At 32.4% G+C, this 64,247-nt stretch overlaps 6 protein-coding genes, 1 long non-coding RNA gene and 1 pseudogene across 8 annotated transcripts; 7 read left to right on the forward strand and 1 right to left on the reverse strand.

Annotated features, from left to right (window-relative positions):
• The first annotated feature begins 18,875 nt into the window (after nucleotides 1-18,875).
• Nucleotides 18,876-24,306, forward strand: LOC100789239 (Wali7 domain-contining protein). Its single transcript, NM_001255936.2, has 5 exons — nucleotides 18,876-19,182; nucleotides 22,455-22,695; nucleotides 22,792-22,912; nucleotides 23,178-23,287; nucleotides 24,035-24,306. Exons 1-5 carry the CDS (start codon nucleotides 18,980-18,982, stop codon nucleotides 24,068-24,070), a joined length of 711 nt encoding a protein of 236 aa, NP_001242865.2. The 5' UTR covers nucleotides 18,876-18,979; the 3' UTR covers nucleotides 24,071-24,306.
• Nucleotides 24,307-28,938: 4,632 nt separating this feature from the next.
• Nucleotides 28,939-31,059, forward strand: LOC100788003 (uncharacterized). Its single transcript, XR_001384883.3, has 3 exons — nucleotides 28,939-28,957; nucleotides 30,336-30,416; nucleotides 30,576-31,059. It is a non-coding gene; the product is annotated as an uncharacterized lncRNA (long non-coding RNA).
• Nucleotides 31,060-33,638: 2,579 nt separating this feature from the next.
• LOC100789071 (protein trichome birefringence-like 10) lies at nucleotides 33,639-37,918 on the forward strand. 2 transcript variants are annotated; one of them, XM_006597512.4, is made up of 5 exons: nucleotides 33,639-33,917; nucleotides 34,027-34,491; nucleotides 35,981-36,370; nucleotides 36,479-36,634; nucleotides 37,032-37,918. In XM_006597512.4, the coding sequence occupies exons 2-5, from the start codon at nucleotides 34,070-34,072 to the stop codon at nucleotides 37,381-37,383; spliced, it is 1,320 nt and encodes a 439-aa protein (XP_006597575.1). In that variant the 5' UTR covers nucleotides 33,639-33,917; nucleotides 34,027-34,069; the 3' UTR covers nucleotides 37,384-37,918. The 2 variants fall into 2 exon arrangements, with proteins under 2 accessions (XP_006597575.1, XP_006597576.1); XM_006597513.4 differs by having other exon boundaries at nucleotides 33,639-33,902.
• An 844-nt stretch (nucleotides 37,919-38,762) lies between these two features.
• LOC100789771 (3-dehydrosphinganine reductase TSC10A) lies at nucleotides 38,763-43,444 on the forward strand. Its single transcript, XM_003546088.5, has 4 exons — nucleotides 38,763-39,602; nucleotides 40,173-40,320; nucleotides 41,358-41,648; nucleotides 42,863-43,444. Exons 1-4 carry the CDS (start codon nucleotides 39,072-39,074, stop codon nucleotides 42,880-42,882), a joined length of 990 nt encoding a protein of 329 aa, XP_003546136.1. The 5' UTR covers nucleotides 38,763-39,071; the 3' UTR covers nucleotides 42,883-43,444.
• A 6,246-nt stretch (nucleotides 43,445-49,690) lies between these two features.
• Nucleotides 49,691-50,745, forward strand: LOC100526935 (uncharacterized). The gene is made up of 2 exons (NM_001249281.2): nucleotides 49,691-50,035; nucleotides 50,175-50,745. Exons 1-2 carry the CDS (start codon nucleotides 49,913-49,915, stop codon nucleotides 50,406-50,408), a joined length of 357 nt encoding a protein of 118 aa, NP_001236210.1. The 5' UTR covers nucleotides 49,691-49,912; the 3' UTR covers nucleotides 50,409-50,745.
• Nucleotides 50,746-53,390: 2,645 nt separating this feature from the next.
• Nucleotides 53,391-55,467, forward strand: LOC100500627 (putative peroxiredoxin IIF). Its single transcript, NM_001250092.2, has 5 exons — nucleotides 53,391-53,630; nucleotides 53,712-53,741; nucleotides 53,962-54,120; nucleotides 54,642-54,736; nucleotides 55,137-55,467. Exons 1-5 carry the CDS (start codon nucleotides 53,427-53,429, stop codon nucleotides 55,240-55,242), a joined length of 594 nt encoding a protein of 197 aa, NP_001237021.2. The 5' UTR covers nucleotides 53,391-53,426; the 3' UTR covers nucleotides 55,243-55,467.
• Nucleotides 55,468-57,408: 1,941 nt separating this feature from the next.
• LOC100789601 (peroxiredoxin-2F, mitochondrial-like) lies at nucleotides 57,409-59,772 on the forward strand (annotated as a pseudogene).
• Nucleotides 59,773-61,543: 1,771 nt separating this feature from the next.
• On the reverse strand, nucleotides 61,544-64,218 carry LOC100790134 (E3 ubiquitin-protein ligase RHF1A). Its single transcript, XM_041009982.1, has 6 exons — nucleotides 63,614-64,218; nucleotides 63,414-63,476; nucleotides 63,175-63,271; nucleotides 62,713-63,053; nucleotides 62,269-62,629; nucleotides 61,544-61,867 (listed from the first exon to the last, which is right to left on the reverse strand). The coding sequence occupies exons 1-6, from the start codon at nucleotides 63,679-63,681 to the stop codon at nucleotides 61,847-61,849; spliced, it is 951 nt and encodes a 316-aa protein (XP_040865916.1). The 5' UTR covers nucleotides 63,682-64,218; the 3' UTR covers nucleotides 61,544-61,846.
• Nucleotides 64,219-64,247: the final 29 nt, after the last annotated feature.

A 64,247-nucleotide genomic window follows, 5' to 3' on the forward strand; every position in this document is an offset into this window, starting at 1 on the left:
TCGCCATGTGCCATCCTTCTTCTTCACGAGTAGGATGGGTGAAGAAAAGGGGCTATGGCTGGGTTGGATTATCCCTGTGGTAAGCATTGCTGAAATTTGTCTTTCGATTTCAGATTTCTAAAAATGGGGATAACGATAAGGGCGTACATTGATGGGCGCGGTGTGAGGGAGTAGGTGTATGTGATGTTGAATATTATGGGAGGGTGGTAAGGTTGAGGGTTCTGTGAAAATTGCTGGAAAGCGTTCAAGGATGGATACTATTTGAGGAGGTAAGGGCTCAGGGACAGGGAGCTTAGCGGTGCATGTGGAGGAAGGGGTGTCTATTGGTAACGCGGAAATGTGGTAGAGAGCGGAGATGCTCTGAGTCTGGGCTAGCCGTTTTAGTTGGTGGGCTGACGCAGGGGATAAGGATGGGGGTGCATCAGCATAGAGGGTAATGTTGCGGCCCAGATGAGAAAAAGTCATGGTAAGGTGCTGGTAATCAGTGGTAATTGGGCCTAGTTGCTTAAGCCACTGGACGCCCTAAGACCAAGTCTGCGCCACATAAGGGTAAGTGAAATAAATCTAATGTGAAGGTGTGGTCCTGGATCGAAATGGGTACCTGAAGGGACTGAGTGTTGCATTCTAGAGTGTTCCCGTTGCCTACCATAACCCTAAGGGTGGTTGTTGGGGTGGTCGACAAGGCAAGGAAACGTGCGAGCCTGGATTGAATGAAGTTATGAGTCGAGCCACCATCTATTAAGATGATCACTTGATGACGGCGCAGCTGGCCGAGGAGTCGGAACGTTTGGGGGGCTGGAGTGCCCTCCATTGCGTTCAAGCTGATTTGGGGGGTAATCTCGAGGTCGGCAGTGATGGGGTTCGGGATGTCGCTCGTGTTGAAATCCGCCGGAGGCTCGAGGTCATCGTCCGCAATGAAGAGGTGGAGACGAGGTCTGCAGCGGTGGCCGTGGGACCACTTCTCCTCACAGTGGTAGCAAAGCCCTTGTTCGCGGCGGACCGCGAGTTCCTCAGAGGTAAGGCGCTTGATTGGTACTTTGGTGGAATTTGAGGGTTGAGGATGCCCTGTTTTGGGTGGAAGGGTTGTGGAGGACGAGCGTTGGCCGCGGCGGCGGTCTAAGAGCTTATCCTCTTGTAGACGCGCGAGTTCCGTGGCGTGGGGAAGAGATAACGGCCGCAGTGCTTGGACCTCCCAGAGGAGTTCCGGAATCAAGCCGGAAACGAAGCAGCTTAGCAGGCACGAAGGGGGTAATCCCATGGTGCGATTTGCCAAGCGCTCAAATTCCGTTAAGTATTCACTAACGGTGCCGGTTTGCTGGAGTTTAAACAATGCGCCCTAGGGATCGTCGTAGAAGGAAGGGGCGAAACGTGATTCTAGGGCCTGTAGCATCGCTGGCCAGGACGGAAAGAACCCGTTGCGACACATCCACTGATACCAGGATAACGCGGGTCCTTCCATGTAGAAGGATGCGACGGTGAGCCGTTCGTTCTCTGGAATGCCCTGGTAGTCAAAAAATTGAGATATTTTGAAGATCCACCCGAGGGGATCGTGGCCGTCGAAGCGTGGCACTTCCAATTTCGTGTGATGGCGGTGGGAAGAAGAGGAAGAATGTACTGGTGTTGGCGGTGGGGGCTGAGGGGAATTAACGGCGATGGCGGCGAAACGATCGAAAAGTGCGTCAATCTTGGCGGTGAGGGACGCGTGAATGGTATCGATTTTGTTGTTCAGAGATGAGTTGTCCTGGGAGAGGGTTTTAACCGCTTCTTCCAATTTATCGGTGGTAACCTGGCGTGTGTGGTGCTCCGGCATGGCGGAGGACGGGAGGCAGGTCGGACCAGTTGATACGGTCCTAAACTACAAGAGGAATGTAAAAGAAGTAAAATCTAGAGATAAGTGTTCTTATTATCATTTCACAATTTCTTATTTACATTTATAGTCCTTGAAGCTAACTGAATTCCCTTTTCTAACTAACAGCACCCTATAACGGATTCTGGAAGGTTCCGCAATCCTTCGAAGGTCAGGGACGAAAACTACAGGGCCGCAAGGCGTCTAAATGAAATCCCGCAAGTAAGCTGGCTTCTTACACTCTCTCTTAGGCCTGCTTGTATCCATATGTTGATGTTGGTCTGCTGTTGCTGTGTTACTATCACATTGTGGAGCGAAAGCGAAGAGCTGAAGCTTAATTTGGAGGAAGCCACATCAAACACCAAAAGATTTTCCTCCAATTGATGCGCACCTATAACAATTGAGGCTTTAAAAAACGACATTGTTGCCATTGTCCCTCTATCAACAAATGCGGGGCATGCTACATTTTTCTTCGCCATTGCACTCCCCCTTGTAGCACGTACAAGATCAATAGTTGGTACAACAAAGCCAGTGATGGAATTTCCAATGCTTCTCGAATCGAAACATGCCTCAAAGGGAGTCACTGATGCCACTCTATTGAGCCTTCTTAAGGAAATCTTTAACAAAAGGCTTATAGACAAAACTTTGGAATTCAGCAAAACGAGTGATGGTGCTAATTTTGGTGCCCCCGTTGCCCTTCCTATCTATGGACAGCAGAGAAGGCTTTAAGTTCACAACATTGCCATAGATCTTAATTGATCTCACATCAATAAAGTATTATGTAGAAGGAGCACCTTCCTCAAACAAAGGACCTGTGTCAAAGTGGTTGACAACAAGAGGAGTGGTTTTGACATGTTTGGACACATCCCGAGGATGTTCATGTCCCTCAGGTCCAATGAGTAAGTTAGTGAATCCTAGGTTGTTCGAAGAATGTAAACAAAGAGAAAACTTGAGGGAGTTTCTTCAACAGTGCAAGCTGAGTTGGCACTGCAAGTTCTGATCTTGCAAGGCCTAACATCCCTTTGCTGCCTTTGGGTAACCCTCCTACAAGATTAATGCTAGTGAATTTATGTGCATTTGTGCAGCCAGAACGGATGCCAGACACTTGAATTTGAGAAAAGAATAGGACATCCTGAGCCTAGTCCCCTGGAAAAGTTACTTGAACTAAGGATTGTAATTGTAAGTACCACAGGTGTTGTTTGTGTAACATCCCAATTTTTCGTAAATAAATTTAAAAAGCTTTTTAGTAATAAATAAATAAATAAATAAATATAGAGCAAATAATAGGCTGAGTACCCTAGGTATAAATAGTTATGTTAAGTCAGCTGCCTCCTTTTGGCCTCATTTTCGTTTTTTCCCTTCTCCTCTCAAAACCCTTTCTTTTTCTCGCAGCCCACCAAACCAATCTCAGAAAAACGACGATCTCGAACCCGTTCACCGTTGGATCGTCGTGAAATTTGAGTATCATGTTCGCAACACAATTCCGAGAATTCTCACCGTTGGGAATTTCGATATCATGTCTGAACTAAGAGAAAAACCCTTCTCATTGTAGCCTTTTTCTTTCCCGCAGAAACCCAGAGCTGTCTTGGTAAAACTACGATCCTGATTTCGTTAACCGTTGGATTATTGTGAAATTTGGATATGTTGTTCGAAATTCAATTCCTCACGCTTCCACCGTTGGGATTTGCGAGATAATATTCCTGGAGGGAGAAAAAGGAATCGTATGAAGACAGTACAAGTGGAGGTTTCAATCTCTTCTCCGTCTCTCTGATGTTTGGGAATTCTATCGGAGCAGTCGGATGAATAATTGAAAGAATTTCCGGGAATCGCTAGAGATGTTGCTATCGCTGGCTGAAGACACGTGAGCCCGCTTAGAGGTAAGGGATGAGTTATTCACAGTTGGGGATTAGTGAGAACATGTGTAGGGATCCTTAGAGGATTAAATTGAGATTTTATTTTGGGATGTTTGTTAAATTGCAATTTTTCCTTTATGATTATAAATAAAATATTGATGTCCTGATGAAAATTGCTTGATAAATTGTGCTCTTGATATTTGTATATTTGGACCTATGATTTGGATATAATTGTGTAATATTATTTGAGGGGTTTTAGTCCTCATGTTGTGATAGTCTTTTATATAAATTGTTATATTGAGGATATGAAATGATAATTCAAATTGTGAGTATGTGATGAATTGTAGAATAACATGCTACTTTGAGATTATAATATTGTTATTGAGATTGAGTATAAGTGTAAAGTTGAACATGTGTTAATTTGTGAGATACGTGTAAACATGTGATGGTGGATTGTGACACTTTGAGATGTGAAATTGTGAATGAGTTCTAGTTGTGGATAAGTGTGTAGTTAACACTTGATGTGAAATTACTTGTGTTGTAAGCTATGAATTGTACAATACCCGACCAGCGTTATCTTGAGAAAAGCGTTGATGCGCAGTGTTAAAGAGAAAATGTAGGTTTCCTATTTAGGAACCAGTGTTAAATCGTAGCGCAATTGTGTTGAACGTGTTTAAAACACGAGTGTAAGGTCGTGGGTATTGTATAATTCATGAGCAGTGTCTGCATGTAAAAAAAAATTATTTTAGGGGTTGGACCTGAATCAGGAGGGAGAGGCCCTGACGGACTCTTCGGAGTGTAGGCCTTGGGGGTCACCGGGTTTGAGTGCTCCTTTAAGCCTATGCTGATCTCATATGGTTGGAGCATTCTCGCAAAACATCGTGACCCTGACTGGTCTCCCTATGATCTTACTTAGTGAGAGTGACCTGACAAACCCATTGTGTGGTGTGTCTTGTTATGTACTCCTAAGCGCCCCAGGGTGGTTTTTCACTGACATGGTACCACATTGCATATAGAATTGAGTCTTAGCATAACTATTGCATATGCTTGCTAATTGATGTGTTATTATATCTTGATCGAAGTGTGAGATTCTTGTGTAATGTGATTGATAATTGAAAAGTGAATTTTGAATGACGAAGTGGTGAAGTTACGTGAGCTATGTTTAAGCAAGTGGTATCTCATTTATATAATACGTATATTTAATTGTCTTGTTTCTCTATTAGCTAGGAATGTGATAACTCACTCCCTGTGTGTTGTTGTGTTTGGATCCTGTGATGATCTTGAACTTGTGTTCGGGGGAGCAGATGAATAGGTGGATGACTATGAAGAACCTCATGTTAGAGGACACGGAAACACCACGCTCTGATAGGATGTGACATTAGGATATAGGTTCTATATTAATTGTATGAGACTTATATGACTTTCTTTGAGTCGAGATGACTTTATTATTTATTTGGACAAGTTTGAATATGATGTAGAAGAAAGTGAATGTGAGCCTTTTACCCATTTGAAAAGCTTGTATTTAAAAATGTTTTAAAAATACTTTTAATTAATATTTGAATTTTTATTCCTTTATTAATATATATGTGAGGGGTAGAGGGTGTCACAGTTTGTGCAACCAGGTTTGAAGGACCATGACAAGCACTACATGGAATAGTACTTTTGGTGGGGCAAGAATGTGAGTCACAACTGACAGGATTATAGGATAATGAGTTGTAGTTAATGGCACAGTCGTACCAGAGGCTTTCTCCAGTAAGATCAATGGCTACATCAATGTTGTGTCGTGGAATTCCTATGCCAACTTAAGTGTAGAACACATTGGTTATTGGGTCTTTCTTAATGGGAAGGATATAGGGGGGTTTGGAGTTTGGAGTTTGGAGAATGTGATAATGATAAGCATGAAACTGCAAAAAGTGGCAATAGAGAAAACAAAGAAGTGGATGGTATATGAAGAAGTCATTGTGGATAAAGCTAAAGGAGTTTGTCCTCGAGTACAAGATGAAATGTTTTGGAGTAGTAAGATGAACTCTCATATCATATATGAAATGTTTTGGAATCAATTAAAGTAAAAACCAACCTCAATAATTTTTTTAGAAAGTAAAAACCTTCCGATTAACCCACAAAATTAATATTTTTAAAATTACAACAAAACCCCCCAAATGAAAATTATTCTAAAATTGCAAGAGGGAGAGAGAGACGTTGAAGAGAGAGAAAGCGATTTTCCAAGGGTGAAAGACATTGTCTTTGTACGAGCCGAGAGTGTAGGGCACCTGAAACTCCTCGTCCCAGAAAATGACGCCTCTTTGGTGAAGGTTCTAGCAACAGCGTTGCAGAGAGCTTAGGTTATGTTTGGGACCCTTCCACTTAATCTAGAGCACAAAACCTTTCTCTGCGGATGCGCGCACTAGATTGCAGCCCTGGAGAGTTAGGGTCTTCATGACGAGCTTCACCTCATACTTCTTCGAGACGAGAGAGGGCCATGGCCTCCACCCATCATCTTCACCACCATCAAAACCGTGTCATGTTGTTGGTCGGCATTTAAAGGGAAAATAGAGAGAGGTTTTTGGAGAGAAAATGGAAATGAAATGAAAGTGGAATACAGATTTGCGCGTGGAGAGTAACAACCAAGCGAGCGTAACAACGGCGAGGACGTTGTCATCCTTGGACGTGTCAAACTCCACGCCGACGTAGTTAGAGACGTTGCCGCCGTCGCCGGAGACGGAGAAGGAGAACTCCATGGAGAGGAATGTCAAGGCAGAGAAAGCGAAGGGCTCGTAGCGGCGGAAGATGCCGAAGAAAGAAGGGGTGGGGTGCATGAGTCGCACGCGGTTATCCGTGTTCTAAATGAATAATAAATTTTTAAAATACCTGCTACGCTAATTGGATATCCCTCACTGTGTATTTTTTTATTTGTGAGATTTATACTTTGGTTATTTGTAGGAAGTAGTAACGTTAACATCAATAGAGTCAGGCTTGTGTTTGAGAACACGTTGAACCACGTTCAATGCCAAAGTTTTGTCGCTGTAAAATTGTGTTGAACGTGTCTTGTAACACAAGATTTGCTTAAATCAAACTCACATTCAGCAGTACTCGAGTGATGCCTGGTAAGAACCCATATCTGTTGGAACCAAAATGCAAAGTCACCAGATGGCAATGCCCAGAAGGAGTTATCAGCTTGTGCAGTGAGGGAAGTGGCCAAGGAAACGTTCCTGTGAGTTTGTGCAACAAAAGAAAAATATGGAAGCAAAGGAAGAAATGCAAGAGACGATATTGATGCTCAAAAGCGCATGTGGATACATGACTTAATGAGTATTCAAATATCTGTTTATTGCATAAAACCTTTGTTTTGTTTTATGGATTGAAAAAGTCATGAAAAACAAATGTTATAGAAACTTCCTTCCTCTTTAAATAATATCATATCTACTAAAACATTTTCATACAAGTTCTTTTAAATTATAGCAAAGCAGTCTATAACTTGTAAGACACATACCATACTAGAAATAAGTCATTTATAAGAAGGGAAATATAAGGTTGGCTTTATAATCAGAAAGAGGGGATGAAGGGAGAATGGAGAAGGAAAATGGGAGAGGAAATAATTTCAAATTTCTTTCACTAATAATTTTATCAAAATTAATAAATTAACATTTGCAGATAAAATAAATCATTTATGACTTATGACAACACAATTGCAATGTGTCACTGAGGAGTTTTTTGTTTTCCCTAACTAACTGCTAAAGCTTAGGGAAATAGAGAAAGAACGAGCAACAACTTTTGTCCTTTGGGTGCTGTGTAACTTGACTTAAATAAATTATGAATAAGATGTGTGTGTGGGTTTATTTATTACTTATTTATCTTATTTAGTCATTTTATTGTTGAAAAAAAGAGAGGCTTACTTATCTATTTAAATCCGGGCCTTGCTTTCCAGAGAGTATTGGGCTTCGATCACAACACATGCAAATATAATTTTATACATTAAAAACGAAGTAGGGGATAAAAATGAGAAAGTAAGAAAATAATATATATTTTTCTCTCATGCGGATGTTGTAAACGGTATATGCATATTCATTTGATTAATGGATAATGATTAACATAAATGAAAAAGTAAAGTATAGAAAATTTTCTCCATTTTTTTAAATGATTGAAAGATAAAATGAAAATGAATAAGTAATCAATATGAAAAATATTTTTATATTAGTTAAAATATTTTTTTTATTCTATTATAATCTTCTTAACATAAGACTATTTTTTTAGCTTTTTAAGTCATAAAAATATTTATTTTTAAAAAACTAAAATAAAAAAAATGAAAAAGAGGAATTTTCCTCTCCTCCCAATTCATATCAATTTGGAGAGGAAATTTTTTCTTATAAGTCTAAAAAACACTTTTTTCTTTCTCATATTTTCCTCTCAAATAAATGAATAAGTAAAATATTTTTTATTTTGTTGTTTTCCTCATTTACGGAATTATTAAGCAAAAGAACGAGCTTCGTTAATGGGAGTTTTGGGAAAATTCAAAAGTACTACCCTCTCCACCTACAAAGTTATGGTCTTAATTAAAAGTCATTAATATAATTTCTTTTGTCGAGGGAGGCAGGCCCATCTTTGTTGGGTCCACACAACAACAATAATAAGTGACCCATCCAGCTGGAAAATGCTAACCACAACAATTTTTCTGTTAAACTATCCAAATCTCTGAATATTAACAATCTAATTCTCTTAAAAAACAATTTAATTAAAATGTTCAGAATAGTTTAATCATAAGTTAGCCCATATAACAAATTTCAGAATTTTTATAGTAGCATTTTAAAAAATTATATATAAAATGTTTTTTTTTTTATGGGTTGATAGTATAAAAATATTTATATTAATAATATATAAAAATTAAACCCCAATATTAATCCATGTACGCATAGTCATAAATTATACTAGAAATGTTTGCAAATAAATATTTTGTGATGGCAATACATTGTGAATCTTCAGCCACATATTCAAACACCTTAACCTTTTTTGAGAGAATTTTCATAAATAGAATTGACCTGCCCCAAAAAATTAGAAACTTCTAGTTGAAGTTGATTCTTCTCGTCAATTCCCAACGCACACTTCTTTGGTGTTTGAAAATGCTTAATTATTATGTAAAATTAATTATTTTATAAAATATTTAAAATATAATAAAGTAAAGTAATTCAAACACATGATCTTTTTTTAGACTTCCTTAACTCAAACACATGATCTTTTTTTAGACTTCCTTAACTCAAACACATGTTTTAAAATAAAAATATTTAATAAAATTATTAAAAACATATCATAAAATAAAGTAACTCAAAAACATATTTTCAGATTTTTTTTATTACAAATGTTAACTAATTTTTGTAAGACACTATAAAATTAAACATAAAAAATAGTAGTATTAAAGTATTATTAGTGTGATCTCTCCATTTTTTTAGTACATACTTAATTTAATTAGTATGATTTTTAATAATAAACTTTAAATTTTATTTCTTAACTAGTATCTTTAATAATATAATTTTTTAATTATATATATATATATATATATATATATATATATATATATTAAAAATCACAAGCATACATTAATAATATTTTTTGTTTTTTTTAATTGTTCCTGAAAATATTAGTTAGCATTGTAAAACAATAGGGTATTGTTCTATTAATTTTTCCTTCTTTCCTCCTACTCTCAACACTGCCCACGCCACTACCTATCAGAGTATCAGTTTGCTATTAAGGTTATTTTTTTAATGTGTTGTATGAATCAAAAACATGTATTAAAAAATTCACAATAACTTATTTAACGAAACAATCACCTAAATTTATAAATTCTCGCACGTAACAGGAGAGGATCACGGAAGAAAAATTGAAAATTTCACAACTGATGAGTGATGACCGTGGAGGTCCTGTCATCGGTGACAAGGGAAGTGGTGCACTTATGATGGACGAAGCCAATTATTAAAATGTGGGTCTGCATACCCATCTTCAAAAATAGTTGCAATAAGCTAGAGTTATTATCTAATGATTAATTTATACAAAAATTATGTTTTTAACTTTTTATTTTGTTACGGTAAATCACTTATTTGCTTGACATGTTTTTGTATTATTTTTTAATTGCAAAATTATTAGAACTAGGTGGTGTAATATATAGTTAAAAAAATGGTTCTAAGTTCTAACATCTAAAGCATCAGTTTCTAAAAAACTGATATATATATGAAACAATGATAATTTTGTAATATTATTAGATATATTTTCTAACCACTACATAAATATAATATAGAAAGATTTTTGTCATTTATAATAAATCTAAATAAAATTATATTCTGTAAAAAATACGATTTGGGAAAAAAATAATATAAACAGAACAAAACAATAAATAACCTTAAACATACAGTGGCTTAGACTATTTAGTTCACAGCCTCACTTGTTTCCTCCTCCCTCCTTATCATTGATGTCTCAACCAGATGAGTCATATCCAATTCATCATTGTACCTTAATGAGAAATTATAGTATCACATAAACAAAGCAACAAATTAATCACACACTATCCAACAAAGCTAAGAAATTCCTCGTCACCAACAAACATTACCAATGTATATTTTGTTTTATCATTAACCAATATATATTCCCTCCATATCGTGTTCACTCTCACATGCAGTTCCATCTCTCCACGAAAACCCTCAGTCAGTTTCACTCTCTCGTCCTGAAAGCACTGGACAATTATTCCCGTGTGACTGCACTGGTGTTTCGTCAAATAAGACAAGCTATATATAACCACTAAACTGCTACAATATTAATAATATATATATATATATATATATATATATATATATATATATATAAATATATTTTTAATCCTTCAAATTGAATCGTATGTTTTTTAGTCCTTCAAATTTAAAAAATACATTTTTAATCTTTTTCCCTTATATTATTAACCTGTGTCAAACAAGGAATAACAAATTTACATTGAAAACTTGTCAAAACTATTTGTTCATCATAAAGGCTTAACCTTCATACCAAATCTACCCATCACACACGCACACGACTATAACTTTGTACCATCTCCTCTCATCCAACTAACACCAGATTGCACAATTAGCTAAAATTATGATCTTGAGCATTTTTTGCTGCATTAATGAGAATTAGCAGCATCATCAGTTCCTACCCCTCCATTGCCCCATAAAAAAAATATCAGAGTATCTAATAAAGTAATAACATTAAATAAAAATAAAAAAAATAACCCACCAACAGGACACACCACCAGAAACATATCAACATAAGACGCGCTGCTGAAAACACCGTGACGGAGAGCAGGGTCAGAGTAAGGTCCATCGGTATTTACTATGAAGTTTAGGGTGTTTGCGAATTGCGGGAAGGGCTGAGGTGGGATGTTAGGCAACGTTTGGATTGGAGAAAGTAATGGTGGCTGAGATTTTGGGACAAGGAGGTGACTGAGTGATGCAGGAGATTTGGGAATTGATTTGGGGTTTAGGAATTTATGTTGGATAATGACAAACTCTCGTGTTTTTATTTGTTAATTTTGCTTTAAAATTAAAATTTTGATCATTACAAATTATTATAAAATATGATTTTTTTTTATTTCTTATTTGACACACATGATGTGAGAAAATATGATTAAAAAGAATATTTTTTAAATTTAAAAGATTAAAAAAAATAAGATTAAATTATTTATTTTGGTCCTATAGTTTTACCATTCATATCTTCTTAGTTCTTATAATTTGAATATAATTTTTTTAATTTCTATCATTTATATTTTTTAATTCTCTTTTAATCTTTATAATTTGAAAGTTATTTTTTAGTTCTTATCATTTGTATTTTAATTCTTTTTTAATCTCTGTAGTTTGAAAGTGATTTTTTAGTCCATATTATTTATATTTTAATTACCTTTTAGTCCTTATTAAAAAAATATAAAAATAATTAGTTATAAATTATCAATTATTTTTTATTATAAATTATCTTACAATAAATTAGTTATGAATTACTTACTAATATTTTATAATTAATTATAATTGATAACATTACTTATAGTAAAGACTAAAAAGAAATTAAAATAAAAAATATAAGAACTAAAAACATCACTCTTAAACTATAGGAATTAAAAAAGAATTAAAATGTAAATTATAAGGACTAAAATAGAATTAAAATATAAATTATAAAAATTAAAAAAAAACACTTTCAAAGACTAAAAATGTATTAATCGTGAAACTATAAGGATAAAATGAATAATTAAACTCAAAAAATATTTAAATTGAAGAATTAAAAAATATGATTTAAATTTAAAACATTAAAAACATATTTAGTTTAAAAAAATACTTTAAATTAAATAAACACATAATACCAAGCATAATTGCCTCTACTAGGATACTTATTGTCTGTAAAAATAAATAAACACACAGAATTACCAAAACATTAAAAAAAGGGTGAAAAGGCAACCCATGCATCGCTGGTTTTTATCGTGTACGTAGTATATATCTTGTGCAAAATGCATCCATCTAGATTCCGTATTGAAGATCCTATAGCTATTGTTAGTCAATTCACAAACACCTTTTTTTTTTGGAGTATGAAACTAATTCCCTCTTCCTTTATTTATATATATATATATATATATATATATATATATATATATAAAGCTTCTTTTTTACTCTGTCGTGATTTGTTCGTCACAAGCAAAAGTCCAAGTGCTAGTGAAGTTTAACTCCATAAGCTACGTTCTCATAATGTCATGTACAAATATCCAATTAAGGAGGAGATTTGTGCGCCATTTGAATAAAAGAGTAATAAAAAGGCGATGTTCCTTTCTATGCTGAGTCAAGAGAGAAATTAAATAATGAAGATGTTCCCCTAGTTACCAAATAATTGTAGTTTGGAATGTAAATCAAACTAACCAAACCAACCATGTAAAAGACAGTTCACCAAACTGTTGATATGTGTAGTCGAGGGTTTCACGCAAGAGGCAACTAAGTTGTTTGTCTAGGCCAATTGAAATGGAAGTTCAGACCAAAACAAAGACGCCAATTGGAAGTGTAATAGAAATTGGACAAAATAATTCATATTTTTTTAAAAAAATAATATTTAAAACACACTACTGATCAGTCACTCACACACATATATGGGATGAGACTCATTTATTCAGCAATAATTCTGGGATATATATTTCCTCTGCTCCTAATATTATATATATAAAATATGAATTCATCAAATCTAATTATTGAATTATGTGATATAATCTTAACAACTTTGGATATTAAGTTTTAGATAAACTAATTATCATGTATATTACTTGTCTTATAAAAAAATATTGTATTTTGAAATAAAATTGATTAATGAAATAAACTTATGCGAATTTTGTAGACTTTAATTTTTTTTTGAAATTTTTTTATCAACAAATATTAATTGTTAATTTTTTTTTCAAGAGAATCAAATTATGACTTTTTTTTATCATCAAATCAATCTTATAACTTTTGAAGTATTAATTTTGTAGACTTGATTTACCTAAGTTGTGAATAACTTTGCAAGATGCTCGTGGCAATCAAGCAATCTACCTCTCTTCCCATTGAAATTAGTTATTTATGACATGAAGCAATTAATGCATTCAATAAAATGGGTTTAATGTATTAAAAAAAGATAAAGAAGCGCTGCATCATTATGAAAGCCACAGCCACAGGATTATATTAAATTAACATTTGTACTCATGCGATTTGATTAATTAGTCAATAGGGGCAGAAAGTGAGATGTGAAAAGGCCAAGTGAATGGGACCAAAATCTGGGATTAAATTTGTTGCATTAATTCATTCCATAGTGTATGGAAAAAAATCTTTTCCAATGTTGATATAAATTAAAGCAGACCGTATTTGTAGCTTTAGAGAGGAGAAATACATACAGGAACAAATGTTTAAAATAAACAAACTGACAATAATTTTTTACCTGTTGTTAGAGAAATAAAACAAATTGTAGATAAAATGTTACCTATTAAATTTTTTTTTTCAATGGATTTAACCAACGTATATTAAAAATACAATTTTTCCCACTAACCAACCATAAATATATTTAATAATTGTTATCTATGATTTTAAAAAATGATTGTCTATTATATGTTTTGAGGAAAATATTACAACCATTGACAAGAGTAATATCCATACCTTTAAAAAATATTGTTTATTTTATATTTCAGGAAAAAATTTACAAGTGTTATTTTAAGAGAAACGCCAAACATTTAAAATTCATTGTCTAGTATATGTTTTAGGAACAATTTTACATGAATGTGAAAGATTAATGTTTTTGTAGTCTTTTCAAGAATTTTAATTATAGGTTAAATATAATTTTTGTTTCATTATGTTTTTTAATTGTTTCATTTGATATATTAAGTTTTATTTTGGTTGTTTTTGAAATATACCATTTTGATCTTTTTTTCATTTTTTTTATTAGGAATGTTAGTACTCTGTTAACTTTTAAATATTAGAAAATGACTAAAATGATACATTATAAAAACACAAAGAATTAGATGAAACTTTTAAAACTTAATATATCAAAGCGAAACAACTATGAAATATAATGAATCAAATGTAACATCGGGCCTTTTAATGATGACAAAAAACTTTAACTATCTTTATTTTATCTAAAAATAAATAAACAACTAAAAAATCATTATTTCCTCCAACCTCTATCAGATCTAAAAAAAGATTTAAAAAAAATATAGCATCACACAGATCGAATATCGTCAACACATAATCTTGCTGGAATCACACAAAAAAAACAAAACCTTTCATATATCTATGCAATTGAAAATAAAAGAAGGGGAAGATTAGAGTAAGAGTTGTCTTCAACTAAAGATAAAAACATAACCTTAACTTGTCAATTAACCCATATCTAAACGAGGAAGTCACAATGTGACTCTTCATGAGGTCTGTGAGCAAGACCTCTACTGTCGCACACAATTGGGCTAGACAAATAGATGATTTTTCATCCGATATCTACAATTGGGCCAAGCAAAAAAGAGCAGCACAAAGAAAGACCAAACAATACATTCTATTGGAAGATGATTCTAACCGATTGAACCTCATCCACAACCTTAAAATTTCTAATATGTATATTGGGACAACTATTTATGCTTAGAGGCTATACAATTTTTTGATCCATAGGAATCGAAAGAATCGAAGACAATGTTAGGAGATTCACAATAACTCACACATCCTGCTCAACCAACTAAGCTAGACCCTTTTACCTTAGAGGCTATATATTAATATATGGTGTTGGAAATAATGACTTTTGTGTGGAATTTATCTTTTTTAACTTGTCAATTAACCCATATCTAAATGAGGAAGTCACAATGTGACTCTTTCTGAGGTCTGTGAGCAAGACCTTTGTTGTCGCACACAATTGGGCTAGACTAGTAGATGATTTTTCATCCCATATCTACAACTAGGTGAGACGAAGAAGAACAACACAAAAAAGGACCAAACCTCATCCACAACTTTAAAATTTCTAATATGTATATTGGGATAACTATTTATGCTTAGAGGCTATATACTTTTTTTATCTATAGGAATCAGAGATAGTATCACAAAATTTACAATAACTCGCACATCCTATTCAACCAACTGAGCTAGACCAGTTTACCTTAGACGCTATATATTAATATATGGTGTTGGAAATAATGACTTTTGTGTGGAATTTATCTTTTTTTATAATCAGATGCATTTATTTTTTCAACTTTTAGACAAAATATTTGGATAACATTTATTTTTGAAATATTCTTTTGCTTTTATAATGTTATTGTTATTTTAAATGTTATGCATAAATTGGAATATTGGTTGTAGAGCATCCTGTGAATATAAAGCAGTACACTAGTAAGTCGAATGAGAGTATCTTACCCCCACCACATTGTGAGAGTTTGGATTATGATTTTGATGTGTATATATGACTGGGACATCCCATCATCAAAGGAAAAGCAATACGTTATATATGCCCGTGGCTGTGATTCTGCTTCGACGTATATATAGAACAGAACATAACTCGCAGAGATTTTTGTCTTTAAAGTCATGTGGTTGTGTTGTGGCCTGTGGGTGGCAACCATGGTTTGGGTGAAACAGTGGGCATCCCTACTGTGTTTGGATTATTTATAACACCTTGCGCTGTGCGCAATTGGAAGTTTTGAACCCACCACCAACTTTTCTGTTGCTCCATAACCCACTACCAACCTAAATGTTTTTTTTTTCTTCTCTTTTCCATGTTTAGTTTTAATTAATTTTATCAATTTTGTGAAGTTATACTGTGAAAAAAATATTAATTCTATGATTTCGACATAAATAGCTTATTATTAGTCAAATAAGAATTTGTCACAGTATGCAAACTAATCCAAACATTAACAATTTAACAACAAGAATTACAAAGAAAAGAAAAAAAAAAAGATATGGTCGTGAAGAAATTAATGAAAATAAAGTTATATTGCATGTTTTATTAATTTTTCAATTTCTATAATAAAACATAAAAATAACCTTTTATTTAAATATTCACTGTATTTTTTCCCTTGCACCGATTGAGAATTTGCCCCTTAATTAAATGTAAAAATTAAAAATTATGCAACGTAATTTAATATACACTCAGTTTTAACAAGTTAAATTTAAAGTGTTTGATGAAATTAATTTTTAGATGAAAACTATAAAACTAATTTATTAAATTAAAAGTGATTAGTAAAATTAATTGTTGCACTAGCCAATAAATATAAAAAACATCAAAGGAGATGCTCAGATTTTTTTTTTTTGTTTTGAAGTCAAATTTTTAAGTAATTAAATATATATTTTTAGAATTTTTAGTTAATTTTAAAGTCCATTTTTATTTAATTTAAAGATCAAATATTTTATTAAAAATTAAAATAAATATTGTAATAATAATAATAATAAAAATAAATTAATAATATAATGTTAGAGGATATAATAAATGAAAATGTTTATTAAAACTTACATGTGATATTTAACAATATTTTTTTTCTAACACTTACTAGATATTATTAGAACTTTTTGTTTAAAGTGATAGCACGACTATTGTATTTACTATTTAGATTGTATTATACGGTGATATGGTTAGCAAACATTATAGAGATATAATGTTGACTTAATGACGAAGAAAAAAAAAGATAAAATTCATCCGCTATCATAAATTAATAACTAATTGTTTATAAAAAAAAAATTAACATGCATATGTTTGTTGGTCTTTTACATTAACAAAGGATGCTATGCATGGTGGATTTAATCTAAATGTTGCTCCTGTTTTGGGGTGTATATCGGAGTGGAGGGACAAAAAATAGAGAGAGAAAATAATAGATATAGTAAGTCAATATGTGATGTGATAAAAAAAATAAAGATAAAAAAGAATAAAAAATAGAATGAAAGTGAATTTATAAGAGAATAAAATGTATAAATATATATTATTTTTCTTAATCTAATAATTTTTTTTAAGTCTTATACGAATGAAAAAAAATAAAAGAGTCTTACCATATTAAGTTAAGAATACAAATTAAATGTTACCATTAAATTAAATAAAAATTACTAATGATTTGTCTAATCGAAACATAAGAGGAGAAACCTTGACGCAGACAAAAGTACTGAAACACATACGGCTTACAAGCTCAATGTTTGACGATTTGTGGTTCATCCTACTAAGAAAGGTGGTAGAATTCGACCCTAACAAGAACATTAATGAAAAAATTAAGCCTTAAAAAACTGGTGCTTGATGGGTTGTGGTCTCCACTAGCAAGATGGAAGAGAAAGCTCGAACCAAACTAACATTGCAGCACTTACGCCTTATAGGCTTAGTGTTTGGCGGGTTGTGGTCTGTTTGACTGAGACAAAATAAAGAGTTTGACCTTAACAAGAGCACTATAATACTTACCTTAAAGGGTTAATGCTTGGTGGATTGTGATTCATTTGATTAAGAGATGGATGAAGGAGCTCAATGCTAACTTAGCATTATTGTTTGGTGGGTCATGGATCACTACGGGGCAACCCATTGCTTTGATGAATTTGGTCGACCTGCATAAGCAGTCCGAGCTTAGAAATTAAACTATGCTTGATAAACCGATTATCATATATGGTTGAATGCTCTTTGAGAATAATATTGTGAATGTTCTATGACATTTCATAAACAGGTCTTTGCCACAAACTTGTATAACTACTAATTTGCTAAAATGTGTGCATGTTAGAGAGACAAATAAATGTTACTTTTACTGGTCATGTATATGAGTACAGAGCAGTCAAGATCGGACATACAAACCAAATGTAGTCAATATAGAAGGAAGAGACACATAAAAGACATTATCAGGTAGCCCATATAAATGGAGGAGACATAGTGTCCATTTCAAGTTCATGGTTAGATAAAATTAGGAGGTGTGTAGCTTTTAGGTGCTCTGTCATGAACACTTGGGGTATATTTGTTTTAACGTTGCAAGTTGCAATCCATTTTCACTCTTTTTGATAAATAAGAGCATTTTTGAAATAAGGGAGAAAATGACTTTTGAGACAAAAAAAATATTTTGCAAAAGGGTTGAAATTCTTATTTTTACTTTTATTTTATTTTTATTCATTAGATGTACGCTAAAACCGTGCATTACAATAATTTTAACTACGAATTAAACTAAACATGTACTACAATGTAGAAGTAACGAAATTGTTACTTTTGCCTTTCATGCCTTGTAAGATGTAAAATATGTTGAAAATATCTAAACAAATATGCACTTAATATTCTTCAATTTAATATCATAATAAAAACCTATTAAAGAATATTAAATACTTAAATTAAATTCTTGCATTGGGAATATCAGCATGCATGACATTGGAAGCAAAACAGAAGCAAATCTGGATGCTTCCGCAGCAGATAACTCCATTCCTCTGTCCCTACCCACGAAACAAACGGTGATGATCCCATTCAGCGTGATGATAATCACAGCGGCTAAAGCCAAAAAGGTATCTGATCCTGATTCTCGTGCGAAACAAATCATCACCATCACGTGGGCCCCACGTGCAAGAAATTATTTATTTTTCTTCAACTAGTGATGGAGTTATAGACATAAAACAATATTTTTACGCAGGAAATGACCGAATTGCCCCCCTTCCTTCTCTTTATAACGAAACGCAGACTCCTTGTGCAGTTCCTATCCCATTCTCCGTCGGGTGTACTTTCTTGCGAAACCGAGAGAGCGAAGGGGCAAACACAATTTTTTTTATCTTCTTTTTTATTTTTTGTAGAGAGAGAGAGAGAGAAAATGTTGGGGATCTTCAGCAGTTCAGTGGTGTCGCCGCCGGAGGAGCTGGTGGCCGCTGGCAGCAGAACGCCGTCGCCGAAGACGACGGCGGGGAAGCTGCTGAACCGGTTCGTGGAGAGCAAGGCGTCGGCGGTGTCGCTGCAGGTGGGGGAACACGTGCAGTTGGCTTACACACACCACAACGAATCACCGTGGCATCCCAGGTAAACGCATCATAAAGTGATAAATTCCACCATGCACACCGTTGAATCACTCAAGCGACGCCGTTTTTGTCACGTCGCTGTTATTATTCATTTCTTCGCATTTGGTAGTTGGTGGAATTGGAAACGCTTCCTGCTTCAGGAATTAAGAGCGTGTTGCTCACTGAACTTAAAAAGAAAGCGTTTAAAAAATATAATTAAAGGACAAATGAATAAATTAAGTAAAAAAATTTCTGACACAGAATGGAAGAATCGTCTGTGATCGGTTGTTGCTGCTGGTGATTAAAGTTTTGATCCTTCGGATCACTGGCTACTTGATCGTATATATTAATTTGCCGGATTGCATGCTTTCTTATGATCTTGATAAATGATTAGCAGTGTCTTACGGTATGATTGAAAACAGATTTATAGAAGTAAAAAACGCCGGGTTAAAATTTTCATTTTTTGATAAATATTTTTTGGTTTAATATTTTCTACATTAAAATGATACAAAGTGTTATAAAAAAATACTATATAGAAGAATTATATGAATAGTATAGTTTTAAATTTAACTTTATATATATTAGTTTGTTCCCTTTACTTTTATAATTTTTATTTTTTTAATTTCTGAGGTTTGAACGTGATTATTTTAATTCTATAATTTATATTTTAATTCTTAAAATATTTTTTTTAGTCCTTATAAGAACTAAAATAAATAAGAATCATAAAATTATAAAAATTTTTAAAAAACGATTTTCAAAACTGAAGAGATTAAAGGGATTAAAAAAGAATTAAAATATAAATTATAAAATTAAAAAGATCATTTTTAAATTAGAGAGACTAAAAAGAAGTAAAAATCATGAAATTATACTGATTAAATGATTTAACCTATATATTATGCATAAATATTAATATTATGTAATTCTATAAATTAAAAAAAAATTGTCCTCTTTATTTCATTTTTTTTTCTTTTTGAAGGCTCATTTTCATGAAAGTATGATTGAATAATTTTTTAAATAAATTTTATTGATATTTTCAATTATTTATAAAAATTAATGTTGATTTGTATTTTTAAATAAATATCTAATGTGCACTTAATAAAATTATCTTTTTGAAGGTTTTCCATCTTTAAAATTTGTCAGGAGCCAAACAGACATGGATAGCTTCTCTTTCTTTCGTTTTTTTCGCTAAAAAATATTTCGGTTTATTGCAAATTTAAATTGAGAGTTATGAACATCCGATATTGTCTTTCTACCGAAAAAAAAAAACGTACAACTGGGAGATGAAAATAAATATAGAAGTTGTTGATATTTTGCGGAAGACAAGTTAAAGATGACCGACAGAGTAGAAAATGCGTCATTTCTTAGAAAATAGCATTGTGATGTGTAATAACTGTTTGGACTATAGTATGGGGTCGATCGGTGAGTGATCTTAATTCCTACAGTTATAATTTAACAATGATACGGTTAAAGAGAAGCAAGTGGTTGGCACAGATGCTCTTCTTTTGCATGATGATTGCCACGTCGTGACTAAGTTAAAAAAAAACAATACACTACCGGTTGATGAGTGAAAAAACAATACAGTCATTGCATGGAATCCTGGCCATAGATAGGAGGTTGAAGACTTATAGCTAAATTTTTATTTTATTTTTCAGAAACACGTAAGTACTTTTGTAGTATGCTTTTATGTGGGCAGTTTTTTTTTCCATGAACAGCAGTTATTTTAAGTTCGAGTTAATAATAATGGTTAGGAAAATAAACGTTTCGAACTAGGTCACGATCTCTTTTCGTTACAAGAGCTTCTTTTCACGTTACTGTTTATGGATCCCAGAGTGTATTGTTGAACCCATTTCCATGGCTCTTGTGGATTGTAAAATTCGGGGTTGATCTTTGTTGAAAAAATGAGAGAAAAAGTACTGGTATCCCATTTTACTTGGACCTTCTTTATTTGGAAAATTTCAAACACTTAAAAGTAAATAAATTAAATGAGATCATTGCGTCAGCTAATATTACGGTTTTTTATTTTTTATTTTGTTTATGTGGTTTTTATCGAGTTTTTAGTAGACGTTATGTTTACGGAAGCACTCTATAGTTTATACAGTTGTTTTATGTACTATAGTTGCTCTTTCATTGAAAAAAAAGGTGCTATAGTTGCTCAATGTTTAGAGTGAACTTTAAGATAAATGAATTAGCGTTAGCACGGTCTGCATTCATGTTCAATTCTGTTCTGTTTTTATTTTAATTGTTGTTAAATATGAAATAAAAATTTATTTATTATGATTTTTTTTTAATCTTTCTACCAATGATCTTAAGTAGTATTTATTCATTATGCACATTTTTTTTTATTAAATTCTACTACTAATAAATTACATATTCTAAATTAAATAAAAAATAAATATATTTTACCTCCAGACGTCACTGTAGGCTCAATATTTGTTGGCAATAAATGATGTCTTTAACTTTTCATTTCTTTTCTTCGACAAAAAGACGTGAAATTTGGTGGCCCCTTTAACTGGTATGTTCACTTTCAATTATTAGTCTTTGCGTCTGCATTTTCCACTTCAAAATGCTGACTATTATTTCCCGAACGGTTGTTTTCGTTCCAGTCTTTTGCTTTTATGGCCCAAGGAGGATATGAATGAAGATAACTAGATAAGGATAACGTAGATTAGATTGGTGGGACCGGAGAATAAAAAACTCCGTTGAATCTATTTATATTCTCTTTTAGTGTGTTTGGATTAGATCTATACTGAAAATTAATTAATTTTTTTTTATAAAAAAAGTAAAAATTATTTGTTTCTACTTTTATAGGATGTCATTATAATTTTGTGAGAGAATTGATTCTCATGTGTTATTCAGACACACTAGTTATAAAGGTTTTTAATTAAATAACGCAGATGAATATTTTTTAGACATTAAATATTTTTTTATTAAAATTATGTTTTTGAATCTGAAAAGGAACACCTACATCTTACTATTTGATTGTGGACAGTAAATAAATAAAGAAACTTGATTCAAGTTTTGTCCAAAAATTGAAAAATATGTTTGCAGAACATTTTGCTCTCCTAGAAAATGCATAAAAAAAATCAATGAGTGTAACTTAGTTGTACACTTCTTTAACGTAAATGTTGCACTTTGTATCTCAACTAGTAGTTGTTTTAGGTCAACATAATAAGTATGTTAGTGTAAGATATGTGAAGTGTTTAGCTAGATTGCACCGTTTCAATGTTTCGTATTGATTTTTTATCTATCTATCTATTTATATTTTTGGTTTAAATGCTAAGTGGAAAATGGCAGATCATTTGCTGTTAAGGATGAGATATTCTGCTTGTTTGAGGGGGCTCTAGACAATTTGGGCAGCCTGAGACAACAGTATGGACTGGCCAAGTCAGCCAATGAAGTGATTTTGGTGATTGAGGCTTACAAAGCTTTACGTGATCGAGCACCCTACCCTGCCAATCGTGTTGTATGCCATCTCAGTGGGAGCTTTGCTTTCATAGTGTTTGACAAGTCCACTTCTACCCTTTTTGTGGCTTCTGTAAGTTATCTACCCCATCAATTTGTCATGACTATCCACCACATGATCTTTAGTCATTTTTACTCACAACCTTCAACTTGCATTGTTTTTTTACAGGATCAAGCTGGCAAGGTTCCTCTCTATTGGGGAATCACAGCTGATGGTTACGTAGCATTTGCTGATGATGCAGATTTGCTTAAAGGTTCTTGTGGAAAGTCGCTTGCTTCTTTCCCTCAAGGTGAGTTTAATTTTGTTAGAGTGTATCACAATTATCAACATTTTAGCAACTATTTGTTCCAAGTGATCACAGATTGGATCATTCCCTCCTCCCCCAAGATGATGATAATTCATAATATGAGAAATTTACAAGTAGAGGAGGGAAAAAAATATAACATTACCAAATTCATGAAGTTTTTTATATTGATATGTTCTGTTTCTTTTTTATACCCCAAAATTGTAAGTATTTTGTTATTATTGACATTGTTATTCTGTAAATTGTACAGGATGTTTCTACTCTACAGCAGTTGGAGGATTGAGATGCTATGAAAATCCAAAGAATAAGATTACTGCAGTCCCTGCTGAGGAAGAGGAAATCTGGGGTGCATTTTTCAAGGTAACGAGATGACATGAGTTTAAATATAATTGCTGGTACAGCTCTCAGTTCTCTTTGCAGAATATTATTTTCTTCTGTTTAGAATAGAGAATCAGTGATCAGTCCCCACAGTAATGGAAGGTTAATGTCAGTTAAGACTGCATTAGGTACAAAGGAAAAGTGTAAGGTCAGAGACAATAGAACAATAGAACAGGAGTGCATAAAAAGGCCATGAATAAAACGACATTTCACTAAATGGAAGGTGTAGTGTCCAAAATGAATGGGTTAGACTAATTTAAGCTTAATCTCCATATCTCTTTTGAAGGTAACCTTAGAGCTTAAGATTTTAGAATTGAACATCCGTTATGTAACTAGGATTGCCAGTTGCAACAATTTCACTGAGGTAATAACATTGTAAACTATACTTATACTTGTTCGTAACTCATTCCTAATAGCAAAATTAGAATCTATGCAAGTTTAATTTGCCTCCAAGTGGTTGACAAGTCTTGTTTGGGTACAAGGTCTTTGGCCTTGGTTAACAAGAAAATCGAGTGTTAGGAAAATTGAGTGTTAGGTGCAAAAATTGGAAAGCTCCACTACAGATAATAGTGACATTATTTACTTAGTTACTTACAAATTGACTTTCAACATTTATTTTTGCGTTCATGGTTAGTTTGTTTATTTTGTCTGTGTGGCTCTCTCCATTTATGAACTTAGATACTTATATCTTATGATATATTTTGTTTATTTGATGTGATGAATTATCAGGTGGAAGGATCAACTGTTCTTGCAGCCACAGAGTAGAAGATTCATTTTCAAATAGAGTACCGTGTGATGCATTAATGGAGTAATGCATTTATGTGCTTGTGACGGTAAGGCATGCATGAGGGGTCATGTAAATAATGTTAATGATGACTATGACAAGAGTGCGACTGGTGGAAGAGTTTATTATGGTGTTCATTAGTTAGGATTTTGTGTTTCTCATGTACAGTTGCGCTTTCTAATACAATAAAATATATGCTTTTGGCTTGAGATTTTCTAATAATGATTCAATACAAACTGTGTTCGTATAAGATGATTCGTAAACTTCTAGCCAGTAATAATTTAAGAAAGACTAATACTTGGACATTCCAAATGCACATATACTTACTGAGAGAAAAATATAAGTATTATAAGTAATAATTTGATATGATGTGATGAGAAAAAAGAGATAGAAAAAAATTATGAACGTTGAATAAGAGTTTAAAAAAATGAATGTATAAATATTGCTCTAATTTAAGGGGGGATTGGATTCTTACGGCTTTTCCTAAAAATTGAAATAGGGTTCTTCCATTGAGGAGTGTTCTAGATATACAAGTAATTTTTTTTATTCTTTCTATTTTTTCTTTCATGGAATGTATTCCTCCTCAAGTCGTGTAAGGTCACTCGTTTGCAATGAGTGATAAAATTCCGAAAAATTTGAATTCAAGATAATTTTTTAAATTAGAATAACTGGTGTATCATTTGATATAGACACTCAACTTGGCATTCAAGTCTTTTTAATCATTTAAAGAATAAATTCCTTGGTATTCACGTCTTTATAGTCATTTAAAAAATAAATTCCATGAAAGTTCAAACCATGTAAGCACAATAAAATTCTTAATGGAGCAATAATCTCCATAAATTGTGTTATACCTTTCTAAAGACATGTAGCAATCTCTTGTGTCTTATTTTTGTCTTGTTAGTCATGTTTAAAACTTGAGAAATTATTAGATAATTTTGAATCACATAATTTCCAATTAATTATTACATGACATATAATCACGTGTTATAAATTTTCTCCTCAATTGAAAAATTTAAATACATATCATATAGGAATTGATTGTACCATGAATGCTTAATTGTCTTAAATTACCTAATAATTTTCCCTAAAACCGAGGCTAAGTTCTTTAAAAATTCGTTGCAACCTTGAGCTAATGCCAGGATACTGAGTGCGTGGAAACAGCTAATATCATCTTATTGGCCTGAAAAGGAGCCATAACCATTATTGACATGCTTCTACACGTTAATATGGTTTTCCTTATTTGTTTTAAAACTCGAGCCAGTAATTGGCTTGACAATGATACTTAGTTATCATTCAAACTACTGAATCAGTGATTTACGTGAAAAATGAGAATAATTAATAATAATAATTAGATTAAAATAAAAAAAAATATACTATTGAAATTAAAATATTTAAAATTTAAATTTAAATATAACATAACCATCAAATCTTTAAAAAAATCATAAAACAACAATCAAATTTATAAAATTATTCCGTGACTTTTTTTTTAAGATTATCATTAATCCATTACTATCATAAGCATGATGACTATCTTCGTTATGCCAACACTAACGATGGTGATGTTGATCATAATAGTGGGATCAATGTTCATAGTAGTGATGATGATGATTGATTAATTGAGATATTGTACGAAGTGTTAAATTAAATCTTTATTAAATATGTTTATTATTTGATAAATCATTTAAAGATTTGATGATATATTATATTTTAATTTTAAATTTTAAATATTTAAATCTTAATCTTCTATTATTTTTAATCTTGAACATATAATTATTATTAGTTATTCTCATGTAAAACAATGTTCTTACTAGAGTGACCCTCTTTATATATGAGTTCACTAATACACAATCACCACTTTTTTGGTTGGTGTGCATTAACACTCTACACAAACAACTATGGACAAAAAAATCACTACCTCTATTATCCTAATTATTTTACTTTAAGGGTTTCACAATAATTTCATATTTTTAATTATTATTTAATATTTAATTTTAAAAAATCACATTTAAACCTCACTTTTCTCTCTCTTATATATTACCACTTTGCCTTTGTTGTGATCTTACTTGCTGGAGGTCCTAAAAACACGAGATCGTACAAGTTTCCGAGTAAACTCGTGATCTTGACAACATTGAACTTCATTCATGATTTTTTATGTAATTGACATAGAATTGGTCACATTATACAAATATAGGCTCGGATTGGTTAAATTAAATTCATACCGGAGATATATGATGTGAGTTATTTTATTCTGTGTAACGTTTTATTACGCGTGTGAATGAAAAAACCGGGAGCATGTCTGGCGAGCAACATCTGGTTCGTTGGAGAGATTGGGGTGGTTTACACTAGTTACTGGTTTAATGATGTCAATGACACCTCTGGTCGAATAATGGAACCGTTCTAGTTAGTTGCAGTATTGGTTTTTTGTCAGACCGATATGACCAGCCAACCCAAGTTAATTTTTAAAACAACGGTTTTCATTATACTAGCTATAATTATGACCGGAGGCACAATTCAAATTACAAGAACTCTTTAATTAATGAATAACTGCTATATTACAATTATGGTCTTCTTATAATTTGACACATTGTAACTCAAGTTATGTAGGATATTGATATAATAGTTATGTAGTAAGAGATTAAATGGAGTGAAAAAAAAATATTAAAGTAAGAATTGATTTATGAACTTTTATATAATAAATCATTATGTGACTTGTTTTGTTGGATTAATTTTGTAAATAATATTTTGTATGTATCATTAGGTTAAGAGTTATTATTATTTTTTAATTATAAAAAAATTATAAATTAAACAAATTATATAAATAATTTACATATTAATATGTAATTTATTTTAATAGAATAAAAATTTGTACAATTTACATATTAAAATAAATTTACTTAATTTTTATGCAATTTTCTTCATTGCTATAATAGGAATATTTTATTATTAAATTAATTTTTATATTTAAAATAAAAATATTAATATGCAAGTAAATGTAATGTACTCATAATTTTTTCCCTTGTAAATATGTCATTTTCTATTTCAGCCCTGTAAATTTTGATTATTTTGATTTTAGTTTATGTAAATTAATGATGACATGATATTTTATATCGATATAACATGATATTTTTAAGGTATCATCAAGTGATGACATGATGATGTCATCATTTTGTTTACGACATCATTATTTTTATAACAAAAATTGATCCCAAAGATAAAAAATTAAAATAAACATAATTTATAAAAATTTAAAAAAATATACAAGAAAAACACTAAATTTTAAGGATGAAAAAAATATACTTATGCCTAAAATATTTATAACAATTTTTTAGTATTAAAATTAGAAAATTTAATTTTAATTATTTAAGATCATTTAGTTTCAATTTTAAAAAATTATTTATTATTTAATAATAGTTAAAATTTTGAAAAACCATTTGATAATTTAAATTAATAAATTAATTTAAAACTACTTATCTAAATCTAAATGAAAAATAGCCATTTCCTATTCTAAATTAAAGATAGCATGCCAAATGCATACAAAAGGTTAAGCTGATCAAAAGTGAATAGATTATTGAATTACCTAAAACATGACTTCATAATTATAACTCAATATTGAAAATTATAATAATCATGTATTTTATGTCATCAATTTTTTTTATTCTTATCTATTAAAAAAATCAAAATCTCTTCTTATGATTTATTTGAGTTATGACAAAATTAACATTAAATGTTAATTTGAATTCTAATAAAATATCAATAAATGCTAATGCAATATTTTACTTTTTAAATTTTTTTACCGTAATTTGTAACATAGTGATTGTCAAAATATGTGATTAAGTGATATAAACTAAGTTGCAAGAGAAATTAAATTAAATTCTATGTTTAGAAAAATATAATGTAAATAAATACCTTTTCATTGTTTGTGTGCTTTGAGCTGTTTTATGTTTGGTCTTTTGTTTTGGGTCATAAGGAGAGTTGAGGAGAATGAGTATGATTGGAAGAGTCTTTAGGAAATCCCAAGCCCTAGTCACAAAAATATGAAAACTTTCCCTTCAAGTCCATCTCCCTTTTTCCTCTCAACCACTTTCATTTCTCTAAGGAAGATTTAAGGGTCTCTTTACATTTTTGCTCTTATTCCTCCCTTGGACTCTTAATGACTCTGTTGTTTAGGATTGTTTTATGTTTGATCTTTTTTTTTTTGGGCCTTAAGAAAAGTTGAGGAGAATAAGTATGATTAAAAGAGTCTCTAAGAAACTCCAAGCCCCAGTCACAGAAATATGAAAACTTCCCCCAAGCCCTTCTCCCTTTTCCTCTTAACCACCTTCATTTCTCTAAAGAAGATTTAAGAGCCTCCTTACATTTTAGTTGCTCTTATTCCTCTCTTGGACTCTTAGTGACTCTTTTGTTTTGGCTGCTTTATGTTTGATCTTTTGTTTTAGACCTTAAGGAGAGTTAGGGAGAATAAGTATGGTTAGAAGAATACTTATGAAACCCAAAATCCTAGTCACATAAATATGAAAATTCTCTCCCCCTTTAGCCGTTGTCCCTTTTCCTCCCAATCTCCTTCATTTCTCTAACGAAGATTTAAGAGGTTTCTTACATTTTAGTTGCTCTCATTCCTCCCTTGGAATCTTAGTGATTCTGTTGATGTGGTAAGTTTCTTCCTTCCTTCTTTTTCTTATTTTTCTCTTCCATGAGTTGACCCAATGAAGGATTCTTGGTTCAAAATCTAATTGAGGTTTTGTTTATGTAATGCTTTCATGCCTATGTGTTAAGGGGTTGGTGGGATAGAAGAAAGCTTCTCACTTGACTTAAGGATCGTTCCTTTCCTTTCTTCACCTTAGGCAAACCCAAGCTTGAAACCCAACAAGGTAAGGGAAGCATTAACTTTTTTCTATTTGATTGCTTTGGATTGATATGAAATTTGCTTGAGAAGGAATCAAATGTATGGAAATGAATGTTTGAGAAAATTGAGGTTTTGAGTTTAAAATGGTGTTTTTTATTTTATTTTATTGATGAGTGTTAATGAAAATTCTGACTTGAAGTTTGTTTTGATGTTGTTGATATGTTGGAATTATTTGTACATTGTTTGGAGTTGCTTGAAGGATGGATTTAGTTTTTGAAATATAAAAAATGTTGATACTTGGAGAAGAGGATGGACCAATACGCATATTGGTTCTTCATAATTCACTAGGCAAATGTATAACAGAGAGTAAAGATTCTCCCTATCATAAATTCGATGGGCAAATTTATAACAGAGAGTAAAAATTAAGCATAGATGTATAACAAGTAAATAGCATAGCACACATCATATATATAGTCACAGAACGAAGACATATGACTTTTCCTTTTAATTTACTATCATTATTATTAAAAAGAAAAGATCATATGGACTCTGAATTGTGTACCTGCCAGGCCTTTATGTCTACTATGGGCTCGAATGTTGCTCTCATCAACCTCAACTGACCTTAGGTGTTGCAAATTTCTAATGGGTGTGAACCAAGGTTTTAAAAATCTGTCTGCCATTGCGACTTGAGTGTTTTTGGAATCACTGTGACCGCAATTGTGGCTGCGGCAGCTGCATTTGCCCTGAATTTCTTGCAACACCCAGGATTGTGATGAAACCATGACCGCTGTTACAATTTAAAACTTTTAGTGTGACGAATAATGCCAACTCCCAGGGATCTTATCAGTAACTATTGTCTTCTGAGAAAAGGTGAAGAAGCCAATAGCTTGAGTGTTTGCACAATCTCCAGTTAGGATAACTGAGGATTAATGACATTTCATATTCATTAACATGAATAAACAACACCCTCTATTCACAACCCAAGCAAGAATATTATGTAAACCTCCAAAGCTTCTTTCCTGCAATATCTCCAAACTCTTTTTCAATTAGGCAAAGGCACTGATTAAACAATATTAAAATACGTAAAAACATTTTTAGATGTGCTTATATATGTGTTTTTATATAATTTTTAATATTTTTTAATTCCATAACTGTGTTTTAAAAGACAAGATCCTTCAATTAATTCGTCAGAAATTACTCCACTCCGTTATCAATTTTTATAATAAATAAAGATAAATAAAAATAATCTTATCATACAGAATATATATATATATATATATATATATATATATATATATATATATATATATATATATATAAACTTTGCTAACAGAATATTATTCTAATTAAATTAAAAAAAAGAACTATAATACCTGAATTATTCATTTCTTTTTACTAAACAGAAACCCGTAAGGCTTCGAAGTTCAAACCCACTGTCTCAGACTCAATCTCGCGTGGATAGTTTAGCTGAGAATTCAAGAACAGTAAGAAAGTTTCTCTCTTCTGCATTTTTTCTTTTCTAGGTTTGGCTATTTGTCGTTGTTTGTTCCCAATTTGGGAGATGTTAAAAAACGACGTGTCGTTGGCACCTTTTATGCTACAGCTTTTTATTTCCTTTCATCAAAGTTGTGTTGTGTCTTCAGGAACCTCGAAGAGGCAATGGTCCAAAACCTGGGTCAGACATGAAGATGAACGCGATTAGGTCAGGGATAGTGGTGCTGGGAGCTCTTGCATTCGGGTACTTGAGCATAGAAATTGGCTTCAAGCCTTATCTGGAGAAAGCTCAGAACCAGAACGCGCTCTACCAATCTGACCCTTCTCAGGAAGAATCATCTTCAGCTTTCTCAGAACGCCCTTCATAACCACACACACTCTGTTCGGCTTAGGAGAAATGGAAGGAAATTTTGTTGCCCCAGTTGTGTGTTGGTAATTAACTAGTTTTGTATTGTTCAACTTTATTTATCTATTTGTATTTGCTCACATAATAATATCATGCATCTACCTTGAGGCTTGTGTGGTTGGTGATGATATCATCCTGAGTTGTTATACGGTTTTATGTGTTTGGAATTGGCAGTAATATTTGTTATCATTACTCCAATAACGAATCTTTTTTATTTGAAATGAAAATTTTCCTGTGTTTGGTAGGGAGTTAGGGACTATGCGTGCTTGGTTATTTGCCTGTGTTGTGCATTCAGAAGTTGAGTTCCTGGAGAATCTGTGTCTATACTTTATTCATGAATCATAATTATAAAGCATGTGCATTATACATAATTGAAGGTTAACAAACCCCCAAAGACACAAACTGACACTTCTCAGTTCACTTTAAACTGAAGAGGGATTCGTGACAAGTTTGTCAATCTGCTTGCAAGATTGAGATTTAGCTATTGCTCAATCATAGAGAATCCGTCAATTGCATGAATAGTTTTGTAACATTTTGAGTTACAGCAGGTTACAGTTGTATTTAGGCTGTATTGCTCCAGTGTTTTCTGTCTTTTTCCTCAGGAAATTCAGCACATATTAATCCAAGAAAATAGCACAAGTTAATGTATCAAAGGGAAAATGACAATATTGGATAAGTTCTGTAAGATTAATGTAGGATTTATATTTTTAGTTGTTTGATCTATGATAGTGTAGCGCATTAGCAATCCTCTGTGTGACTGTCTGGACTATGGATGTGAGAAATTGTTACAAAACCTTATCATCCCTCTCAATCATCTGAATCTCCATTCCCACCCAGGCCCTTGTAATGGCTCAGAGAATCACAGCACGTCTCCATCTTCTAGCTAATAGACCACGCTATCTCGTATTTTTCTTCTCGCTTTTTCCTTTTTCTCTCCCTCGTCTCCAATTATCCTTCCTCATTTTTGTTTTCTTTTCTTACTTCACTCTATTATTCTCTTTCCCACATAATCCGCTGCCCAAAGGTTATGCTTTCTCTAAACCTTCTCTGACTTCTTCTATTGATTATGGTACTTATACTAGAAGGGCAGTTACTCACAAGAAGCACAAGAACATCCCTGGAGATGTTACTACAACTTATGTCTGCCTGAGGACTTTGAAGAACACATCTTTAATAACAGGTCAAGCTTATCTTGCGATCTTAAAACCCAAAAAGTTGTTTTTGCAACTGCAAATGGAGAAATTAAAATCAGAAGAGAAGTGGAAGTGAAATTGGACAAAGGAGATTGGCATATGCCAGTGTTGTCAAATGGCGGCACTATGGATGCTATTTGTGAAGGGAGACCCGCTATGGCGACGCCTTAAGTCGCAATGGTGTGTCCATATACTGGAATTTTTGTCTTCCGCCATCGATAACATTAGCCATATGCATTCTAGGACCATGGACTTTGATTGAACTTGGTTTAGAAGTAAAAGCATTTATCTGTTTTATATCAACATACCAAATCGCGCAATAGTTAAATAATGAGTAAAGTATTGTTCCCATAGAGATTTGCATAATACATAACACTTGACACACAGATTACCATTCAAACAATCGGAATAAAACTTGACTTAAAAACACAAATGAATGCAAGAATTTTAAGAAAACACTAGTTAAGTCTCTGGAATTTTATCAAATAGTTGGTGAGCAGAAAATAGTTTAACAAATATAATGAAAATGTTGGAATTTAGACTTCAAAAAACTTCGGATAATTTTATCAATTATATTGGCATATGCATTCCCTGACCATGGATTGTGACCATATTCATTCACTTTACACTCCAAATATTAACATCAACCTTTAAGAGTATTCAAACCTTAATCTCTTATATGATTAGAGCCCAAGTCCCTTGGTTAAACTCCAATCTTTTGAATAGCTTAACTAAGTAAGTTACATTAAAATTAAAGGTAAAAAATGACTAATAAGCCAAGTATCATTCCTATATTCAAGGTTTGTTAAGTGTTTTACTTCAATTCAAGGTTTAGAAAGTCTTTTTTCAATCATAATCAAGCTATGAAAGATCAGCTCACAAGAAAGTTAAGTAAATAAGTAAAACACTAAGCAATAGCATAAAGATGAATGAATATCTAAGAAGAAATACATTAGAGTTGGTTTGGTTATATCTAACCCTAACAATAAAAAATTTAATAAAAAATAATATTTATCTAAAACATAATAATACCATGATTAAATCATAATTAAGTAAAAATAAAAAAATATAAAAATAAGAACTATTACTTAACAAATATATATAGGAGATGTTCTAATGATAATAGGTAATGTTGTAACAACTTACAAAAAATTGAATCTTTAGTTCTCCAAGATTTAGTCAAAATTTAAAATTAGATTTATAAAAAATAAAGATACTTAAAATAATTTAATATAAAATTACTGACTATTTAAAATGCATTAAAGATTAATAAATCTTATATTTTTTAAAAACAATTTGCTTGGTAACGTATGCTGGGGTGGCGGTGTCCAGATAATTGTTAAAACGATGCCACTGACCCACGCTCCATCATTTGGCGCATGAAACCACGTTCCAATCAAGAAGCCCAATTTCCCTCACTTTCTTCAAAACAACGTGGTGCACGTCTCCGTCTACAGTTACTCAGTCCCTCCATGTACCCATTTTCTAAATTCCAATAACTCTTCGGATTTTCTTTTTAATTCAAATAACCTTTCAGATTTTGCCATTTGGAAACAAATCCTCCCCACTGATATATAGTAATGACCAATAACCAATAATCAATTCCTAAGAAAACAATTAAAACTCACGGTCCTTAAAATAATAGTTGGTCAAATTGTTTTTTGAGAGGTTTTAATCAAACAAACCAAATTAAATAAATAGAGAGAATTAGTAAATATGAAGCCATGAATGCTAGCTTCCTTGCTTCTTCATCACCCATAATACTTTTCTGTTTTGGCTTCTGATTGACGCACGATATTTCCGAAACTGATCCATCAAGCAAGGCTTAGCAAAGGGGCCAATGAACATTGCTTGCATGCCACCCTTCTGCGTTTACGGTTCACGAACTTATTGTCATCATCTTAATTTCTCTGTCTTTTTTCTCTTCACTCCTCACAACTTCACTTACCCAGATTCTCGAATTTGAATTAATTTCCTCTCTCTCTCTCTCTCTAAATTCAGTTTAATCTCTTCTAAGAGGTCCCCGCAGCAATACGTGGAAGCTATGCCAGTGTTGGAGACTTTAAGGAGAGTGAAGCGTTTAAGGTTGTTTGAACCGTCCGTTGGCGTTGCTGGATTTATTCTAGTATCTACCTTTGTTATATGCAGCTTTTTCTACTTGGACTACAGTGAACTCGCAGGGAAATTCGGGTTCTCGGGTCAATCAGAGAGGTTTACTTGGTCGCATGAGAAAAGAGGTTCAGTAGAGAAACGTGTGCATAGAGTTGAATTTCTTGGAGAAAAGGGAGGTGGTGGTGGTGGGTGTGATTTGTTTGAAGGTAACTGGGTTTGGGATGAAAGTTACCCTTTGTATCAGTCAAAAGATTGCAGCTTCCTTGATGGAGGATTTCGGTGTTCTGAGAATGGAAGACCTGATTTGTTCTACACAAAGTGGAGGTGGCAACCCAAAGCTTGCAACTTGCCCAGGTACACTTATGTTATGATGCTTTTTTTTTTTTTTTGTCGTCATCTTTGGCACTTTTGCATGTAAAAATGATATAATAAAGTATGAAATTCATACAAATTTTAAAAATTTTACTCTTACTTCTTTTCAATTTGAATACAACCAAACTAAGGATAAAACACCAATCACGAACTAAAACAAAAAATTGGTCATTGTTTTCAGCAACGTTTGGCTGCTGAGAAATTAAGAAAGGAAGTGGTATACTCAATTGTTGTTTAATAATTTCAATTTAATTTTTAAGTGACAAAATCGGCATGTGCCTGTGTTAGAGAAACTCGGAATAGTATATATATATATATATATATATATATATATATATATATAATCATGTTAGTGTATGACTTTTCTATTTTGGTAACGTTATAGTGTTAGTGCACGATTTATTGAATATTGACTTTGATCATGTCTTACTCTATTCTTATCCGGCATCTTTTGAGAGTGACTCGATTGCTGGTGGCTATTGATAATTCTTTGTATACAAAATTATAAACTCTTTAGATAATGTGGGAACTTTGAGAAAATGACAAAATTTGCCTGAAGTTGCTTGACTTGGCCAATAGCCCAATAGGCATAGATGATTTATTGAGAAATTTTTATGTGGTCTAATGAGGATAAAACACACTAAAATATTTATGATATATAATTTTCGTGCAGAACTAGAATCCTTTTGGGATGGCCACATTGATAGAGATGGGGAATTGTCGATTAATGACCTAAGAATATTATTTCATGCCATTCATATTTTGAGTTTAATTATACTCTCAATTAATTATAAATTATTTCAAAAATAATTATTATAAAAATCAATAATTATCCTCTTTTATATCAAATAAAATCATGATTACATGTGCACTATCGCTCTTTTTTTTTTTTTTTTGGATTAAACATCCATGGATTAAACCCTCCGATCCTTCCTATATTAGTTGCATTCATGGCCTTTTAGTCAATGTCCTGGAACTATATTTGATTAATTTTGGTGTAGTGTCCAGGAGTTTTTTCTTTTTTTTTCGTTTCTTAATCTTTCTTTTTATGAAAAACTTGGCATTTATAAAAATTACTGTTAGTCAATTTACACACCCTAGATTATTTTTTTTTGCAATTTTTCCACAATTTTATTTGTACTCAATAAAATGCTGTATCTTCTTTGTGATCATGATATTAGTACTAAATATCATCAATTATATTACTTTTCCAACCACGTTTTTTGAAGTTGACAAAACTTGAGTCCAAAACCTTTTTAAAGAATCCAAACCTAATTTGAGTCGGACTAATAACATGTTAGTACAAAGTACAAACATTAGGTATTTTAATGAATCAAAGACTAACTTTGTTTATGTTCATATGGGTGAGATCACTTGTTTCATTTATTTTAGCTTGTAGCATATTCTTTCTCTGATTGATTTGATGGAAAAGTCGAAGTAAACCTAAAATTGAACTTCTCAATAAGCACAGATTCAATGCAACAATAATGTTGGAAACGCTGCGGAACAAACGCCTAGTGTTTGCTGGGGACTCAATTGGTAGAAACCAATGGGAGTCACTATTATGCATGCTCTCTTCTGGAGTTCCAAACAAGGAATCAATCTATGAAGTGAATGGTAGCCCAATTACAAAGCACAAGGGGTTCTTGGTATTCAGATTCAAGGATTATAACTGTACAGTGGAATACTACAGAGCTCCATTTCTTGTATTGCAAAGCAGGCCTCCTCCTAGAACTGATAGAAAGATTAGGACAACCCTGAAATTGGATCAAATGGATTGGTACTCTTTGAAATGGAGAGATGCAGATGTCCTAGTTCTTAACACGGGACACTGGTGGAATTATGAGAAAACCATAAGAGGGTAACTCAATCCTCCCTGATTTTTATTGTTTTGATATGATCAGTGTATGACATTTATGTGTATTTTTCACCTGGAGAAAGGATTGAATTTTTTTCTCTAATTGTTCAGGGGTTGTTATTTCCAAGAAGGTGCGGAAGTTAAGTTGGAAATGATGGTAGAAGAAGCATATAAGAGGTCCATAAAGACAGTATTGAATTGGATACAAAATTCAGTAAATCCTAAGAATCAAGTTTTCTTTCGTACTTACGCCCCTGTCCATTTCAGGTATATAATTTGTTTCACTTTCCAAATTACATATATTTCCCTTTACTCTACTAATAGTATAACTTGCATTGTTCTCCTGAGTAAGTTGTGAAAGTGTGGATTGTATATATTCCTGGAACTATAACTATTTTTTTTATATATACAATGAGACAACAAGGTTAGGACTCATTAAGTGGTGCAAACTACCCAAATCATCTACCACTGGGACGACTTTAGTCTGTTTGGAACTCTTAACTATTGAATATTTAAACCAATCCATTTCTGTTAGTCCTGGTGTACTCTGACTATTCAAGATTTGCATAACTCTGTAAACCTCTTTCTTTGGTTGAAAAGAATTAACATATTTGAATATGCATAAGTTATTAGAAACTAAATATCTCTGATGTGTATCATGCAGAGGTGGAGATTGGAGAAAAGGCGGAAACTGTAATTTGGAAACACTGCCAGAGCTTGGTTCCTCATTGGTGCCTAATGATAACTGGTCACAATTCAAAATAGCCAATTCTGTGCTATTAGCACACACAAACACCAGTGAAGTTTTGAAATTCAAGATATTGAATGTAACTCAGATGACATCTCAGAGAAAAGATGGTCATTCATCCATCTATTATCTCGGTCCTAATGCGGGCCCTGCACCTCCCCATCGCCAAGATTGCAGCCACTGGTGTCTCCCTGGTGTACCAGATACTTGGAATGAGCTACTTTACGCATTGCTCCTAAAACATGAAACTTCTCATACATGGAACTAGTAATACTCAATGTCAAGGAACATTATTATGCACATGATCCACAGAGAGCATTTTATTTGTTCTCCTTGAATTCATGGAACATTACGCAAAGGAAAATGAATACACCAAATTACCAATTCTTTGCTACAAGTATCACAAAGAACAACAATGCATGATTTGCAACAAGAACTAAGACCTCAGATTTTATCCTTTTATTTAAGCAGTGACTGGTGAGAATTTCTTATCTTAACTAATCGAAGACTTCAACCTTGGAATGCAATGCTGCGGGTAGATACCCAATTTCTTAATTTTTTGCTTATATATTGTGATTAGATAGATTATAGATTAGACAAGGGAAACATCAATGATATATAGTGTAATTTTTGTTGTTAGATGAATTGTGAATATAGTTGAACAAATTATAATTAGTGATATAGTAATAGAAATAGTTTTCACTTTCATTTGGTAGAACCATGGGACATATCTAGCGTGAGGGGGCATTCATCAATTCAAATCTCAGAAATCACAATACATTTCATTTCCTTTCTCTTCCAAATGGGTCATTTCTTAAAAGAAAATTAGCAAACTATTCCAATTTTAACTCTTTAAACACAGACTACAATACGACAACTAATAATCAACTTTGAATAAATTTTTTAAAAAGTGGTAACAATTTCAACTCCAAAGAAAAATTATTATACAGTTTGGTTTGAATTAATGTCCGCATAACACATTATAGAATAATATTAATTCTTTTTTCTGAATTAAAAATTTTAAATTTATGGCATGTAAAGATTAGTTGAGGGCTATGTATAATGGTAATCTCAAATTATTATTAGATGTATGATAAGAATAATTTCTCCCAAATCTCCTACAATTTTTTAAAAAAATATTATTCTCCTACATCTAACTTTTCTTTCATCTCATTTTCATTTAATCTTTTTTTTTTATCTTTTTCTTCATTTTTATCTTCTCGTCAATTATATTTATTAGTTTCGCCCTTCTTCTTTTCTCTTTATCATTCTCTTGCTTCCACTTATACATCCCAGTGTCTTGCTTAACTGTATTTTTTTTAAAAAAATAAAAAGTAAAATGATATTAGAAGTTAACAAAAAAAACTAATAAATATAATTATAGGAACAAAATGATCAAAATATAATTATAGGAATAAATACAATTATAGAAAGTAATGATAAAAATAAAATAATAACTTATAAATATAATTATAGGAATAAAATGAACATAAAAATGTGGACATAAAAATATTTTATTCTTTTTATATATAACTAGTGGAGGGAGAGCTGTGTCTTTTTACCTATTTTAGTTAAAAATAAAAAGAAAAAAATATTAGAAGTTTAAAAAACTAATAAAATGAGAACAATAGATAATTATTAGGAGAGAAATAATAAAAATTAAAAAATAATAAAATAATTTAGTGAAATGCGTATAAAATGAGAGTATTTGTTTTATTATAGAAGATTATAAATACAGTATAATTTAATCTATAAAAATTATTTTTAATGATTAGGATTCATACACTGCAGAGAAAGAGGAGAAGAGTGATGTATCGATCATTGGGCAACCAAAAGAGTAGTCGAGATGAACAAATTGGATGCTGCCACGTCAAACTAAGGTAAGTTAAGAAAGCACCATTCGGTAAGAATACATTTTAGTTCACTTGGTACAGTTTTGAAGGTGCATCATCACCAATGGGGGACGCCAACTTCGCCTTCTTCCTTCTCTTTCTCCTTCCCGCGTTTCTTCTGGCGCTACTCTACTTCCTCGTTCGTCCGCGTCCAGTGAAGATCCCCATCAAGAACCGGCACGTGTTCATCACCGGCGGATCGAGCGGCATCGGGCTGGCACTGGCGCACCGCGCCGCGGCGGAGGGCGCGCGCGTCTCCATTCTCGCGCGGTCGCCGGAGAAGCTGGAGGAGGCTCGCAACGCGATCCGCCTCGCCACGGGGATCGAGGTGGCTGCGTTCGCGGCGGACGTGCGGGACTTCGATGCGGTGAAGCGCGCGGTGGACGATGCTGGCCCCATCGACGTGCTGCTCCTGAACCACGGCGTGTTCGTGGCGCTGGAGCTGGAGAAGATGGAATTGAGTGACGTCAAGTTCACCATGGACGTCAATCTCATGGGAACGTTGAATCTCATCAAGGCCGCGCTGCCCGCAATGAAGAACCGCAACGATCCGCTGCCCGCTTCCATTGCTCTTGTTTCCTCGCAGGCCGGTCAGGTACACCGTACACCTCTTTGTGCCCTTCTGTTATTTATTGTTAATTACTCATTTGTTCTCTATACATGCACAATTTTTATGTTTTAGTTCGTACATAGTTGTTTTAATCCCTATGCATACATTTTTTAATCCATTTTAGTCTCGGCCGTCCACAACTGTAGGACTAGAAGTTTAAAATGTACGTGTAGATACTAAAATGAGTTGTTTTTAGGTGCATGGACTAAGGGTCTATTTGGGTAAGTTTATCCAGAAGCAATTCTAGGAGAAGAAAATAAGAAGAAAAAATGAAATGAGTTTTTCTATAAACTTTGTATATGCACAAGTTAATTTGTATAAACTCTCTAAAAGATGAGAGACTGTCTACAAATTAGTCTGTGCATAAGTTAATTTGAGCTTGTGGAGAAGCTCATTTCATTTTTTTCTTCTTATTTTCTTCTCTTAGAAGTGTCTTTGGATAAACTTAACCAAACAAACCCTACATAAAAGATTGTGTAGGTATAGAGCCTAATGAATAATTAAACCTTATTATTATTATTATTATTTTGATCTGGAATTTATGTTTATGTTCAGGTGGGAATTTATGGTTATGTAGCTTATTCGGCAAGTAAATTTGGCCTTCGTGGTTTAGCAGAAGCATTGCAACAAGAGGTTATAGCAGATAATATTCATGTTTCTCTGATTTTCCCTCCAGATACGGATACTCCTGGATTAGCAGAAGGTAGGTTTTATGTTGGATGTTTGAGCTTATTTCTTCATACAGATTGTAAATAACTTGATATTTTATGTAAAGTTCTCACCATCGATGTGAAGTGCTTGAATCCATAATTGCTTGAAATTGCATAGAGTGTGTTTGATTTCTATTTTCGAAAAATGTAACTAAATAAGGTTGCTACAGCTGGTAGAGGGTTTTGTAAGGTGGAGAGAGTGTGGGATAGAGGAAGATGTTGAACAAGATGAAAACAAAAGGAGATGAAAAACATCTTCTAGTTGTTTCTATTTTTTAGTTTTGAAAACAATTTTCATAACTTTAGATTTTGGATGAGAAATTGATTGTTGAGTAGCGTGAAATTGTTTTAGAAAACTGTTTTTAAAACCAAAACATGAAAAGGGAATCATGAGGGCAGTAAGTTTGTTACACAGAATTCTGCACCAATTGCCAATTTAATTACTCCATCTCTCTTATTATCAGAATGCCTTTACTTTCTGTATGTGATCTACATTTGACTGTTGTCATGTGGGATGCTAATGGATCTGATGCGTATTGTATCTGAGAGATGCTGGAAATTAGGAAAACAAACAGAGAAAGCACAGAAATAAATGAGAGCAGAATACTCCCCCAAGTTAGAGATGATTCTCGAGACTCCCAATTCCATTTCAAAATTATCCATACCCATCAGAATCAGCACCCTCCCCCTATAACAGGACCTCACACACATTCTCTCACCTCTAACTAACAATTGCCCTTTTGGGCCTACGGGAGTAATAAAACTTAAAGGGCTGAACCTTAGATGGATTCCTATCAGGATCAATCCTAATTAAAAACATACGGAGATTAGAGAATGGAAGTTATTGCTTAACATGATAAGTTCATCCATGATTATTAAATATTCATTTAGAATTTATGCCTTCATGGGTTTGTAAAAGATAAAATTTATGCTTTCAGCATGTTAAATGTCTGTTTATAGCATATCTTGTGTGAAGTTTATGTTTCCTGTTATCCAAGTGGAAGTACTAGCTGAAAGGTTACTTTTTCAGAAAACAAGAGAAAACCAGAGCTCACCAAAATCATTGCAGCCTCCTCTGGTTCTATGAAAGCTGATGAAGTTGCTCAGAAAGCTTTGGATGGTATAAAATGTGGCAATTTTATTGTTTCTTGCAATTTCGAGGGAATTGCACTATCTCTAGCAACTGCAGGTTTATCCCCTCAGAGATCTTTCTTAATGGCATTTCTTGAGGTTGTTGCTGCTGGAATCCTACGGATTGTTGCACTAGGTATGCAGTGGACTTGGTATGGAAGCATAGAGAAATATCACAGCCAAAGGAAGGGTAAGTGTTGCACAAAATGATATATCTATGCAGGGATAAGGAAATCATCTCTCATTTTGTCTTAATTTAATGCTCATTTGTCCAATAACTTGTTAAGATTAACAAAAAAGTTTTACTTATTCTATTTGTTGGTTCCTATACTTTACCCAGTTTCCAAATTAGTCTCTAGAATTTAGAAGTTTCACATTAGACCCATAAAATTACCAAATGTTTCTGATTGGCTCCCAGTTGTCACCAAATGTACGGCATCTGTTTATTATAGCCGACATGGGAAATGGTGTGAGGTTGTGGCAATCAATTTTGCTCGCTTGGACTACAGAGGTGGCTAAATTAACCCATTTTTCTCTCGGGAAAGTGAAAATCAAATCACATGACGGTGTTGGGCACATGAAATTGGTTGATTTGGTTACCTAATGATATATGCTAGCAAAATCATTGCCACATCAACTCACCATATGCTACCATAGCACTAACTAATGGATGCCTAACAGTTGTTAAAGGTATTGGCATGGGACCAAAGTTTAGCAATTCCGTGGATCCATTTAGAAACTTTTAAGCAACAGGAACTAATTTAAAATTTGGTTAAACTAGGGACCAACAAAATATTTTAAGTATAAAACCATTAACAAGCTTCAAAGTGGTTACGAAGAGTTTGCATTGGATATCAGTCATTAACAATTTATTTAGCAATTTCCATGAACCATACCCATTTATGTTCCTGGGCTGTAGAAGTCATAATGTTATACAAAGGCAGTCTTTCCAATTAATTTAGAAGAGTAATTTTATAATTGTTTTTATTCCGGTTACAATTTAAAAATGGTTCAGTTACAGATTAAAATGAAGAATTGATTATTTGTATTCTTATTTATTTATTTATTTTTGTTTTAAACCTTGTCTTTATTTAGCAAAATTTCAATGTCCTGGAGATTGTTTGCAGCTTATTTTACCACTCCTGTTTATCAAATTAACAAAGACTGTCTAGATTGGTTGAATGTTATAATTACAGAGCTCCTTAGCGGCACCTTTGAAGAGAAGTATAATATAATGTTTTTAATTCAAATGCAATTAGAACATTGTAAAAGGTTAATTGTATGTTACTTGTCTCTGGCAGGAGCCTCTTAAAGAATCGTTTGTACCCTGTAAAAGGTTAATGCTATTTCAAATGAATTACCCTAGGTAAAGCTTGTGAAATTGATGATTTATACTTCTAACAGGTTCATCCCGAAGGAGCTGAAACACTGAGTTCTGTGCCCTTCTTTTAGGAGAGTTATATGCAGATATTGGGTTGCGGCTTTCTTCCACCCTGTTCTACAATGTGATTGATATAGGGAAATTCAAATACTCGTTAAGAAATGAGAACTCGATAAACATCAAGTAGTTCTAGTGTCTTGTTTCTGATTTTCATCCTTAGTACTTGATAGAGACTGAACAATGAAAATATGGCATATCTCGTTTTTAATCACATTTTTGTTAGGCAAATGTATGATTAGCTACTTTGTATCCTATATTTTGAACTACTCATTTTCCGCAGTCCTAGTTTTAACTGTATCAAGTTGACCTTATAATTGTTTTCTGATAGTAGAAAGGATTTGCTTCCTGGTTCTTTAAAGAGTACAGTGTTTTCTGTTTTGATTTCATTGTTGTAGTTGTATTAATCGATTACCCTGTGAAGCATGAGTAAAGGTATCGTCCTCTTCCTCTGTATGTTTTGGAAGGCACAAAATTGTGATCTTTACATCAAAGATATCATTTTCCTCTTATAAGCTTTTGTATCAAATAGAATTTACTTAGATGTTGCCGAAGATCTTTGGTGGTGACTATTTGGCCATTTAACTATGTAGTGTAATTTGTTAAGCTAACAATCAGTGTAAGTCTATTGCACCGGAGATAGGAATAGGGTATAGTAGTATACTACGTTTCAAATTCTTATTCAGATCCATTATGAAAAACAGACGATACTGACCTGTGAAGCTTCTATTGTGCACACTGGCACTGGCAGAACCCCTACAATTATTGGAAAATGATTTGTAGACACCAAACTCAGAAGAAATTGTAGGTATAATTAAATCAAGTGATAAGACGCTAAAGATTAAAAAAAATAATGTGTTGACAGAGTTTTTGATATATAGAGATGCATATTATTATTAATCCAAATTATTACATAAGATCATGTGATCTCAGTCCATCTTCACGTGATAAATAATTACATTTTTTCATTTATGAAAAAAAAGTAATAATATATCACATAAAAATGGTCCGAATACATAATTTTAAACCATACAATTTCTCTTACATCCATAGCTCGTATTAAATATGCTCACTTATTGAGTAGAAGGGGGTAACAGGAGAGATTATTAGGTGGCCCTCATAAAGAGGAATGAGTGAGTATTAGTGAGATTCTCTCGTATTATTTTCTATATACTTGTTCTTATTAGGCAAAATTCAAAGTGATTTTTTACTAAATAATAATGTGACTCTCCGAAATAAGATTATGTGAATGTCATTTAGTTATGAAAAAGAAGGCAGAACAGTCAATTTTTCCCTTAAAGCATATGACGGTATCAAGTTAATTCCAGATTGTTAAAAAAATAAAAAACAAAATTAAAAAGTCTTTGAAAGAAACTTTTGTCTTTTACGTCCTTTATTTTAGATAGCTCCATGCATGTTATTATCATACAAGTACTTATCTGAAACGAATGATGAACGTGAAAGATGGAAGCGTGACGCATGTTTGGAGTGGTAATTTGCCTTGACTTCCAATTATGCTCCGGGGTTCTTTATTACGGGATAAACTTGATAGGGTGACTTCTACTTGATGGGGGTTTTCTTTTTGTTCAGGACAAGGGGCGTTCTTTTGTTTCTGTTTTGTAAATCTAGCATGTTTGGAGGATGGGCACACCTTGTGCTACTGTCAAACGTCTCTATCAATATTCTGTCTGAAAAATAACGTACAGTGAATGCGTTCAAGCATTTCTCTCATGATTTAATTTATTACTTTCCCTTATTTCTTTGCTATATCTTATAATATGTCTTCTAATAAATTTAATTTTTACCTATTTGAAAATGAATCTACAATGTTGTAGACTTGTAGCCATTGTTTTGCAGTTAGTTTCTTGACCATTCAGTGTACATTTTATGCCCATTAGTTATAAGCTTCAATGTTTTATTATATTTATATAGGCTTTCAAGAGGGCTTAGCTTTTTGGCATTCCTGGTGTTACTTATTCACTTACCCAGGTATCTAGATGATTTGAGATCTTAGTTCTTCCTACCAAAAGTTTACATTTTTGCTTGATGTATAAGATATTGAATCGATCGTTTGATATTTATGTCATTTATTGTTTTCCCTTGTTAATTGTGATAGTCTGAGTATATTTTTCTTGTTCATAATCAAGCAATTTTGTCCTTTCTCTTAGTTAGCAATGCAGTAAATTTCTTTGTTTCAAGTTCTTTGTCCTTTCTCTCCTCTTTGCAGGGGTCAAGCCTTCGTTGATAAAGACAATATTGAAATGGTAATTTTTATTTAGCTTTGGGCTTTTGTCTAAGAAGCACTAACTGGCATGAGATACTACATATACATGGACACAACACAACACACAGCAAAATCTGAAGTGTCCCACTAGGATTCCAAGTGTCATGTCTGACTCAAGTGTACGTGTCTGACATGTGACACTGACTGGCATGAGACAACACATACAAGAAGGACTAAGAAGTACTAACTCAAGTGTTTGAAATGGTAATTGTTATTTAGCTTTGAACTTTTGTCTAAAAAGCACTAACGTGCATGAGACACAGCATATACAAGAAGGACACAACACACGGCAAAATCTGAAGTGTCCGACTAGGATTTGATCAAGTGTATGTGTACATGACCTTCCTTTAATGTGTCTGTGCTTCAAAGATTTTGGTGCTGGCTATTTATAATTAAAATCCATACTTAACTTTGTTGCTGGCAGCTCTCTCTGGTTTATTTAACGCAATAGTGTTAGAAAAGTAAAAATATTCTCTCATAAACAGTTAGCATCTCAACAATGTATCAGTGAAAGTACATAATTTGGTTTATTATTGTTCAGGGTAAACTGTCCGAGGATGCTGTCCATGTAAAGCATACAACCTGCAAGGACCACAAAAGGATTCTCCTGTCTCAGAGATTTAAGCCTTGTTTTCAAAAGTTGGTGGGGTTACTGACATGGATACAGCTGGAGGAAATAATTTTAGGACATCCAAATATACTTCACTGCTGGAATTTTCAAGGTTCCACTAGCATTATTGATCGGTGTTTGAGATCACAGAAAATTGCACATATTGATTAGATAAGGTTAATCGTTCCTACCCTGTAAAAACTTATTCATAGATGGCTAGGCTAGTCAATACAAATTGATGCCATGGTTTTGTTTTGTCACTCACAGGGCCATATTTTTGGCTATTTTATTTTGTCACATTCTTTTAGGCTACAGCGGAATCAATCAAGTTGATTATCCGTTTCTCACTGCTTTCATTGCGATAATGTTGAAATTCACTTCAAATGAAAATATCTTGATCTTGATGGATGGTTAATTTAATTTGTGCTAGAAAAGTTTGTACATGAGTGTATTATCACATTCACATAACAAGGATATCTCCTTGAAAACTACTTTTGCAGACTATTACTAGTGTGCTGTTAAAGCACCATGTAAGGAGTGGAATAAGTTGTGCATGCATTTGATCCTACATAGACTAAAAATGGTCCTAAAGGAACATTTAAATTTGTACCTTGTAGGCTTGGGAGTCAGCTATATCCATGTATGGTATCTGATACTTGTATCATATATGTGCTTCATAAAGCTTCACAAAAAAGTTTCCAAACCAGTGTGTCATATGAAACTTACCTTGAACTAATGAACTTACTAATCTTGAACGTCAGAGTTGATAGCCAATTTTCAGTTAAAGCACTAGGTGATAGTTATATATAATTATCAAAATAAAAACAATATAGAGAAATTAATGAGTGATATGAGTAAAGCTAATAATTTCTTGTGGTTACCACAAGATAATATATATTAGTAGCAAAAGCTGAACAGAGAAATGAGAAGTCTGATGAAGAAAGGGCCTATGTACTGTACTATTGGCAATGATTCCTGAATTACTAGCAAATTTCAAACCACATAAAAAAAGGGCATGTGAAATGAAGCATTGTTATCACAAGAAAGACTATTGGACAGGTTAAAATCGGTTTCTGAAACTATTGTTAAGTCTACAACTTTAATCTGCATAAGATTCACCATCTGCTTTATTTGAATTGATAGAAAATGTGAAATAAAATGGAATTTCAATCAATTTCGCTTTCCGATCGCTTAATATATAATGGAATGGAATTAAAAAAGATGAAATAGGTTCCATATAATTCATCCACAAAACATCTATTTTTCCTCCGTTTTAATTTGGAAAGTATGGGATTGTATTATATTTTTTTCATTATATTTATCATATTACTTATCTATCCTTCTTTAGCCTTTAGTCTCACGATTGAAGGTCACCCGATAGCTTTCGAGCTATTTCATGCTTCTTTTATTGTTTATTTTGTGTAATCAACCTGAATTACTACAACCTGAAGACCATTTCAATGTGCATCGAGGCTGATTCATAATAGCACATATCAGTTATATCATTCTAAAACTTCATTTCTCCTAGTCAAACAAATTTTGAGTTAATATGTTTTGTTACGGGAATTTTGAATTTTCACATGATCATATGATGTGAAAATTGTGTCTATCACAAACAATTTTCACATGAGCTTAAATATAAGAGAATCCATTTCCGTTTTGCCATGTAATTCTTTTTTCCCTGCCAATTGCATATTTTGTCTTTGGTGCCTATATATAGACAAAATATCATCTTTATTTCTACTTAATTAATTGATTAGTTACGAAAGATATGTTATCTCCGTGATTTATGTGCATGGATGTCAGTATTATATTAGGGACCATCTGCTATTTGTGAAATTTTCGGTCATTACTATTGTGATCGTATAAATTACTAAAACTTTTGCCCCAACGTTTCAAACCTGCACAGCTACACATGTCAATAATAATTAACATAGTTATGATGAAAAATGGGATAATACTGAATTCAAAATTAAATGAAATGCTGGTTTCTAAATTTGAACACTGTTATTAACCTGCTCTTCCAGGAAGGTTTCTCCCTTTAACTTGGCCATAGACATTGACATATGGGATAAAACTCAACAAAATGCACAACTTTTTGTAATCAAATGATAACAAAAATTATTTAGATGGTGAATACATATACACTATTTACTCTGTTTTTGTTTTATTTCCCAAAAAAAGTTTGATTAGGAAAGATAATTGTACATTTGTATAGCGAGATCAAACTTTCACTTCAAAATTACTTTAAAATAGTTTTATTATTTTAATTTAACATAAAATAAATCTTAATTCTAGAGCTACGTTTGCATTTCTATAGATAGTTATACGCGTCCCTTTAAATAAATTGACGACTAAAGTCACAAGTTACAAGTTAGGTACCTTATCTGAAAATCAGTTGACATGCAATACATGGACTATAAAAACTAAAAAGAAAAAAAAAATAAAGCATCAATATTAATCAAATCAGAGTCACAGTAGTGTGGACTTGGGTCTACAAGTACAAATCTTAAGTTTCTAAAGCTCACGCGGTTCAGCTCACGTGACAACACCGACACACACTACAGCTAAGCAAGTTGAGAATTTGGACACTCATTAGCCACTCATGAGTCATGACAATGAAAAAAATTCTAAACTATACCACCGTTGCTTACTTCTAAGTTGATAACCTTAATGTTCCTTTGAATTCATTTTAAATATGATTTAAGGACTTTAATTTTTAAATTTATATGTATGAAACATATCTGTTAGCAGAAGTAGAATTAGGTTAAATGAAAAAGGATACCCCCCCCAAATAAAAAACGTTCCCTGACATCTACTTCAACATTAAATATTTGCCCGGCCCTTTCTAATTTTTAATCTTGTTACTCGCTATTGTATAGGAATTATATAAGAAGCCAATCATCTCTCACAGCGGTCCTCTTGAATTGTACCTTGTTCTTTCTTTGCTTTCTTGCAATCCTTAGTGTCTTGTTTTTCAAATATTGCAACATTATCTATCTTCAAAGACAGTAAGAACTACCAGCAAAGTGTCTTCTTCTACTTTCAAATACCACATCTCAATTTTTCTTTTCTTTTCTTGTATAGATTTTATTTATAATTAACAATAACTTTATACATTTAAGTAAAATATAAGTTAATTGCTTTAATTTGATGTCATGTTCGAGTCCATTCTCTTTGATTTAAGAAGATATCAACAAATCACAAAATCAAGAGAGAAACGGACAAATATAAGTTAATCACTATAATTTCTTTTAATTGCTCATCATTATTGCTTTTAATTTGGCAGATAAATTAATTTGTATATAAAAATAAGTTAATTTTAGTTACAAATCATTATTGATTTTGTTTATTATATGTTAAATCCCCCCCCCCCCCCCTCCCAAATAAAATATCCTGGTTCTACCCGTCTGCTAGAAAGTCCGTCAGATTTTAGTACTTTGTAAAATTAATCTAATTTTCGGCTAAAGAATAATCAAACCTCAATACCTTAAAAGAATTACTTCTTCTCTCGACTAGGATATATCAAAATTTCATTTTACTTTCTACATGCAACATTTTAAGTTTAATTATAGAGTGTGTATTGTTTGCGGTGCTCACATGCTATGCTTTAAGCAAACCGAGTGCAGTATTTTAGGAATAATTAAAAAAATTCACTAGGAACTAGGGGCATCGGTGTTACACATAAAAAGGTTCCAAATTAATGTTGTTGATTCTACTGGACCCTCATAGCAAGTAGTTAAACAAGTAGATCCACCGACCCATGCAAGTAATATTTGTCCGGTTGGTTTAATCTTAACCATGAACAACCACATGAGATGGGAAGGGATAAGAATCTTTGGGACAAATATTCATTTTTCGCCTATATGCATATGAAATAATTAGAGCCATAACTTACTGTTTTTGATGAGATGAGAAGAGACGGAGAGAGAATAAGGCCCATCCACAACCATATCCTTACCTTTTTTTTCCCCTATATAAACTTGTATATCCATAAGTTTTGGAAAACAGAAGGGAAGAGAGAGAGAGAGAGAAAAAAGAGAAAGTGAAAATTAGAAACTCTTGTACTTGGTTTTATGCCAAATTAGGGACTCTTTTGGTTGTCAATTAGATCACAAAGATATGGAGGTTGCCATGGAACTGGAAGATGATCTATTTTTTGCTGATTTGAGCAAGGAAATTGCTCTACTAATTATGGATGAAGATGAAGATCCACTTGCTTCTTGTCCTCCTGACTCTCTTCAGGTACTTTACTACTTTCATTTCTTCCAACACATGCCACCACACATACTTTTTTTTTTCCTTATTCTTCTTCCAATTATGGCACTTTGAGAAGAGATTTTGTCTATTACAATAATATTAACATGGTCAAACGAATTTTCAGGCTTTTTCTGGGGCAATTCATCCTCCTCCACAGTTTGCTTTCATCTTTGAGCATGCTTTGAGAAGAGAAAGCAAAGGGACAGGTGTATTTATCCCTCAGGCAACACAGCCAAGAAGGAAGCAGAGGAAAGGAAGGGCTAATAATTCATATGCAAAACATCAAAAGCAGTCTCAAGATACAAGAATGGTTTCTCAAGTTCCTAACAAGAATTCTTTCAAATCCAGAAATGGCTGAGAATATTATATTATATTAGATTATATAGATCCTTGTGAAAAGCCAGCATAATCTTACAGATTCTACTGATTAATTTGTTTGCTAAGTTTAATAATTTGTGGATCTAATTCTTTTTAGCCTTTAGGCAATAATTATATGGTTATTTATTTTGTATTGTTTATGTATAGCTAAATTTACATGGGAAAACCATATATACCTAAATATTAGGCATGATGTAGGAAGGTTCACCCAAGGTTTTGTTACCTTCCTCTGCAGACAAGATTTTCGTTGTTATCTGGTTTGATGTGGTAAGTTTTGTCATGATTTCAAAGATACTAGTGTGACTATTTTCTTCATAGTTTTCCTTTCTACTCATTATATAACTGCAAGTTATCCTTTGTTTTTTATTTTGTACATATCAATCAACTTAATATCTCTGGTTCATATTCTTTAAGGTGTTAAGTAAGATTGGAAATGAAAAAGAAAAAGAAAAAGAAATAAAGGGGAAAAAAATCAAAAGGGAGGGGGGCGGGGTGTAAATTGATTCCATATCAAATAAAAAAACATAGATATTAATTTTGTAAAATTAATTTTAATTTAACCAGTTGAAATTTAAGAGAAATAATTTATATTTAAGGTTTTAGTCAAATTTAATATAAAATTCTTAAAACACTTATATTTTTCACTTCTAATTAAATGTATTTTCACAATAAACTTATTTTTTTATAATCAATCACACTATTTTTATTATGCAAAATTGCGTTTATGAAATAAATGTGTTTGGAGAGCTCAAAATATCCGTGATCGAAACATATGGTTTTTTTTTTCTTAATCTACCGTATTTCTTAGCCAAGAGTTGCATACTAATTCTTTAAAATACTTAAATTTATTTAAGGATCAAACTCACAATCTCCCCAACCGGCATATGCAATTGGTCCGTGCTAATATCGTGTAGTCTTTTTCTTCACATCTTCCATATCAAGAATCTTTCAAGTTTCAAAATGAAATTCCAAAGCATGTTCTTTGTGGAAAAAATAGAGCTAATTTGGATACGGTTGGAAAAATAATAAAAGTATGTTTCCATCGTGATATACATTTTAATATAAAATTTACTATTGAGATCAATTTAGGTATAAATTTTTAATTAAATAATAATGATTATATTTTAAAAGATAAATAAACAAATTCATGAAAAAAATTGAAGTAGTTTTCATGAAAAAATTGAGGCGTATAAATTAATTTTAATTTAAAAGAGAATTTTAAATTGTTATATTATTATTATTATTATTTAATAAAATTATTGGAACTAACTTAGTGTATAATTCCTCGAGTAAGATAAAGGCTGCAATTTGAATATGGATTTCTAGATCCTCATGTGGACCGGAGAGGACCATTATGCTCCAGTGAAGACTTTTTGATAGTGAATAGTAAAGGAAAAGCTTCGAACCATTGCTTTCCTTGAAGACAACAAGAAAGGAAAAGTCACTAAAAATTAAAATAATTTTCACTTTATCATTTTCTAGATCATATATTAACTAATAAGATTGGCATAGCAACGTAAAGTTTTATTATGTTTACATATGGAAAAATAATTTATTTAATAAAAAAATTTATATTCGATTATATTTGTATGTAAGATTTCCTTCAATCAAAGATATTAATATGATTTCTGAACCAACAAAAAATCTTATTAGCACCATTGGAAAAGTAAAGTGTTGTATATGATTGCAAGCATAAGTTTTGGGGTTTGCCTATAATGAAATTGTCAATCAATTATTCTTGGCCTTCCTGGCAAGATCTGCTGTTTAAGAATGTCCTATTGCGGTTGTCGTGGTTACAAAGAAATTTCCCTTTATTATTATTTTTAAAAATATGATTCTTCCTCTGTCAAAAGAAAAATATAGTATATGATTCTTCCAAGAAATTTTCCTTCTAGCCGACACCCTCAAGAAAAATGAATTTTTTATCAACGCCTTTTCTTTTTGGCCCAAAAGTTTAATCGACACCAAATACTACTACCACTCAAGTATAAGTTTATGTGCATAACTTTAGGACTGTATTAAGTAAAAAAAAAAAAAGTAAAAGAAGCATGATAGAAAAGAAAATGAATAATTTTTTTTAATAAGTTTTCAAATTGTTTAATTTAAAAATCAGAAACATAAAAATTAGAAATAAAAAATAGAAAAATTATCAAATATGCTGCATCACATCAATCACTCACTTAAAACACTTGTCTTATGAAAATATCAATCCCCATTTTGCTTTCAGGTTCATTAAAGCCAGCATGTTGCAAACAAAAACACGTTAATGACCTTCATTTTCTTCGCTATAATAATTGAGGGACACATTGACAGGATCAGCATAACAGCCAAGGAAGTGGCAGGGATGCTTCTTAGATTTTAAAGATATTTACGGAATTTTTCGTTCATCTTACATTTAAGAATTGGCTAGATAGAAGATATATAAAAAAGTTTATCTTTCTCTCAAATCTCATGCATCATTAGAGTCATCTGATCTCCCCCATAATAAATAAAAAAATTAAAATCATCTCATCCAAAGTATTATTATTCATTGTGGTGGTTAGTGGTCATCGTAGTTTTATCCTTGTTTAAAAACATCTCGGCCGATTAAGAAGAGAAATATGTTTATAGATTATTATCTCTTACTTTCATTTCTACTCCACAGTAAATACATTTGTGTAAATTAACTAAAGATGGGATAAGAATAAAAATATAATTAACAAAAGAGCAATTAATGTTCTTTAAACTTTGAAAACAAAAAATAAATAAAAGCAAAAACTTACAAAAAATTCGACAATTAGAAACACGAAGGTAGTAATAACCTTCGACACTCCAGATTTAGGACGAAATTTCAAATGAATAATGACTCAACCCATTGTTTGCGGGTCAGATTGAATTGGGCTAGACTAATTGGACTGGGCCTACTTTAAGAAATGGCCCGGTAAGGGCCCATAAAATTGGAATGTTGTTTCTTTTTCTTTCCATAGAATTCAGTGCTGAGCCTTTGTAGAAATTTGTGATGGCATCGGTTATGGTGAATCGAGGTGGTTCCAGGATCATCAAGTCAGTGTCTGCAGCTCTTGGTACGAGGTTTTTCGCAAAGGTTGCAACTGGGACTGACATAGTCTCTGCCGCACCCAATGCTTCTCTCCAGAAAGCTCGTACCTGGGACGAGGGTCTTGCTTCCAAGTTCTCCACCACTCCTCTCAAAGACATCTTCAAGGTCCCTCTTTTTCTATTTTTCAAACCCCCTTTTCTCTTTTTTCCTCAATTGCTAATGCCCCTTTTTTCCTTCATGTTTCAGGACAAGAAAGTTGTCATCTTTGGGCTCCCAGTAAGTTTAACTTGCAATTTTTTCTGATATGTTGATATGTTTTGGGGTGTCTCTTTGGTGTTTGTTGGTCTTGTTTTGTAAAATTTGGTACTATTTTATGTGGTTGAATGAATGCTTCCTATGGTCTAGGAAATGGAATTGTTTGAAAGAAATGTGTTACTTTTTTTTTGTTATAGACTTATTCCATAGTAATGTATTTTTTGCTTTGGCTTTCTCTCAGGGTGCATACACAGGAGTTTGTTCAAACAAACATGTTCCTCCTTACAAGGAGAATATTGATAAGTTTAAGGCTAAGGGGATAGATTCTGTTATTTGTGTGGCTATTAATGATCCATATACTATGAATGCGTGGGCTGAGAAGCTTCAAGCCAAAGATGCTGTAAGCTACCCTGTTTTCCTTGCATTACTATTAAAAAAAAGCTTCATGTGCTGAGTTTTTCTACCTACAATGTTGCGTGTGCGCTGGTGATTAGTTTTTACTTTTTGCCTTGAAAAACAGTTGGTATTTCTTTATTTGCGCTGTTGAATTTTTGTTACCAATTTCTTGTGTCACAACTAAAGGATCATTGAATCTGTAAACTCGTTTCTAATTGAGTTTGGGATGTTGTGCTGTGCATTGTCATCTTGTTAGTACTAATCACTAGTTTGAAGATAATGCATCAACAGTGCAGCAATTTGGTTAAATGAAATATATGAAATTGTAGTAATTTTAAATTAAGCTCTTCAGTGAACATAATATGTTCAATAAATATGGAGATTTCTATGTTGATTATCATGCATCAATCAACGTTTTGAATTAGAATTTTTTTCTATTTGCTGCCTTATGGTATTCTCATTTCCTCCTTTTTGGGAATTGGTTATGAGCATTGTCTTTTCTTATTATATAACATTTGTCTCCAGATTGAGTTTTATGGGGACTTTGACGGGAGCTTTCACAAAAGTTTGGAATTAGTTACTGATCTCTCTGGTGCATTGCTTGGAACTCGATCAGAAAGGTATATCATATACCCTCCTTGAACATTTGTTTGGTTTTGATGTTCTAGAAAACTTGTTTATTCTGATATTTTAAAACTAGACCATACACCAAAGTGTTGCGACAAGTTCATTGTTTAAAAAATTAACAATGGACGTAAAGTACTGAAGGATTTACCAAGTAATGACAACATCGCAAAGTAAATATATTAACAATGTCAAACTTTAGAACTTCTGATTCAACTTGGTTTGCTACCACTTGCTGTTTTTTGACCAAATACGGGTTTTGACCAGAAACCAGACCAATTGATTTGGACGGCTAATCCTTAGAACATTGTTTTCTACACAAGACATGTCTGTTCTGTTTTGCATTATAGATTATAGATTTCAATTCTCAGAAAAGTAGCTGTTGTTTCGTTGTAGATGGTCAGCATACGTGGTAGATGGAAAGGTTAAGGCTCTTAATGTTGAAGAAGCTCCATCTGATGTTAAGGTTTCTGGCGCAGATACCATTTTGGGACAGATTTGAAATCTCTGTTGGTTTGTATGTACGTAGTAATAGGTTTTCAATAAAATGTACATGATACTTCCAGCTGATCCAATGTTTTGACTCGAGAGATTTTGTCCTTTTTGTTGTAACTACTCCCTTCTTCATTCCCTGGATGCATGGTTATTCGATTAACAGGCAATCAAGATGTAAGAAAAAATTCTCTTTAAATGACTGTACTTAATTTTAATTAGACTCAGATATAACTTCTTTCAAATATTCGTTGTATTGAAATGTAGAGATTTCAAACAAAAAGTGATTGAGAATCCAAATCATGTCTAAACAGTTTTTTTTAACCAATCAAATTATATGTGATTTTGTCATTAATTAATTTTTAATTTTAAATTAGTTATTGATTATTATTTTTTAAAATTTTATAATTACAGCATTTTTAAATTAAAAAATATGATTAAAGATAACTTTAAGTTTAAACCCTGAAATCTTTTTAGTTACTTTAACACTTTTTATAAAAAAAATATTTTGGGGTTTAAGGTTTAAAAATTTCTTATTATTGTTTCTTAAGCATAGTTTTTATAAATGTATTGAAAGTTATTAATTAAAAATATTTTAGGGTTCAGACTTCTAGAATTTATTTTTAATTTAAAAAAGTTTATAATTTTAAAATTTTAAAAAATAATAATCAAGCACTAATTTAAAAAAACAAAAAAATAATTAATAAAAGCATGACTTATAATTTGATTGGTTAAAAATTAACGGTATTAAAACTCTTCAAATTAGTGGGACACCATAGAAACTCTTTTATAAACAAAGTACTTTATTTTAAACTTAAATCTTGGAAAAATGTAGATACCGTTGTAAATTATAATCTACGAGCACGGCTATATTGTACGAAAAATATAAAGAACGAAATGCACTATCACTTAATTAAACCCTGATTTAGCTATATTGTTGTCAATTAATATTTAGCAATATTCGTGTGGCTCTGTACAATGAAATTTTTGTAACATTTAGCATTTTCCATAATGCTCTAATCTACACATTCCAGAACATTACTTTTGGATAAAATGTGTTTGAAGTCTTTTGATCAAATTTTTCTTAATTCCTCCATTTTAAAATTCATACTTTTGGCCATTGTTTTCAAAATCAAAATCGGTTTGATAACAAATTCAGATACTCCAAAAAACCCGAAGCATTTTAGAACTGGTATCCGGTCCAAAATCGATATTAAACCGATTTGAATTGATCTTTTTTATTTTTATTTTCATTTTAAAAAAATTAAAATAAATAAAAATATATATTAAATATTTCATATAAATATTAATCATTTTATTAATTATTATTAATTTTATTTTATAAAACAAATAATTTAGTCATATATTAATTTATAATTTTTTAAATCTTAATTTTTTATAATCTTATATTATTTTATTACTTAAAATATCATATAATATTAAAAAGTATACAATTGATTCAATTATGATTAAACCATTCAACAATTAATCAATCTCTTCATTGATTTAATCTCCGATCCAATTATAAAAACATTGCATTTAGCCCTTGACTTTCTAAAATGTTATGGAATTCATCTGTGTCCTTTGGCACTGTTAGTGAGTTGGTTTACATTACTAACATCTGTCTGTAATGCCTTGTTGAGCCAATAATGTTAGAATGAGAAAGGTTAATCCTCTCAACTCCAGCAATTCTTTGACAAGTTAGTTTTTACTAAAGGAATTTAAGAATCCCAATCACTAATCGGGATACTCCTTTTTAATCATATGCAGAAAAAAAATTCTGGACACCGCATGCATTTAATTTGATATTAAAGATGTATATTTAGGAAGTGACTGAGATTATTAATCATAAAATTAATTAGCAAAATTAGAGACTACAAAGTGAAGGACCTCTAAATTTAGTAGTAACCCAATTTCTTTTGGTCGACCAAAATATTTATGTGGCGGGGATTACCTTTAGAGTGAAGAAGGAGCCTAGAGAGAGAGAGAGAGAGAGGAGTGCTGAAGACAGGAGCCAAAAAGGTGGATTAAAGGACAAGACAAGAATGATAGGTTGCGCTATGGAGTCATGCATGTAAAGGCAAAAATAAGCCTCGTACATGTTGGAGTGCATGTTTTGTTCGTATGTTTCATTGGCATTTTCCAACTAAACTTAAGGAATCCCAGCCACGAAGCCATGACACCCGGTTTGGTGAAGCGACTCACCAAGTCATTGTCTGCAACTCTTGGGTTCAGATCTTCTTCCTCTGTCGCCAAGGTTACAACTGGAACTGACCTTCTCTCGATTGCACATAATGTTTCTCTTCAGAAAGCTCTCACGTGGGACGAAGGCGTTGCTTCTATGCCATTCTCATTTTCAAACCATTTTTATCCTTTTGGCTCAGTTACTATAACTAATGTCCTCTCCCCACGATGTTTCAGTACAAGAAAGTGGTCATATTTGGAATCCCGGTGAGTTATATATCTTCATACTTTTCTTATCAGTTGATGCCAGGTTTTAAATTGTGGTGCATAACGTCAAGGTACTTTCACACTCCGCAATCGTATCACGACCACAATGCGGTCATATCAGCCGCATTTTTCTGCAATTGTTTCCAATGTAAAGATTTTCTGGCTCACCGTAATCGCAATTGCAATTTAAAACCACATTATGCATTTTAGGTTGTGTTGTACTGTAGTACTTATTTTATAAAATTTCTGTGATATTTTGTGTGACAGAATGGATACTTCATGTGTTCTGAGGAAAAAAATTGCTTGAAACAAATTAATGGGCACTATTTTCATGTTGTTTTTTCCAAAATATTTGTTGTGATGCTTTGGCTATCTCTCAGGATGCATTCACAGGGGTTTGTTCAGAAGAACATGTTCCAACTTACATGGATAATATTGATAAGTTTAAGGCTAAGGGAATCCATGCCGTTATTCGTGTCTCGATTAATGATCCATTTACTATGAATGAGTGGGCAGAGAAGCTTCAAGGCAAAGATGCTGTAAGTTTTATACATGTCTTCTTGCCTTACTAGTTACTTTCTCCATTCTTTTTAACTACTGTTGCTTGATATTAGTAAATAAAAATTAAGAAATATAATTAATATTCACATTTGTATCAAGATTGTTATATGATTTTATATTATACTACATTTTTATTTATCAACTAATTTTTTATCATTTATTATTTCCCTTTCTCTCTCTAATGATATAATCAATAAAATGGTAATTATTATTTCCCAAGTTACCTTTTTATCCTAATGTTGTATTACATTCACTTCTGTCGATTTTTTTTTTCTTTTGGGGTATTTTTATTTTTATTTTACCTTTTTGGTGTATTTTTTTTACTGCTTTAATCTTTAGCCTAATGTTATGAGTGCAACTCTCTATTTTACTTTTTTAAAATTGGACTTCTAGATTGAGTTTTATGGGGATCGACTTTGATGGGAGCTTTCACAAAAGCTTGAAATTAGTTGCAGATCTCTCTAATGTTTTGCTTGGAACTCGATCTGAAAGGTATATATATATATATACCCTCCTTGAATTAAGACTTGATACATTCTGTCTTTCAAATGAACATTTATTTTGCTTTGTTATTTTAGAGGACTTGCTTTCTTCTAATATTTTGAAACTGAACCCGAACACTGAAATGGTGAGGTCACAGGTTCTTGTTTAAAAAAGAAAACAAAAGATGGATGTAAGTGGCAAAGAAATTACCAAACAATTAATGGTATCATAACAAAGTAAATATGTTTAACAATGTCAAACTATTTTCATGCTCAAGAATGTATACTTTTAAAGAGGAAATAGACATAGACATTTGATTCAGAAGTTAGAAATTAGAAAAAATGGTAACAACCTGATTCCTGGACGTGTAGTCCTTAGAAGATTGCTTTCTACATAAGACGAATCTATTATATTCTATCTTTGACTACAGATTTAAGATGCCAATTCTGAAAAGATTACCTATTGTTTGCTTGTAGATGGTCAGCATGTGTGGTAGATGGAGTGATTACAGCTCTTAATGTTGAAGAAGATCCGTCTGTTGTCACGGTTTCTGCTGCACAGACTATTTTGGAACAGATTTGAGGTTTCTGTTTACATGTATGAAAAAAGTTTACATTATAGTATTAGGTTGGTTTATAATTCAGTAAAATTGAATTTGATCGATTGAGATTTAGCAGGTTGGTTTATTTTTTATTTTTAGTTTTGAATTTTAAATTTTTTTTTAAAAAACAATCAATTCTTTGTTTTAATTTGAAAATAATTTTAAATCAACTTTTAAAATATAATTAGTTTCAAATAAATTTATTTTAAGAGTTTCATATCGTATTAAAATTAATTTTAAAGTATTTTTATGTGGTAGTGATAACAATGATAATAGTGGTGTTGTTAGCAATGACGGCGGTAAAGATACTGTTATGACAATGACGGTGATAGTGGAAGTGATATTTGTAGTAGTGGCGATGTCAATGATGATGACAATGATGACAAAGTAATGGTGGCGATGTTGATGATGACAATTAGTGGTGGTGTGGTGACGGAGGTGGTATTAGTGGTGGTGGTGGTGATGGTAGTAACAATGTTAATGGTAATGGTGGTAATAGCAATATTAGTGGTGTTGATAACGATGGTGTTGATAGTAACAATAGTGGGTGGTGGTGGTGGCGACGTTAATGGTGGCGTAACAATGACGATAGTGGTGGTGGTAATAATAACAATAACACTGACCGTGACAATAATGGTGATAGTAGTGGTGATGATAACAATACTAATAATGCTAGTGATATTGGTGACTACAATGATGACAATGAAAGTGTTAGTGGTGGCATTAAGTGGTAGCTGTGTGGTGCTAATAAAGGTGGTAACAATGATAGTGCCATTAGCATTGATGATGTAGTGACGGTGACAAACTAGTTATGACGTGACGATGACAGGAATGATATTGGTGGTGGTAACATGTAGAAAATGTATTTTTTAAAAACTAAAAATCAATTACAAAACATTTTTGCTTGGTTTTGAAAATTAGTGTGAAAGTATTTTAAAAATTATTTAAAAACTATTTTTGTCAAACATTTTTTTAAAATTGCATTTGAAAATTTGAAAATAAAAATTTGTAACCACCCGCAAAGAGACCATTAATTACTTACTCGATGTTTGTAGCTGATAAAATGTAACTCTAGAGTTGCTGTTGGTTTAGTTTTTGAGTTTTGGACTTCTTTCTGATGTCACTAATTAATCCCTTTTACCTGGACCAAATTATACGGGAAAAGAAGATTCTGGCATGCGTCACATTTATGTTTGGTAATCCTTCGCTTTTGTATTTATTTGATTAATGTTATTCATTATCTTTTACGATCTTCTTGAGACTTCCGTGACGTTTCTGCTTGTCACATCTTTTAACCTTTTTTTTTTTTTTGAAAAATGACCATCAAATTAAACTAAAGGTCGATTGCCAAAAATTAAACTAGAGATATATGTAGGTAGCACACACAAATTAAATAGATGGTTTTATGTAAGTAATTAGTTTGAATGGAAATAGGACAAGGCAAGTAGGTTCTGTATGCCGACCTTGACTTACTTTTTGCATGTTTGGAACTACATTACCACACCACATCAACGATAAAAATTGTCAACTAGTTCAATTGATGCATAAGCTACTTTTTATAAGCTACATTACAAATTTAGAACATATTTGTTTTTCGGTTGAAAATATTATGACACGAATTTCGAAATAAATTCAACGGATCAACAAATTTTGAGTCAAATTTTAAGGGATCTTATAATTTAAGAATAGTTACAAAAATAAAACTATAAAAAAAGAGACTGATTTGATCTTAAATTAAAAGATCTCCTCATAGATATTTCATGCTTAATATATATAAAGATAAAATGATACAACTTTTTTATAATTAACATAAAAAAATAATTGGATAGTCAAATTAACATCATCCATATTATATCTGGGGGACTAAAATATTCACTGGTAACAATGACAAAATTGTATGATATTCAATTATGCATTGATGGATCTTAATCATAATCTTCCACTCTCTTTTAGCGCACGTTTGGTACAAAAGAAACACAAAGGAAATATAATAATCACTATGGCTAATATCATAAGGATTTATAATGCTATGTTAATCTTGCGTTAGCTTTATACGTGGCACTCAAACCTTACAATTTTTAATTTTTTTAATGTTTGTCAGCTTCATGTCTACGTGGCGTATCCGTATTCATACTTCCTACATTAGATGTAGGTATAGAAAAGTATATGTAGCATGAGTAATTTACTTTGTAAGTGGCCCATATCAATCACCAAATTAGAAAAATCGGAAGATGCTCTAGCTTATTTGATTAATGCGAATCAAGTACTGTCATGTAAAAGGTGTAAACATGGATAAGAAACCATGAAACTATATCGGAGATGCATTAAATAGTCGTCCAACGTAAAAAACCGCTGGCTCTTATCAGCTGATCATAAATAATTTTAATTCCTAAGCTTAATTGATAACAATGCAGGACGCATACCAACGAGCACATTGGTTATCATAGGCGTCTCTTGCAATCTTCTTGGAAAAATTGAGACAGCATAGTAAAGTTGATGATTACCCCGAGCCAAGTCTTCATAGCTTACCATGTCCACTCTGAATGAAGAAGTGAAACACATTGAAAGTATTAGTCAATAGTCAAATTTCAAGCAATAGTAGTATCATTCAAAATTAGACCATAGACATTCACATTACCAGAATGCAAATTGTCACACTTTATTTAGAGCAGCAGCAAATAGTATACCAATAGGGGTGCAATTTTTGTTTCATCAAGATAACAAATTTATGACTGCTACACAAATTCAATTTTATACCTGTGTTGTTTATTGGCTATTAACTTTAATGTTCTTTTTTTTCTGTTGTCCACTGTGGATAACAAATACCCTCCAAAAATTGCAAATCAAGGTTACCTAGAAATTACATTACTAGGTAACTTATTGTAATAAACTTATTTTCAAAGTACAAATTACTAAGGGGCTTTATAGATTAGGAGTAACCTGAACAAATGGAGGAGTTTCCGTTTGAAAAGATTGCATGTTAGTAACAAGTGGGAGAACATCTGAACTAACATCATGAACTGCACCTCCACTCTCTTTACTAGGAGAACCCCCAATGCCATTCTCTTCAACAGGCTTCCTTGAAGAAGGGAAGTCTGAAGTGGCCCCGCTATGGACAGCAATGAGAGGAGAACTTGACCGTTTTGAGCTAAGATCAAGGCGTTCAATCATCCGCACAACTCCAGCAATGCCTGCATTCATCTCGCGCTGAACACCTTTACTCAGCTCTTTTACTGAGACATTATGAGCAAGTAACTTTTCTTTAAGGTCGCGTGTACCTTTTGAAATTGATTCCTTATATCTGTTGCAATATTTCAGATATATTAGCATTAATTAATGGATGATAGTTGCAGCATACAACAATCCAAGTGCTAACATGTCTACCTGGCTGAAGCAGAAGAAAATTTGGATTTGAAGGACTTGGGGAAGGAAAACATATCAGAAGTGTTTGGTCTCCTTGCACTATCAGGATTAGTATTTAATGCTGGAGGTTGAATGCTAACAGTAGATGGAACACCAGAAGCTGGTGAACTACCCCCAGATGGTGAAGTTGTAAGTGTTGTTTGCAGCCCAGAAACATGCATGGAAGAGTTACCAAGAACCTTGGATGTACCAGCACCAGGTGATCTCTTCCTTTCCTGTCCCGGAACATAACGAACTCTTTTTACGGCAGAATCTAGGCGCCTCATAATCTGGTCATAATCAGGGTCATCTGAGCAAAAATCCTGCAAATAATTTGCCTCTGATCATTGAATGAAAGTATGATACTTGTATCTAGGAAACTAATACCAATTGAAATTAACACAGCAAAACAGTTCAACAAAGATCAATTCTTAGATATCTTACATGGCCATCATTAAGCTGTCCAAGGGGGGCACGAGAATTAGCCAAGTTTCTTAATATCATACGTTTCTGAGCTTCCACAGCAGCTAGAAGCTCTTGGCTACAAAAGGATAAGCAATTGATGAAAATTGAAAACTGCTAACCATGCCCATAAAGGCTTGTAACAAGTATTTGAAAGGGAGGAGGAAAAGTTGACTTGGACTTTTTTAGGGGGGGAGGGGGTGTTGCAAGTGAACATATACCAGTCAGGGTCTTTCAGAGCAAGTGATTGCCAACATATTGGGCACTCTTTGCTTCTTTTTGACCTAAAGAATAAAAGAGTTGTGTAAGAAGCAGGCATCATAACTCGCTATTGTCCATATTTGCAAAAAAAAAAAATGATACAATTGCTTCTCATATAAGACCAAACATGACCTATTCATCAAGCAATTAGGCAGCTTACCATTCAATAATACACGGCAGATGGTATTCATGTTTGCAACAGGTAACCTGGAATTGAAGAAGAAACATATTAATACTCTGTTAGAAATGTAATATCAGCAGACTGCAGTATACAAATTTTCCTTATGATTATCTACAGGTCGCAACTCATCCGCAAGCAAAACATAATCAAACACATCAAAGTAGATAGATAACAGTAACACATTGTTGAAAATATGTTGTAACACTCACAGGATTCAACAATCTTAATCCTCGAACACACCTTGAGATCTAGAAAATAAAAAAATTAACTCACATCCACACACACAAAAAAAAAATTATCAATTGGTGCAAGAATAAGAACAAACAACAGCACAGCCTTCTTCGAATATGCACATAACTGCACGCCAGAATTTTCCGTAGGTGCTAACACTGTTGCTGACAGAAGCAGATCCACACATATATCTCAAATTAAAGCAAAACAAAACACAGTAAAGTTCTAATCAAGTTCAAGCGAAACCACATAATCCCAAGCCAGGAAAAGAAAAAGTGAAAACAATCAAATTCCCAAAAAGCACACAAACTTCTCAATTTTGACCAAAACATTATCAAAATTCAACAGGGCTGAACCAACGAGTTCGTGGGCATGCGATCAG

The sequence above is a fragment of the Glycine max genome, chromosome 15, assembly GCF_000004515.6.
Source record: "Glycine max cultivar Williams 82 chromosome 15, Glycine_max_v4.0, whole genome shotgun sequence".
Classification (NCBI taxonomy): Eukaryota; Viridiplantae; Streptophyta; class Magnoliopsida; order Fabales; family Fabaceae; genus Glycine; species Glycine max.

Bases quoted from the DNA above. Each gene is read 5' to 3' on its own strand.
- LOC100789239 (NM_001255936.2), top strand. From the start codon at position 18,980: ATGTTGGGGATCTTCAGCAGTTCAGTGGTGTCGCCGCCGGAGGAGCTG. The intron at 22,913-23,177 runs GTGAGTTTAATT...TAAATTGTACAG, and splicing joins GCTTGCTTCTTTCCCTCAAG to GATGTTTCTACTCTACAGCA. The intron at 23,288-24,034 runs GTAACGAGATGA...ATGAATTATCAG, and splicing joins TCTGGGGTGCATTTTTCAAG to GTGGAAGGATCAACTGTTCT.
- LOC100789071 (XM_006597512.4), top strand. From the start codon at position 34,070: ATGCCAGTGTTGGAGACTTTAAGGAGAGTGAAGCGTTTAAGGTTGTTT. The intron at 34,492-35,980 runs GTACACTTATGT...CAATAAGCACAG, and splicing joins AAAGCTTGCAACTTGCCCAG to ATTCAATGCAACAATAATGT. The intron at 36,635-37,031 runs GTATATAATTTG...TGTATCATGCAG, and splicing joins TACGCCCCTGTCCATTTCAG to AGGTGGAGATTGGAGAAAAG.
- LOC100790134 (XM_041009982.1), bottom strand. From the start codon at position 63,681: ATGTTTCTTCTTCAATTCCAGGTTACCTGTTGCAAACATGAATACCAT. The intron at 63,272-63,413 runs GTATATGTTCAC...ATCCTTTTGTAG, and splicing joins GCTCTGAAAGACCCTGACTG to CCAAGAGCTTCTAGCTGCTG. The intron at 61,868-62,268 runs GTTACTCCTAAT...TTCTTCATTCAG, and splicing joins AAACTCCTCCATTTGTTCAG to AGTGGACATGGTAAGCTATG.
- LOC100526935 (NM_001249281.2), top strand. From the start codon at position 49,913: ATGGAGGTTGCCATGGAACTGGAAGATGATCTATTTTTTGCTGATTTG. The intron at 50,036-50,174 runs GTACTTTACTAC...ACGAATTTTCAG, and splicing joins GTCCTCCTGACTCTCTTCAG to GCTTTTTCTGGGGCAATTCA.
- LOC100500627 (NM_001250092.2), top strand. From the start codon at position 53,427: ATGGCATCGGTTATGGTGAATCGAGGTGGTTCCAGGATCATCAAGTCA. The intron at 53,631-53,711 runs GTCCCTCTTTTT...TTCATGTTTCAG, and splicing joins CTCTCAAAGACATCTTCAAG to GACAAGAAAGTTGTCATCTT. The intron at 53,742-53,961 runs GTAAGTTTAACT...GCTTTCTCTCAG, and splicing joins TTGTCATCTTTGGGCTCCCA to GGTGCATACACAGGAGTTTG.
- LOC100789771 (XM_003546088.5), top strand. From the start codon at position 39,072: ATGGGGGACGCCAACTTCGCCTTCTTCCTTCTCTTTCTCCTTCCCGCG. The intron at 39,603-40,172 runs GTACACCGTACA...GTTTATGTTCAG, and splicing joins TTTCCTCGCAGGCCGGTCAG to GTGGGAATTTATGGTTATGT. The intron at 40,321-41,357 runs GTAGGTTTTATG...TTACTTTTTCAG, and splicing joins TACTCCTGGATTAGCAGAAG to AAAACAAGAGAAAACCAGAG.